General features: G+C 36.7%; 1 protein-coding gene, 1 long non-coding RNA gene and 1 pseudogene across 2 annotated transcripts; all 3 read right to left on the reverse strand.

Moving 5' to 3' along the window:
- Positions 1–2,769: 2,769 nt before the first annotated feature.
- On the reverse strand, positions 2,770–3,934 carry LOC142544935 (uncharacterized). The gene is made up of 2 exons (XR_012820147.1): positions 3,795–3,934; positions 2,770–3,079 (listed from the first exon to the last, which is right to left on the reverse strand). It is a non-coding gene; the product is annotated as an uncharacterized LOC142544935 (long non-coding RNA).
- Positions 3,935–21,562: 17,628 nt separating this feature from the next.
- Positions 21,563–43,994, reverse strand: LOC142547314 (uncharacterized). The gene is made up of 8 exons (XM_075655552.1): positions 43,615–43,994; positions 43,397–43,537; positions 43,008–43,235; positions 30,676–30,883; positions 29,767–29,903; positions 23,488–23,568; positions 22,690–22,756; positions 21,563–22,128 (listed from the first exon to the last, which is right to left on the reverse strand). The coding sequence occupies exons 1-8, from the start codon at positions 43,926–43,928 to the stop codon at positions 21,808–21,810; spliced, it is 1,497 nt and encodes a 498-aa protein (XP_075511667.1). The 5' UTR covers positions 43,929–43,994; the 3' UTR covers positions 21,563–21,807.
- Positions 34,412–37,473, reverse strand: LOC142545066 (uncharacterized; annotated as a pseudogene).
- Positions 43,995–72,089: the final 28,095 nt, after the last annotated feature.

The following is a 72,089-nucleotide window of genomic DNA, read 5'->3' on the forward strand; positions in this document are numbered from 1 at the left end:
TTTGCCGGGGAGATGCCCCATGTATCTGTAGTAATATTTGGTTGTTTTTGTGATGTTCTGAGTCGACTATGTGGTTTTTATGATCTGGTGAGTACTTGGTAAGTTCTAATTTCTGCTTAGTCCTGGCCAGTGCTGCTATAGGTTGTTTGACTTTGGTTTTTGTTTTAAGGATTCTAGTTGAAGTATATTTTCATATAAATTGCTGCTTGAGTTTTTCGGGATGTCCTATTTACGGGAAGGTCATGCCGAAATTTTTCTAGGTCCTGAGGTCTATTTTAAAGTATTTTAAACCATTTTTTCACTGCAGTTTTAAATCAATAATTATTGTTTGATAATTAATTGTCATTAGAGTAAATGAGCCTCATATCTTGGTATCAGAGCGTAAAATGGGATACGCTTGCACTAAAGTCTAGGACACTTGAGTCTTGGCACTAAAATGGTTGTGCGCATGTGTATGCTACTTGAAAACATGCTTATGTGATTATATGATTGGTTCACTTCCATTCTAATTGTTTTGGTGTTTTATCGTATAGAATGGAGGGAGGTGGAGAAATTCCTGTTGATGAGATTCCTTTAGCTCGAGGTCGAGGTCGTGGACGTGGTAGACCTCGTGTCCGTGTTGTTGATGATACTTTTGTTGAGCTAGCTGCTGATCAGCTAGAGCAGCTTAGGATGGATGAGTTGTTGCCTGTTTTCACTCTATGCATCCACCTCGGTTCAGTGGTTCTGAGGGAGCTAAGAAAGCTGAACTATGGATTTCTGAGATTGAGGAATTGTTTGAATCTGATTGAGTATCCTTCAGAGCGTCGATTGAGATTAACTGTGCATCAGTTGAAAGACCGTGCCAAAATGTAGTGGTCTACTACATTGACTTATTCACAAATAAGCTTACCTAAATAACCATTTCACATAAATGGTATCAAAACCCCATTCACTATATATAAAAAGATTGGCACAATGAAAGTGTTTAAACAACCCCATACATCAAAACATGAGCCAATCAATTTGTGACTACCATTGTTTTAGTCAAAAGCCAAAATAATTGTTTTGGTGCCAAAACTTTCCCCTTCCTATGACATATGACTTCATTCGCTTCCAACAATCCCGGTCACTTTTTCTTTTCACTTGCATCACATGATATAACTGGAATGAGTTTATAAACTCAGTAATTAGAAAGCTGGGCACAACAATGAATAAACATAGAATTGAAGCAACATGGTTATGACAATGGAATAGCATGACTATAGCAATGAACAACATGGTTATAGCAATGAAATCAATAATATACCATCTTCAATGAATAAGTGTAGAATACAATATAGATGGTATCTTATGGCGTAGATTAAAGTAAGTAATTGATAATTCTGTGACATGTGACCTGTGACCTGTGGCATGACATAGGCCCTTAATGAACCTATGTAAAGTATCCCTTTTGATATAAATATCAAAACTGTGAGGGATACACCTTCATCATGATATTGGCCAATAACATGTATATAAATACTATCAATTCTTTACTTTAACCATTGAAATTTCATTGAGGCAATTTCGCAAACACATTGTGGGCATGGAATTGTCCTTAGCTCCTTTAGCAATATAATCGAGGAATTTACTAGAACAATGAATGAACAATAACATTTATAATAACAATGGTTCAATGGAAGGAGCAAGGACTCAAGGAACATGGATTTTATACATAGAATCATGTGAGCATTTGAAGGGAAAGCTTCTACTTACAACCCAAGAAGCAAGTTGTTGCTTAGATGATTTCAAAGTAATTCCTACAACATAATACATACAATCAACCATTAATTATCACCATTAATCAAATGAATCAACCAACCAACTTAAACTATCTAATTCCTCAAACCCTTCTACAATTAAAAATATAGAATCCTTACCTTGAAGCTTGGAAATTGAGCTAGGAATAACAAGAAATCTACTATGATCCTTCAGCTTGAAGTGGAAGACGAAGGAGAGAAAACTTGAAGAGAAAGGGGATTGAACCGTTTGAAGGGAAAAGAAAAGAGTAGAAATGAGTAGAAGTCTCTAGAATAGAAAATATAAGCCTTTCAATCCCTCAAAAACGCATTTTCAAAAAGCAATCTCACCCCGACTAGCGCCGCGGTGCCACTTTCTTGGCGCAGGCGGCAGCGGGCACCAGCAGCGCTGCCCCTGCACCTAAAAACCATCACCAATCACCTAGTATACATCCTCTTCCAATGCCATGCAATATCAATGCAACTAAACATCCAAACACATCCTCAAATCATCCATAAAAACCAACACAACAAGAACCCATCCATCTCCACAAACCATCAACAACTATAAAACATAACTCCCAAAACAATAATCATACTTGTTCCCATTCCAATAAATATAACCATAAACAATAACCATTTTTTTACCATAATTATAAGCAATAACCATTCTACAAATCTCAACCATCAAACCATCAATCAATCCCACCATTACACCTTCACAACCAAAACAAATAACAATACCATACTACAATAACCATAAATATACAATAACCATAACAATAACCATAAATCCAAAACACCAACCCAAAGAATACATCATTGACAATAGAATGATAAAAAGGTTTGGATATTACAAAAACTGCAGCGGAAAAAAGGTTTAAAATACTTTAAAATGGACCTCAGGGGCATAGAAAAATTTCGGCATGACCTCCCCGTAAATACGACATCCCTAAAAACTCAAGCAGCAGTTTATATAAAAATATACTCCAACTTAGAGTCATTAAAACAAAAACCAAAGTCAAACAACCTATAGCCGTACTGGTCAGGACTAAGCAGAAATTAGAACTTACCAAGTACTCACCAGATCATAAAAACCACAGAGTCGACTCAGAACATCACAAAAACAACCAAATATCACTACAGATACACGGGACATCTCCTCGGCAAAAAAACTACAACACAAGACTGAAACAAACTTCAATACATACATATAGACTAACTGGGAGACTCCACTGAATAGAACCAAGCAATCCAACCTCAATCCCGAGCTCCACTGGCGGAATCTCGGCCTGATGATGCAAAACATCTCGGGAGATCTACCATTGTGTCCAAAAGCAACCACAACAACCCCCCAGTAAACAACTGAGGTTAGGATTCTGGTATTAAAATGTTCAACAATAAATATAAATCATACGTAATCATATAATAAAATATAATATGCAATGCATGAACGGCTCAACGATAATCGGGGTAACAGAAAACCAATAAACGGTACTGATAAAAACTGGAATAATGCTCGAGCAATAACTCAGGGGAGCTAACATCGTCATGCAGCTAAACCGCCCTGCAAAGTATGCGAGGTATGCCAGGCTGTGCTGAATAACACCCCTGACTCGGCCTCCATACAGCTGATACGATACAACTGGATAGCACAACAGAACGAACTAGATGACACAATCTCAGCGCTCACCTCAAAAGGCTACACTAACCACGGGATTGTTCAATCACATCTACGGTTTCATGTGTATAGGCCTATCAGCCACACCATAATCTCGAGATAAACAACAGTGCCAGATAACAATGAATATCAACAACGGGCTAACAAGAACGATAGGGCTCAACATGAATGTCATAACAGTATGCCTTATGCTAAATGCCAATAATATGTCATAATAATAAACATATATCACAACGAATGCATTTAACAACTTACAATAGTCAACAAATCATAGACACAATCAGTGCAACACGGAATGACAATTAAAACATAATTTATGTTTTACCGTCGTATGTTACTGAGGTGTAATATACCTATACCAACTTGACAAATCCAATATCGACTTTACTTCAATATCCTCGGCCTAAACAGAACAACAATAAGCCGATCATGAAAACTACATTCTATTCCAATGTCCAATTTGGCACTAAAAAGCATAAAATTCATATCTCGCTCAATATTAACTCAAATCAATATACGCCAATTGAAAATAAAAGAAAACTCAATTATCTAAGTTTGTCTAGAAGAAACTATCTTCAGAATCTCAATATATTAATCTCAGAATTATCTAGAACTCCTTGCCCCTCACCAATTTCTCGGACAGAATATCTCATACTGAGCAGTTTCAGAAAAAACAAGCATAACTTGCTCAATTCTTACTGGAATCTAACGATTCAAGTCTCATTTCGAAGACAAGACATAGCTTTACAACTTTTATTTGAACCAAATTTCAAATTCCAAATTTACAGAGGTCATATTCTCGAATTACAGAAGGTATTCTACACAGCTCAACAGCAAAATTCGGTTTTGACACATTTTGGTAGAAAAATCATATCAAATTCTTTTCTAATGGAAATCCCATTTTTCCAGTGGCTATAAACAGCTAACTTAAAGCATTACAAAGTTTTTTTAGGTCATTTCTACATATTCAAGCTGTAAAAATCTCAAAAACACAAAACTCTCGCAAATCCGGAAGAATTCGCGGCAGAAACAGAGCACCGGAACAGCAGCTTCGATCTACCCAAGTCCTTGCTCAAAATTTGCGATTTATGGAATGAATCGAAGCTTAGGATGTTAGAAAGACAACCCTTCAAGAGTATTTGAGTTTCAACTTGGGACGAAGGAGATATGGTGACTTTACCGCAGCTGCTCCAAGGGTGACGGGAAATGGGTTGGGTTTACGGGATTGGCTTGTTTCTTCCTTTCTCACTCTTAAGGTAGGTTGTGTGTATGAATATGCATATATAAATAAAATAATTGGTCACCAAAAATAGTAACACAAGCCCATTTATCCCGGTTTATATTTATAAAATACATATTTTTAATACACTTCTTGAATTTATTTGCTTAAATAATTATTTTAATTTACAACTCAATAATTATTCTAATTATGTCAAATTACCGGATAGTTAATTACAGGGCCTTACATAAGGATTAGCAATAGCTAAACAAATAAGTTCTTTAACTCTTTCTTTTATTTTTTGTATTGCTAAAGTATGACTATTAGTCAATGGTTGAGGATTTTTCTTCAATCTTTGAAATAATAATTTACAATTTTGAGCAAGATCTTTATAAAAATCTCCTACATAATTAAGACTACCAAAAAATCTTTGTAATTGATTTAAATCAGTGATTTTATCAGCAAAAATAATTGCTCTTTCTATAGGAATCATTATTCTATTTTTAATATAATGACCTAAGAATTTTATCTTAGTTTGAAAAGTTTTACCTTTTTACTATTGACTGCTAAGCCTGCTTTTTTAGTGGCTTGAATAAATATTTTAAGATGTTTAAAATATTGATCAATGTAATTAGAATAAATGAAAACATTATCTATATAATACAATCTATATATGAATTATAAATTTCATTCATAATATTTTGAAATTCCATTGAAGCATTTTTAATCCAAACGGCATAACATTCCATTCATAATCTCCAAATGAAATTGTAAAAATTGTTTTATATTTATCTTATTCTTTTAGAATAATTTGGTAAAAACCTGATTTTAAATCAAAGGATGAAAATATTTTTCCCCCTAAATAATCTCTTTAATAAATCTATTTTATTTGGTAATGGACGTTTTATCCATTTTAATGCCTTATTAAGTGGTTTATAATTTATAACAAGTCTAGGAGTCTCTCTTTCTATTTCAGCTGCATTTTCTACATAAAATGCTGGGCAACTTCAAGGACGATTACTTGGTCTAATTAATTCTTTTTTAAGAAAACTATCTATTTCTTCTTTACAATATTTTAAATGTTCTAGGCACATTTCAATTGACCTTGTTTTAGAAGGAATCTTATCCTCATTAAAGTCATGTGTATAAGGAAGATTTACTTGATGTTTTTTCCTCTGCACAAATTTCTTTAGATATGCTCTCTAAAATAATTTTTATTTTTACTTGAATTTTCTCAAAATTAAGTTTTTCTTTAATGTTTTTAAATAGAATTTCATCTTTTAATGAATTAACAAAATTTTCTCTATTAATTGCTATTTTTGTAAAATATTAATAGATTTTGACATAGATATTGTTGTGAATGGAAAAAAACAAATCATTTTTTTTAATTTTAGTATATAAACCCTTTTCATTAGTTTTATTAATAGGAAATAACATTTGGAAAAAATGTGTTACTAAAATAACATGGGTAGATATATTTTTAATAAGAATAAAAGTAGTATTTAAACAAACTTCTGAATTACATATTGTCGCATCACACAATTTGTAATTCACTGTAAGGGGTTGCTTATTAGCGACTGTTATGAATTGAATAGTTTTTTCTAATAATATTTAGAAGGAACAATTTTTTCACTGATACTATTTACATAAGCTCCTGTATCAAGGAGTGCTCCTATATTAATTGTAAATTTTTAATTAATAATAAGTGTTACTTTTGAGTACCACTTTTGGGAAATAATTTGATCAATTTTATTGATCCATACTGTGGGGACCCAGACGCTAATCATGTTCTTAATCATCATTGGGACTAATTAATCAATTATAATAAACATGGTCTAAATTTTTTTTTAAAAATAATGCGGAACGTAGTGACATAAAAACATATATACATCTCAGTATATAAAAGTACCAATTCTGTACCACATACATTAATTTAATTAAGGTTTAACAGCTAATATCAAGTGTCCAACCCTATCTCTAATCCAAGTCCGGAGCCGCCACTCTAATCACGATCTCTCTCTTTATCTCCGTGACCCTGAACCTGTCCCACCTGTTGTCATGTACACATACAGACAAGACAATAGCCGGATAATTCCGGTGAGAATATAATCCCAGTATAAATCAACGAAAGATGCAATCATATAAACAAATATAAAGCATGTAACAGGTAACAACAATATGTATCAAAATCTGAAATATAACTAATATCAAACTGTCGACAATACTCGTAGCTACACAATTTAGACTAGACTCAATCCTAGTCTAGGGATCCCGGTTTCCAGAAGTTGGCATTCCTATATCGACCAACAGTAATAGAAAAGACTCAAGTTCTATCCACGTCGATAAGGTATCGATCACCAGAAATAGAAAAAGGTCTGATTCTATCCACACCGATATGGTATCGATCACCAGTAATAGAAGGAACTCTAATTCTATCCACACTGATATAATATCGATCACCAGTAATAGAAGAAGCTCCAATTATATCCACACCGATACGACATCGATCAACAGTAATAGAAGAAACCCAAATTCTATCCACATCGATAGCCAATCATTCGGTGACAGACTTTGGCACTATCGCCAATACACTATCTTGTGACATCGTGCAATGTGCCCGTGGCGATCCCGCCACTATCAGGCACTTCTGTCACAAGATTACTCGTCTAATACTTGTTATCTATTAATCAAGAAAACAAGTACATCAATCAAATCAATGCAAATATCAATGCAATAAAGTAAAGTATGTGATTTAGGGAAACTCAAGTCTAAACCGACTTAAGTCGATCTCCCGATACCACATTGACTTATACCTTTCGTTCGTAGTTTCGGTCTGGAATTCAAACTCTGTCAATCCCTCAATCTGGCAATGGCAATATCAATAATATCATATTAATATACCGCTCAAACCAACTCCAATCTGATCAATAATTCAAAATCAACGGTATAACCGCACAATCCCGATATCCCGGTCAATATAACATCACCAGATAATAATTCTCTCAACTAATAATCGATACCAATACAATCTGATATCATATGTCAGTCAATTAACTTCAGAAAATCATAACAATTCCATAATCAGTCCGTTTCTTAATCTGACTTCGATTCTATGATGTCTAACATGTCAAGAACATCATATATGAATTCCATTCAATTCTTACAACATCACAATTTCAAATCATATCAAAACGTAGTAAAACTTACGTCCAGTTGTAGCCTACGTTGCTAAGAACTTGGTACCGAAGTCGGATTCAAAATCAAACGGACGGATTTTGCACAAAAGGCGTAAGGATTTTCTATAACTTCACAGAGACTTTCTCGACTCTTTTCTCGGAAATAATGAAGGATTTTCGTACGTTTTGTATATATATGTATATATATACATTCACGCATGTAAAGCAAATGGCGAACTCTACGCGCAACACGTCTCGCGCATATGCGCGACCTAAATCGGCGCATATGCGCGAGACCTTCTGGTCTTCGCACATTTCTTCTCGGCAGCTCGCGCATATGCGCGACACCTTCCGCGCATATGCGCGAGACTCTCTGGAGTTGTGATCGAACCTTTACACAGCTCGCGCATATGCGCGAGCTGTGTAAAGGTTCGATCACAACTCCAGAGAGTCATATGCGCGACAGGAAGCATATGCGCGCCTTCCTGTCGCGCATATGCGCGAGACCTTCTGTCCAATTCGCGCATGTGCGCGTCTCATGTCATGCATGTGCGCCGATGGTACTGTCCTCGCACATACATTTTCACACGTTACTTCAAATCGTGTCTCGGTTAATCCTTTCATAATCATATCAAATTATAAATCAATAATTACAGATTACTAGGATTAAATTTCCGGGCATTACATTTCTCCCCCCCTAAGATATGATTTCGTCCCCGAAATCACAGGCAATCCATCATATCAATAAGAAGGTATGTAATAAAACTGAACATAAATTTACATCAGTGAAATAATGCTGGAAATTCTTGTCTCATATCTGATTCAGTCTCCCAAGTGGCTTCTTCAACGCCATGACGAGTCGATTGTACTTTCACCAACGGAATCATCTTCGTTCTGAGCTGTTTTTCTTTACGATCGATAATCCGAATCGGTTTTTCGACATAACTCAATGTCTTATCCAGCTCGGTCTCGTCTGGTTGAATAACGTGAGAATCATCAGGGAGATATTTCCGCAGCATTGATACATGAAAGACATCATGTATTGCAGATAATGAAGGTGGCAATGCTAGTCGATAGGCACGATCTCCTATCTTTTCAAGAATTTCATAAGGACCGACGTATCGTGGAGACAACTTCCCTTTCTTCCCAAATCGGACCACACCTCTGAAAGGAGAGATCTTCAGGAACACTCGGTCTCCTGCTTCAAATACCAACGATCGTCGCCGAAGGTTGGCATATTTAGCTTGTCTGTCCTGGGCTGCCTTCATTTTCTTCTGAATCAATTTTACTTTTTCAGTCATATCTCTGATCATATCAGGTCCAGTCTCCGGAACTTCAGAGATATCATCCCAATAAAGAGGGGATCGACACTTCTTTCCGTACAACGCTTCAAATGGTGTCATCTCAATACTCGTTTGATAGCTATTGTTGTACGAAAATTCGCAAAGAGGCAACACATCTTGCCAATTAGTGCTAAAATCCAGCACTACAGCTCTCAGCATATCTTCCAATGTCTGGATCGTACGCTCTGACTGTCCGTCAGTCTGTGGATGATATGCGGTACTCAGATATAACTTAGTACCAAGAGCTTGCTGCAAACTCTGCCAGAAGTGCGAAGTAAAACGAGGATCTCGGTCTGAAACAATCGACTTCGGCACTCCGTGCAGTCTAACCACTTCCTTGACATAGATATCGGCCATCTGATCATATCTATAGGTCATCTTGTATGGAATAAAGCATGCGGATTTGGTCAATCGATCAATCACGACCCAAATCGCATCACAACCTCGGGAGGATCTCGGTAACTGCATCACAAAATCCATGGAAATGTGATCTCATTTCCATTCAGGAATCGACAAACTCTGCAACAATCCTCCTGGTTTCTTCCTCTCAGCTTTCATCTGTTGGCAATTCAGACACTTGGATACAAATTCAATCACATCAGATTTCATTTATTTCCACCAATACTGTGTCTTCAAATCATTATACATTTTCCTGCCACCAGGATGAATGCTAAAACGACTGTTGTGCGCTTCTGCTAGTATTCGCTGTCTTAATTCCGAAACATTCGGCACAACAAGACGATTATTCACATACAAAATACCATTTTGAACCTGATATTCCGATCGATGTCCAGCTTTAACCATAGCAATCGACTTCTGTATATTCTGATCAACTTTCTGAGCTGCTTTAATTTTAAAAATCAGCTCTGGTTCAGCTTGAATAGTATATAATCTCATAGGTCTCCAATCTGTCTCAAATACTAATCCAGACAAACAGCAGTCTTCAATCAAATTCGAAACACCCATAGTCGATAAGGATAGAGAACATACCTTTCGACTCAGTGCATCAGCTGCTGCATTAGACTTTCCTGGATAGTATTTGATTTCACAATCAAAATCTTTCAATAAATCAAGCCATCTTCGCTGTCTCATATTCAACTCGGATTATGAAAACAAATACTTCAAGCTCTTATGATCAGAATAGATTTCGAATTTCTCACCGTAGAGGTAATGTCGCCATATCTTCAAAGCAAAGACTATGGCTGCCAATTCAAGATCATGAATTGGGTAACGAGATTCATGGGGTTTCAGCTGTCTCGAGGCATAAGCAATAACATGTCCTCGCTGCATCAACACACAGCCCAATCCTCGGTGAGATGCATCACAATAAACCACAAAGTCACCAGTACCTGAAGGAATCGTCAACACAGGCGCACTGGTTAATCTCTTCTTCAATTCGAGAAAACTGGTCTCACATTCCTCAGACCAAACAAATGGAGCATTCTTCTGAGTCAACTGTGTAATCGGTTTGGCAATACTTGAAAAATCTTTAATAAATCGGCGATAATATCCTGCCAAACCCATAAAACTGCGTATCTCTGGTACAGATGTCGGTCTCGGCCACGAAATCACTGCCTCAACCTTACTGGGATCAACTGATATACCATCTCCGGATATAATATGCCCCAGAAATACCACCTGTTTCAACAAGAACTCGCATTTCGACAGTTTAGCATATAACTTTTCAGCCCTCAAAATTCGCAACACAGTTCTTAAATGTTCAGCATGCTCCATCACATTCTTTGAATAGATCAAAATATCATCGATGAAGATAATCACGAAATCATCGAGATATTTCTGAAAGACTCGATTCATCAATCCCATAAATACCGCTGGTGCATTCGTCAAACCAAAAGGCATGACAATAAATTCATAGTGTCCATACCTGGTTCTGAATGCTGTCTTTGAGATATCAGAATCCTTGACTCTCAGTTGATGGTATCCAGATCTCAGATCGATCTTAGAATACACCGAAGAACCTTGCAACTGATCAAATAAATCATCAATACGAGGCAATGGATATTTATTCTTTACCATTGCCTTGTTCAGTTGCCGGTAGTCGATACAAAGTCTCATCGACCTATTCTTCTTTCTCACGAACAGTACTGGAGCACCCCAAGGAGATACACTCGGTCCGATATATCACTTGGCCAGTAAATCCTCCAACTGTTCTTTCAACTCTTTCGATCGGTGCCATCCTGTACGGAGCCCTCGAGATCGGAACTGTTCCTGGCATCAACTCAATGCTGAAGTCTATCTCTCGAATCGGAGGCAATCCAGGAATCTCATCTGGAAAGACATCAGCAAACTCACACACCACTGGCAAGTCCGCCAATGATGGGCTCGACTTCAGTAAATCAACTGAATATACCAGGAATCCATCCGCTCATTTCTGCAATAATCGAGTCATATTTATTGCAGATATCAAAGGAATTCTAGCTCGAGAAACCTTACCATAAAATTTCCACTCCTCCGCCATTTCAGGTCTGAATCGAACAATCTTGTGGAAACAATCGACTGTAGCCCTGTACTTGGTCAACGTATCGATACCGATAATACAATCAAAGTCAGATATCCCAAGCACAATACAGTCTAACTCAATCGTATGCCCATCGTACTGCAGTATACAAGATTTCACAGATTTGACTGACATCAAACCTGTCCCCAAAGGAGAAGAGACAGACACTATCGCAGATAATGACTCAATAGGCAAAGAATGCATCAAAGCAAATCGCTCAGATATAAATGTATGGGATGCACCAGTATCAATCAATACATAAGTAGGATAACTAAAAATAAAACAGTTACCTGCAACAACATCATCAGGCGCATCCTGTGCCTGCTCCTCAGTCAAAGCGAACACTCAGGCCTGCTGTCTAGGAGGCTGGCACGCTGTCTGGCTCCCTCCTGGCCTCGGCTGTGACTGAGTAGGCGGTGCTGGCTGGAAGGAACGAACGGCAGCAGATCGTCTCCCTGTCTGAGCCACTGATCTAGATGACTCAGCAGCCTGGGATCCCTGGGCACCTCTCTGGGGACACACTCGGGCGAAGTGTCCCTGCTGCTTACAAATGCGGCAGTTGCCGAACACTCCTCGGCACTGTTCTGTGGAATGCTTCCCTCCACAAGTGCTACAGTAAGGTCCTGTATAACTCTGGCCCTGACCAGTCTGTCTAGAGCCACTCGAACTGGATGAGCTACTTCCAAGTTTCTTGAATTGCTTTCTCTTAGCTTTCAGGAAATCTTTCTTCCCACTACCACTGTCGCTTTCATATCGAGAAGATGGTGGAAACATCTGTGATCTTGGTGCTGCAGGCACAAACGAAGCCTCTTTCTGTCTCATCAGACCGGTTTCAGCTCCCTTGGCTCGGTTCAAGGCATCAGTAAAGTTGTTTGGCCTCCCGGTATTCACCAAGGTAAAGATTTCAGGATTTAGGCCATTTATGAACTGGTCCGCAACGGCCTCATCATGTTCAGCTACATGGGGAGCAAATCGGAGCAGTGTAGAGAATTTGGACACATATTCCTCAATGTTTAGCTGGCCCTGCCTCAAGTTTGCAAACTCGGCTCCCTTGTCCTTTCTATACGACACTGGAAAGAACCTTTGATAAAATTCATTTCTAAAGACATTCCAGGTGATAGTTGTACCTCGTTGTTCCAAGGCCCGCTTTGTGGTAATCCACCAGTTCTTTGCCACATCATGTAACTGGTGCCCTATCAGTTTCACCCTCTTCTCATCAGTATAGTCCAAGGACTCAAACAACATCTCGATATCATCTAACCAACTCTCGCATTCCACTGAATTCTCCGTACCCTTCAGAGCGGGTGGATGGAATGACTGAAATCTCTTTAACAAGGTCTCCATTGGAGTGGCTGTAAGTCCATGGGAGGATTTGAAGTACTACCCTGTTCAGGTACTCTTCTCGGAGGCATATCTGATAATCAAGGAGGTTAGTAATCCCAATACACAAATATGTTTCAGTCCTCCTCCGATCATCTTACTGCTGATCCAGAATCGGTGCTGATCCATTCTCAATAACACATGTTTTCAAATCAAGTCAGATAAACAGATAAACATGCATTATAAAGCAGTAAGTCATGCTAGCAATCAAAAGCAGGAATGAAAACCTCAATCTACCCCGCTCACTAGCTCCTATCTCAGTCTCAAGGATCTATCGCTCTGATACCACCTGTTGTGGGGACCCGGACGCTAATCATGTTCTTAATCATCATTGGGACTAATTAATCAATTATAATAAACAGGGTCTAAATTTTTTTTTAAAAAATAATGCGGAACTTAGTGACATAAAAACATATATACATCTCAGTATATAAAAGTACCAATTCTGTACCACATACATTTATTTAATTAAGGTTTAACAGCTAATATCAAGTGTCCAACCCTATCTCTAATCCAAGTCCGGAGCCGCCACTCTAATCACGATCTCTCTCTTTATCTCCGTGACCCTGAACATGTCCCACCTGTTGTCATGTACACATACAGACAAGACAACAGCCGGATAATTCCGGTGAGAATATAATCCCAGTATAAATCAACGAAACATGCAATCATATAAACAAATATAAAGCATGTAACAGGTAACAGCAATATGTATCAAAATCTGAAATATAACTAATATCAAACTGTCGACAATACTCGTAGCTACACAATTTAGACTAGACTCAATCCTAGTCTAGGGATCCCGGTTTCCAGAAGTTGGCATTCCTATATCGACCAACAGTAATAGAAAAGACTCCAGTTCTATCCACGTCGATAAGGTATCGATCACCAGAAATAGAAAAAGGTCTGATTCTATCCACACCGATATGGTTTCGATCACCAGTAATATAAGGAACTCTAATTCTATCCACACCGATATAATATCGATCATCAGTAATAGAAGAAGCTCCAATTCTATCCACACCGATACGACATCGATCAACAGTAATAGAAGAAACCCAAATTCTATCCACATCGATAGCCAATCATCCGGTGACAGACTTTGGCACTATCGCCAATACACTATCTTGTGACATCGTGCAATGTGTCCGTGGCGATCCCGCCACTATCAGGCACTTCTGTCACAAGATTACTCGTCTAATACCTGTTATCTATTAATCAAGAAAACAAGTACATCAATCAAATCAATGCAAATATCAATGAAATAAAGTAAAGTATGTGATTTAGGGAAACTCAAGTCTAAACCGACTTAAGTCGATCTCCCGATACCACATTGACTTATACCTTTCGTTCGTAGTTTCGGTCTGGAATTCAAACTCTGTCAATCCCTCAATCTGGCAATGGCAATATCAATAATATCATATTAATATACCGCTCAAACCAACTCCAATCTGATCAATAATTCAAAATCAACGGTATAACCGCACAATCCCGATATCCCGGTCAATATAACATCACCAGATAATAATTCTCTCAACTAATAATCGATACCAATACAATCTGATATCATATGTCAGTCAATTAACTTCAGAAAATCATAACAATTCCATAATCAGTCCGTTTCTTAATCTGACTTCGATTCTATGATGTCTAACATGTCAAGAACATCATATATGAATTCCATTCAATTCTTACAACATCACAATTTCAAATCATATCAAAACGTAGTAAAACTTACGTCCAGTTGTAGCCTACGTTGCTAAGAACTTGGTACCGAAGTCGGATTCAAAATCAAACGGACGGATTTTGCACAAAAGGCGTAAGGATTTTCTATAACTTCACAGAGACTTTCTCGACTCTTTTCTCGGAAATAATGAAGGATTTTCGTACGTTTTGTATATATGTATATATATACATTCACGCATGTAAAGCAAATGGCGAACTCTACGCGCAACACGTCTCGCGCATATGCGCGACCTAAATCGGCGCATATGCGCGAGACCTTCTGGTCTTCGCACATTTCTTCTCGGCAGCTCGCGCATATGCGCGACACCTTCCGCGCATATGCGCGAGACTCTCTGGAGTTGTGATCGAACCTTCACACAGCTCGCGCATATGCGCGCCTTCCTGTCGCGCATATGCGCGAGACCTTCTGTCCAATTCGCGCATGTGCGCGTCTCATGTCGCGCATGTGCACCGATGGTACTGTCCTCGCACATACATTTTCACACGTTACTTCAAATCGTGTCTCGGTTAATCCTTTCATAATCATATCAAATTATAAATCAATAATTACAGATTACTAGGATTAAATTTCCGGGCATTACACATACCATTTGATTTATCTCATTATTTTCTTTTAATGTATTTTTTTCATTTTCTTCTTCTTCATCAGAAGTAGAATCAATTTCTCAAATATGATTATCATTAATACTAAGAGTATTTACTCTTTCTTTTAAATATTGTATTTCAGTTTTTATCTGATCTATTTCTCCTTTTAATTCGAAAATAGTAGGTTTTCTTTCTTTTTGTTTTGCTTTTCTTACTATTTTATTATAATAATATAATTCATGTTCTTCTATTGTATTTTGTACAAGTTTAGTAGGCTTTTGATTTGTCATATTTAAATAATACTCTATAGCTTTTTTTTTCTATAGGATCTTTTATTTGATATATAATATCTAAAATGAAAGTTTCTTCATAACATAATCTTTATTTATAATCCCAGAATATTTATGAGACATGCATCACAATCACAATTTGGATCACAAATTTTATCTGATATTTCAGATTCACTATTGGATTCATTTTTAGAATCTTGGATAATTCATCACCAATAATATTGATATAAAAATCTCTTTGCTTCAAATTTTCTTCTTTATTAAGAATAATATTTATTAATGATTCTTTTAAATCAGTGTCTATATTAAGATTATTAATCTTGTTCTTGACATAATACTTATTAGCTTTATGTCCAATTTTTCCACATTTCAAGCACACTGGAACTTTATTTTGATTATTTTTTATAGTAATTTTAGACATTTTATTGAAATATTTATTAAATTTATTTTTATTTCTAGAATAATAATTTTTTCTTTTAGAAAGAAATCTTTTTTTTTCTTATCCTTTTTAGGAAATTGTATTAGTTGAAAACCTGTTTATTCACAAAAATCACCTATAATATTTTGACTTTCTTCCTTTTGCATATCAAGTTGTCTTTTTAACTTGATATCATGACATAAGATTATTATTTCTGCAGTTGTTTTTACAGATAAATCACCATAAATAATTGAATTCCAATCCATAGAATTTGTTGGAGTTTTAGATTGTAATCTATTTTTAACTCTTTCAACAAAAAGAACACGAAGTCTTGAAATAATTTTTTCTTTCCAGAAGTTTGTATTGCAATCATTTCTGGTTAAAACCTTTGTTATAAAAACATCTTTATACCATCTGAATTTAGATAATATTAGACATCTTAAATTCATTAATTGTTATTGAGATCTATCTAATTGAAGCTCATTAATAATGGTTTTACTGTCCAAGTTGTAGGTTGGTGGGATTTTTATCTTTCAAAAGAAACAAAGAATAAAATTATTAATTATGTCTTAATTGATCTTACTGGCAGAGAGGAATCTAATGCTGTAAATACACTATATTATCTAATTTTATTGGAGCTAATGAGCTTCAATTAGATAGATCTCAAGAACAATAGATGATATAGTGTATTTACAGCATTAGATTCCTCTCTGCCAGTAAGATCAATTAAGACATAATTAATAATTTTGTTCTTTGTTTCTTTTGAAAGATAAAAATCCCACCAATCTACAACTTGGACAGTAAAACCAGTAATAATGGTTTCGGCAATTTGCCTATTATTATTACCGTTTATTTTAGCTGCAGAAGAGTATATTAACATTTTTCCATTTATATTTCATTCAGTAATGGCTTCTCCATTAGATTGAACGTATTATTTCTTTTCTTCAATTTGAAGATCAACTGATGTTTCCTTTTTATAAAAATGTTTTACAATTGACATTTTATGCATTTTATTAATTTGCATTTCTTCATCAGAAGAACTTGAAAAATTTTCAAATTGTTCATTTTTAGTTATTATTGAAACAGAACCATTTTCTTTTATATAATTTTTTTTGTAATCTATCTATTAGACATTCCATAAAATCTTCATCTTTTTTAGAGTTTAAAAGATTTTTTTTAAAGATTAGGAGGTAGTTTTATCATTAATGTATTTGAACTTTCTCCTCCAAAAGGTTCTTGATTGGATTTTGATAGAATTTCTTCTATCCTTGTAGTATAATTTCTTAAATAAAGTAAGATTGGTGAAATTATTTCGTATATATGGTCAAAATTCTCATTTCCTAATTCTGATTTTATATGAGCATTATAAATTTCTTTATTTCTTTTTTTAACTTGTAAAGTAGTAAAAGGAGGATGAACTTCAAAAGATTCTTCTCCTGTTTCATGAACATATATTTTATATATTGATTCAAGAATATTTATAAAAGATTTGTAAGCAAAATTTGGTAATTTTTTTATTTCTTTCTGGGAAATATAATTTTTCCATCCATTTGAAAAAATCTAAATTTGACTTAGTTTTTTCTACATTGTTTTGGTTATAAATAACTTAGAAGCCATTTTTCTTATTTTGATTTTTAGTTTTATTTAAACTTTTTTGAATAACAGTATCATTATTAATAACCATAACATTATAACTCATGTCAAAAAATGTAGGGTAATTAGAAATTCTATTGTTAACATAATAACTTCTTTGAAATCTGGAATTATTCCATCTATCATATCAAAACTCTGGGTATTTATATTTAAAGTGAGTTCTTTTATGATGTTTGGATCAGAAAGTGAAATAGGAAAATTAAGAAAGTAACTAAAATGTATAGGTCATTCACATAAGGATGACTCTATTATTCTTAATTAGGAATATTCAAATTTATTATGCCTTTGGTATCTGACGATAATTGGGGCTGAATTATTTAATCCTAATCTTGTAAGAGTCTTTAACCTACTTGAACCATTCTTAAATTTATAAATTTGTAAGATTTCTTGTGAATATTAACAAGCTTTTGTGCTAACAAACTAAATGAATCATATCCTCATTTTAGAGGAATTGCTACTTTTAATCATATCTAAAATTAAAACTATTAGATCTATGTATCTTCATATTAGAAGATACTGGTAATTTTTAGTCTTGAATATTTTTCTCAAAATTTTCAGAAATAATTAATTTTTTATTTTTAGTATTACCACTACTAGAAGATTTCTTCTTAGTAAATGATCTTATTATCTTGTCTGTCGGGAATTTAAGTAGATAATGTCAATGATTTATTCCAACCTTACTCTTTAGGCTTTACAGGCTTTATGGATACCTATGTTGGGGATCGATATAGAGTCTAGAGGGGGGGTGAATAAACTCGTTCATTTGATGGTCGTTTTCACAAAGGGTGCTAGAATCCTGTTAGAGATTATCGCTTATCTTGTTCAAGAGTAAGTCCAGCAGATCACAATAAAACGTGCGGAAACGATCCGATGGAGTACGGTGAAACACAATAAAACAGTAGGCTGTAGACAATGGTTGTTTATGGAAGTTCGAAGATAAAATCTTCTACGTCTCCTCTTCTTCTGTTTCCAGAAGGTATCACTAAAAGACTTTGGTTTTTACAGTACAACACTTGTACACACCCACTTCAGTAGGACTTATCTTTTGCCTACTGAAACTCTTAGTTTCTCAACACAATAAAACGAATACAGCAAAGTTCTGAAAAAGACTCTTTTCCAGATTACAAACTCTTCTCAAAGATATAGTAACGTTAATATGTTTGTAGAGAGAGTAAGAAACAGTCCGCACAATATGATCTCAAAAGATCAGATAACTGATATGAAGCGTGTGCTGCTTTTCTGTATATTGAGCTTGAAGATGATAAGAGAGTGCTCAAATCAACGTCGTATGTTAAAGAATGTGCTCGTACTTTTTGGTAACCTCTAAACGTTAGAAGTCTTGAATCAAACGTCTATAAACAAAACGGCTTGTTTGACTTCTGATAGAACCAGCTTTATTGCCTAAAAAGGTTCCTGCAAAAAGTTTCAAAACAATCAGTCTTGTTTCATACCACATTTGGTAAAACGAATTAAATGACTTTGTTCAGCATTAATGATGCATTAAATACTCGTACTTGGTAAAGCAACGGTAACATTTAATATATGAACGATAGGTTCTGATTTAGCAAAAGTCAAGTTCTGCTTCTGTTTTTCTAAACTGATAAGTACTCAAAGAGTACTGCTTTGTTAAGGCGATACGAGAACTTCTGCTTTTATAATATCTTCTGGTTTTATTAACGAGATTTACTGGTTTTGAATATCATCACCACAATTAAATTAAGTCTATCAACCTAACTTAAGGATTTCTCCCGGGTAGATCTACCTTCTTCCTTTTGAACAAGAGAATATGATATCTTTAATTTAGAAGAATTTTTTCAGTAAATGGCTCTGATGCCAATTACACAGCGAGTATGGAGCTTTGTTTTTCAAAAGCTTTTATGGAATTCTTTAGTCTTCTTAGGTTTGGTATGACAAACCAAATTTTAAAGATTGAATTGATGTCTGGATTTTTGAAGTGATTTTCAGCAAACAAAATATGATCATTCATAGCTTTTATTTTCTTTTTAATTTTTTTTCAAATAATTTGGCATGATATAATCGAAGGGAGGATTCCATATATAATTTAATTCATAATTCATAAACACTTACATGCTTATGTAGTATGCTTTGAGAACTGATGAGATGAGGAACTAAAGAGAGTACAGAGAATAAAGAACTTTTATTATCGCGTAGGAAAATGTGAGAAATTAATTAATAGGTTGGAAAGAACTAACAAAACAACAAATCAATATATATATATATATACACACACTAATACAATCATAATTTGTTAACATTTAATATTTAACTTTGTATTATGTTTACAACACAACTGAAAATTGGATTATAATAATAGGAAATTTATTTTAAAAAAATTATTATGTAAAATATTATCATAACACATAATGAATCATAAGGAAAATCACTAAATTATTGAACTACTATTTATTTAAGTATTACTTAAATCAATTTATTAGAATTTGTTAACATTTAACATTTCTTATCATATACAGAGCTTCAAAATATTTTTGATATTAACTAATAAAAATAATTTAAATACATAAAAAATTTCTTAAGTTCTTAAAAAAATTATTAATAATAATCTAATATACTTGTAATAGCCTAAGAAAGTTGGAAATATATAATATAGTTAAAGAGTTAACAAAATTTATTAATTATGTCTTAAATATTAAATATTTTATTTGAATTTTTAATTTTTAGTCTTTCTTACCATCTATATAAAGTTTTATAAATTATATATATATTAATTAATAAAAACAATTTAAATTAAATATATAAGCATTATAAAATTCATAAAAATAATATAATATGTTTATAATAGTATGAAAAAACTGAAAAATATAGTTGAAGAGCTCAAAAATTTTATTAGTTATATATTAAAACATAAAGCAATCATTAAAGAAAAATATTATAGTTATTGTGAAATAAAATTGATGGACCATTAATGTGTATTACTTATAACACATTATGATTAAAATTTATCTATGCATATAATATTTCCCACCATGTTAATTAAAAATAATAAGCAGAAAGACACCAGCAAATATTGAAAAATATATATATAAGAAAAAAATAGTGCCACGAAAACAAAATGATATATGCACATAAAAATGCGAAAACAAACAAATAATAATTAATGTATATTAATTAGAGCATGTGAAATGTCTTAAACTTATGAAAGAAAATAATTGAGTAAATTAGATACATTACCAAATATTAGTTAGAGTATGTGAAATGTCTTAAACTCGTGAAAGAAAACAATTGAGTAAATTAGAGAGAGGCTTATATCCATACATGGCATCAGGTTTTCTACCCCGCGCGATGAGATGTACAAGCAGCAAAACCCCAATTAAAGAATAATTCATAAAAAAAATAATCTGAAAAAATTATTGTAAAACCGCAATAACAGAATAATTCAATTAATATTTTACGTTAAAAAAATATTCTTACAAATAATCTTTAACATATTTAAATAATTACATTATATATGATATGATGCTTCTTAGTTTATATTTAAAAATCAATTTGTTATAAAAGTGATTTATTTATATGTAAAATAAAAGATAAGATAAAAACATTAAATGCTTATTAGCAAACATTAAAAAAATCCACTCATTTTAGTAAACAATTTTAGTAGAAAAAAAAAATCATGAGTAAATTGATGAATTTAATATATAGTACATACAAAATGATTTAAGATGGATAATGAATTACAGAAAAACTTATTAAAAAATTATTGATTTAATTTGTAACTTGAATGAACAAATGTATTTACATCTCGAGAGGGAGAAAATTTAAAAGAAAAACATTTTAATATTATACACGAACCTTCAAATTTAGTACAAACTAATACCACTTCATCAACTAATTTCCTCAAAAAATTGACTATTCGACTGAACACAAGGACAAGGAACATGAAAGACAATCAAATTAAATACATCCATATTTGCTGTGAAACAAGCCTTTAAACCCATTCATGAGCAGAAGAATCAATTTATCTATGGTGCATCATAACATACTTCCTTTGAAGTTTGAAACTTAAAGTTCCGTGGTGGCGCATCGCCTTATCTTCTGTGGAGTTGTCTCATATGGCGGAAGAGGAATCCCGAACACCCAATCTAGAACATTGAGGTACTTGGATCGGAAGACATCCCTCTCCATGGCATAACAGTGCATGATTATTGCAGTAGATATGCTAAAGATCAAAACATCAGCTCTCTTGAAATTTTTTAAGGGGGTAAAGTACCCTACGTCAGACATGCAAGTGAAGAAGCTCTCAATTGCTCGTGCAAGGCAGTATAGAGATATCTCTATCCTTCTGCTCTTCTTCTCAATTGCTAGAGCTAGACCAGCCGGAAACTGTTCCATGGTACATTTAACAAAATGCATAAGTTGGGTGTTTGTTTCGGCTCTCCACTAAGAATTTCCTAATTTCAAATCAACCTTAAACAGTAGCACTATTCATTTTATCATATTCAATAAAAATATGAATCATCAGTTCCATTCATCAAATGAAATCCTTGCATCCAAGCCCCGCCTCAGACTATTCTATCCATCTGTCTCTTTCAAACTCATTGAAATCAAATTGGTTTTTAAACAGTTTCAAACTGGATTACCACATCTTTAATTTGATGAAATTAAGATTCACAATATTTTTCACTAAAACATTATTAAGAAGAAATATAAGCAGTACCTTGCTTCAAATATCTCAATCACTATAAAAAAACAACTAAAAATAAATAAATTTCAAATAACAAATCTAGAAGTTTCTTATTAGTTATGCTTTTTAATAAAATCTTTCGGTGAGTGATTAATTTAACTTTTTTAGCACATATTAGAATGCCCAATCAGAGCCTACTATACTCTCTCGAACATGCATAATTTTTTAATTTGAGAAGTGTAATAAGATGTTCTTTTTACCGCTCCAATCGCCACCATGGGAACATTGCACTTCTTAAAAATCCTGAACAGGAAGCATGTCCATATCCTGGAAGAAGCAAAAAAACTTAACATAACGAGTAAAACATAACAGTATGATGACAATCATAAAAATGACGCCAAATGGGGGATGGCCTGAGAAAAATTTGGTAAAATTTGACAATGACGGACAGTTAATGATATGCTATTTGGGAGTATTACCCCACTGCAGATCTAGTAATCATCCTTGGCCCAACCACGTGGGATTCATGCTTGATCCCATATGAGGATTTTTTGGGGTCAATGGTGGTCATTGGATGTACCTTGAGGGTAATATTTACCCTTTGGGTAGCAAGAACTCAACCGTGATGGACATGAGTGGAGGTTAGATTTGAATTTAGGCATCACAAATACTTTCCTCACATGACTCTGCACTATTGCTTTCAACAAAACTGTTTATGGAATGGTCTCGAAAATTCCGAGCAGCAAAAAGGACTTCATTACTTTTCAATAAAATATATTTGTTTATATGAGAGTAAGGTTTTTACCTCTCCACTTGTTGCTCCTTTGTTAAGTCGAATTTTAATGTTTTCCCCCATTCAACAGAAAGGTTTAAGCAACATTTCAATTTTTTGAGCTGCTTGGATGGTAGTAGAATTCTATCCAAACAAGAGCTATGTTGAATTTTACCCAGCATAGATCTTAGTTGAGAACATCAAAATAAGTGTTGATCTCACCAATGGTCAAGAAAGGTTTAAGACACTCATTTCTGTAATTATTATATTTAAACTCAGAACTTACCAGGCAGATGAACAATACATGGAGAGAAACAAGCTTGACCTTGCAGTACCAAAAAGACCTTTCCATAAAATTGTGTACGGCCTGGGAGACATTCAAGTACAAACTTGAGTGAATAAACGGGTCACGAGTACAAATTTGAGTAAATAAATGGGAGAAGATCCTTGCTTAAAACCTGCAAAGGCCTAGTTCATATTTCAAAAATTCAAAAACAAAGGCAGCGGATTGTAACTTATAAATGTTATTATTGTCAATCAGAAGAACCAGAGAATATGATTTAAAATAAGTATTTAAATTATAAAAGCATACACAAATGAAGTTCCTTAGAAAGGAAAATACAGACCCTGATACTTGAAACAGTGAGAGGGTATGGAAGGAGGAAAGATAACTGATTGTAGATTACGATAAATCTAATGAGAATTTAAATTGATATCAATAAGTTGTATTGATGTGATAGGATATGATAATCTTGTAAATTTGGTAAGGTAATATTTTCTAGTATTTGTTTCTCCTTAATAGTTGGGATTCGATATATCCATTGTAACTATAAATTTTATGTATTGTTTTCAATGAAATACACAAGTTTTTTCTCTCAATATTTTTCTCATGGTATAAGAGCACTAGGGTTTCCATACATCCTACACTAATATGTCTTCAACTTCATCCGTCTCTTATGAAGAAACCATGCCAGAAAAAACTCTTGGGCCTGTCACTACTTTTTCCGGTAGTTACATTTCTTCAATCCAGATCACTACCCACAAATTAAATGGGCGTAATTACCTTCAGTGACCTCAATCGGTAAAAATCGTTATTTGTGGGCGTGGGAAACTTGGTTACCTCACAGGGGAATTAAACCACCAACGCAATCTGACCCAACAAATAAGAATTGGTTGGCTGAAAATTCTATCGTTCTTGCTTGGCTAATCAACTCGATGGAGCCTGAAATCAGTCAGCGCTATCTATGGTTTCACACAGCCAAGGAAGTGTGGAACGCTGCTCGCCGGATGTACTCCGACCTTGGAAATGCATCCCAAATCTATGAGCTCCGATCAAGATTGAAGGATATGAAGCAAGGGGAAAAATCTGTAACGAAATATTTTTCAGACCTCTAAGATATGTGGCAAAAATGGACCTGTTTCGTGATGATTCCTCGTCTTGTGCAGACTGCAGCATCAAGATCAGGAGTAATCTTGAGAAAGAACGGGTCTTTGATTTTCTACCTGGGCTTAATCGCAATCTTGATGATGTTTGTGGCCGGGTAATTGCAAGAGACCCATTTCCATCTCCCGACGATGCCTTTGCGGAAGTTCGACGTGAAGAGATGTGAAGAAAAGTCATGTTTTCTTATGATTCACCAATCCCACCATCTGCTCCTAATGTGTCTGCATTAGCCACACAAAAAACTGCATTTACTGGCCAACATTTCCACAAAAGGCCTTGGTGTGATCATTGTAAACGTCCAGGCCATACCAAAGACAAGTGCTGGGCGATTTATGGCAAACCAGCCAATTGGCAGCCCAAGAAAAAGAATGAACAACATGGTTATGAAGCCCTATCTGTTAAAGAACAACCTGGAAACTCAGAAAATTCTGCTCCTTTTCCCAATGAGCAGATTGCACAGATTGAAGAATATTGTCGACTAATCCGCCAGGCCTCACTTAATCCACCGCAAAACAAAACTGTTGGTTCTTGTTCTATGACTCAATCTGGTAATCTTTTCTCGACCCTCCGCTCTTATTCCATTGGTTCTTGGATTGTTGATTCCGGGGCCTCTGACCATATGACTAGCGATTTTAATTTATTTTGCACTTATAAACCCTGTTCTGCGCATATTATGTGAAAATCGCTAATGGTTCAATGACTCTAGTTGCTGGTTTTGGTAGCATACGTTTATCTAAGGATGTCATCCTAAAGTCAGTTTTCCATGTTCCTACCCTAACTTGCAATCTGATCTCAGTGAGTAAATTCACACTTGACAATAATTGTATTGCTAAATTTGTTCTTTGTCATGTCAATTTCAGGACCTACTATCGCGGAAGACGATTGGCAGTACTAGGATTCACAATGGACTTTACTACCTAGAGATTCCTCAAGACTGTCTCCCAACTCGAGTGTCTCACGTTGCTTCTCTCTCTAATTCTAGTATTAGGACAATAATCTTATGGCATCATAGACTTGGCAATCCTTGTTTCTCATATCTCAAAAAATTGTTCCCATCTTTATTTAATAAATAAAAGTCTTGATTTGCTTCAGTGTGATATTTGTCATTTAGCTAAGCACACTCGTAATTTTTTTCCTCCAAAAACATATACACCAACCGCTTCCACTTTCTCTTATTCATAGTGATCTTTGGGGTCCTTCACCAAGTGCTACGTCAAATGGCATAAAATGGTTCCACACATTCATTGATGACCATACTCGACTCACGTGGGTGTATCTTATCAATAATAAATCTGACACAAGCAAAATTTTCAAAGATTTCCACAGAATGATTCAAACTCAATTTCATACGCATATTCAAACTCTTAGAACCGACAATGGCAAAGAATATTTCAATACCATTCTAGGTGATTATCTGTTGGATAACGGGATTCTTCATCAAAGCTCTTGTGTTGATACTCCTCAACAAAATGGCGTATCCGAAAGAAAGAATTGTAATTTGTTGGAAGTCGAACGTGCCCTAATGTTCACCATGAATATTCTTAAGTATTTTTGGGGGGATGCCATTCTCACTGCTACTTATCTCATCAATCGCTTACCAAGCCGCACTCTTGACTTTGAAACACCTTTATCCCTTCTTAAAAAATATCCACGTGTCTACTTCAAATAATCTTCCCTTAAAAACCTTTGGTTGTACGGCCTTCGTTCATGTCCACAATCACAACAAAAGTAAACTTGATCCACGATCCATGAAGACTGTGTTCATTGGTTATTCTTCCACTCAAAAAGGTTATAAATGCTACTGCCCACACACAAAGAAGACCTACGCCTCTCGTGATGTCACCTTCCTTGAAAACACTCGTTACTTTCCTCCACCTTCGCTTCAAGGGCGGAACCTAGATACAGAATCTTGGTGGGATACTCCATCTCTTCCCATATGTGATCCACTCCATGAGATTCCTCGAACACCAGACACAAACATTCCTAAAAATTCTCACACAGATTCTCAGGTACATATCCCAATACAGGAAACAGAGGAAGAATCAACATTGTCACAGGAGTTAAAGTCTACTCAAGACGGAACAAACCTCAGGCAACTAAAGACATTGTGAATCCTAACAACAGTCAAGAGGATGAACCGGTAGTGGATCCTCAGTCAAATACTACCCTTGACCTTGATCTACCTATAGCAGTCAGAAAAGGTAAGAGATCTTGTACCCAACATCCTATCTCAAATTTTGTATCTTACTCAAATTTATCTTCATCATTTTGTGCCTTTACCTCAAGATTGTCTAGTACAATAATTCCCGGGTCTGTTCAAGAGGCACTAGTTATGCCTGAATGGAGAAATGCCGTCCTTGAGGAAATGAAGGCCTTGAAAATGAATAATACTTGGAATCTGGTCGAATTACCACAAGGAAAAACTACGGTGGGATGCAAATGGGTATTTACTGTTAAATATAGGGTAGATGGCTCGATTGAAAGATACAAGGCCCGACTTGTGGCTAGAGGCTTCACTCAAACATATGGCATTGATTATACTGAAACGTTTGCTCCTGTTGCCAAAATCAATACTATTCGAATTCTGTTATCCTTGGCAGCAAATCTGGATTGGCCATTGCACCAATAGGATATAAAAAATGCATTTCTGAACGAGGATCTTGAAAAAGAAGTTTACATGAGTGAACCTCCGGGATTTACAGAAAGGTTGGGGAGTCAGACTGTTTGCAAACTTAACAAATCTCTTTATGGGTTGAAGCAGTCACCTCGTGCCTGGTTTGAAACATTCTCTCGAGTAATCAAAAAATTAGGATATGTTCAGGGACAAGCAGATCATACACTCTTCTTTAAACATTCTGAGAAAGAAAAAATCACCATTCTCATAGTGTATGTTGATGACATCATTGTCACTGGAGATAACAATGATGAAATGGAGATGGTTAAGTTGATGATGACAAAACAATTTGAAGTCAAAGATCTTGGAACAGTGAAGTATTTTTTAGGTATGGAAATCGCTAGGAGCAAGAAAGGAATCTCTGTCTCTCAAAGGAAATACACTTTAGATCTCCCGAAAGAAACAGGTATGTTGGGGTGTAAACCAAGTCATACACCTATTGATCCAGGGAACAAAGGAAAAATGTTTGAGGGTGGACCAGTGGATAAAGAAAGTTATCAGCGTCTTGTTGGAAAACTCATTTATCTCTCACATACTCGCCCTGATATTGCCTTTGCAGTGAGCTTAGTAAGCCAATACATGCATTCACCCTTGCCAGGGTCATCTTAATGCAGTATACAGAATTTTGAGATATCTTAAACAAACTCCAGGAAGAGGATTATTTCTTGAGAAAACTAGTGTTAGAAGGGTTACTGCATTCATTGATTCTGATTGGGCTGGATCCATCACTGATAGAAAGTCAACTTCGGGTTATTGTACACTTGTCTGGGGAAATCTAGTGACATGGCGCAGCAAGAAACAGTCAGTTGTTGCATGAAGTAGTGCTGAAGCTGAGTATAGAGCTATGGCCCATGGAGTATGTGAACTCATTTGGATTAAAAGAATAATGGAAGAACTAAAGATAGAGTTTGAAGGTCCTATGAGGTTATTCTGTGACAATAAATCAACTATCAGCATTGTTCACAATCCTGTTCACCATGATAGAACTAAACATGTTGAAGTTGATCGCCATTTCATTAAAGAAAAACTCAAGGAAGGAATTCTAAGTGTTGAATATGTTCCCAAGCTTGAGGGGGAGTGTAGATTACGATAAATCTAATGGGAATTTAAATTGATATCAATAAGTTGTATTGATGTGATAGAATATGATAATCTTGTAAATTTGGTAGGGTAATATTTTCTAATATTTGTTTCTCCTTAATAATTGGGATTCGATATATCCATTGTAACTATAAATTTATGTATTATTTTCAATGAAATACACAAGTTTTTTCTATCAATATTTTTCTCACTGATGATTATCTGAAACAACTATCATAAGTGGATAATATAACCAACTTGTAAAATTATATAGACACTTCTCTTTTGACCTATAGACTTCATGTTTTATAGCTCAGCAATTGTTCACCTTTAATGAAAATATTTGCCTCCATAGTTGCACGGAAAAATTTAGTTTTCAGAAAGGAATCCAATCAGAAATGTCAGCAAATTAATCTAGGGTGCCACAATTCTGCTGTTTATACTTAGTTTGAAATAGAAACAGCATCAATAGGTTCAATTAACCTGACTTGACAAATTCATGTTAACTTCACTTCTCTAAGTTTTTATCTGCATTAACCTGCAAGATGAAGTGATATCCCTGGATATCCCTAATAAATTCAGCATTCAAACCATCATTTATTGCTCATATACTGCATTATTTTATCACCACAGATTCCATTTCATATTCAATTCTCTTAATCTCAATACGTAAGGCAATGTGGTTGGTAACAAGGTATAGAAAATTTACAATACAGGAAATGATCAATACATCGTCAGTGTAATCTTTAAAATACTAAACTCATATGGTTCCTAGGGCAGAAGCCTGTTCTTAAGCACTTTGAATCTGTTCAGCACATGTATCTTTCCTTCCATGCAGAAGAGTTCTGGGTATTCTTTTCCATTATCTTGTTCTCAATGTATGCCCACAGATTCACACTTTATTCAAACATGCAAAATGTAATGATCAATGGAGCGGGAGGTAGAGCATGGCAATGGAGATGAAACTGGAGGGGGTCAATATTTTAGGAGACATAAGAAGATGGCACATTCCGTGTGAGCATAATTTTGTTGGATTACAGATCAACAAATCAGGGCATGTGCTATACCGACACGTTTCACATTTCGACAAATTGCAAGTTTTATAAATATTCCCGATTTTAAGAACCTGACAATCATTTTAGAGGTTCCTTAATTCGGCAATTCAACTAGGCTAGGCCAAGTAATTAGGTAGTGTCCTTATGGATCGATTCTCACAAATGAACAAGAAGAGCTTCTATCAGTAACAATGGAATGTTTAAGGAACAGAGAATTGGAATGTTTAAGGAACAGAGAATTGGGAAGTACACAGGCTTCAAAACGAGTCAATAAAAAAACAAGTCAATCTCGCAAAAGTAAAGATGAGTTACCGCTTTTGGAGACCTTGGCGATGAACAATCAATGCAGGAATTAAATACACTGGAAGATAAACCGGCAGTGCTCTTTTATAGGCTTGAAGAAGAAAGGAAAAAAAATGTGTAACACATGCTTGATTCCCATGTATTATCTGCATAAAATAAAAGATAAAAAAAAAATATGCATGACTAGTGACTACTCAGCATCAAATCATGCAAAAAGAATTTTTTTTGGATAAAAATCACATAGCATGTTAATTGATCTCCGTGCAATTATAGCATCTACTGTTGAGGTTTTCATAAATTTGTCATAATCAATTATTGGTATCGCCTCCCCAAATCTAAAACAATTTTGTGGAGGTTCCAATTCACCCTGAATTGGTTAATTGCCAGTTAAAAACTTTAAATATAGACATTATCGGATTTTTTATCTGTAGCAAGTGTCCATAGAGCTCCTGACAAAAAGTTGAGAAGGTAATTAAAATGATGAGCTATTATAGGAGGTTAGGAATAATAAGGTGGTCCACAAGATTTTAAAATTTGAAAAAGTTAATAAAGGCATAGATGTAGTAAGCCAGCAGTTCTCAGAGAAGAGACATTTTGGGATACATCACAAAAAAAGAAAGTGTTACGTCACTGATGGAGTGTTATTAATAATATTGGTGGCAGCATTCGTACTTCACATCAAGAGCTTGAAATAAAAATCCAGTTTAATGTGAAAAAATATATATTGAATATCTGCCAGATATTTTTATCTGTTAAAACAAACAAGACTTTGTCCAACTAGACATGGGAAAGCCAGTGAAAAATTGAACCGTTCTAACTGCAATGTCATGCAATAAGAAACTCAGCTTCAAGATTAGAAGACCAGACAAAAATGGAGAAATTGTATAAAAAAGAAAAATCATATTAATCTTGACATACCGAGCAAGGCACTTTCATTGTTGGATTTAGTTTAATGTCAACTCCCATAGACTTGTAACATTTCTCTACTGCATTCAAATTGGTCAAAGGTAAACCATATGCAATATCTCTCACCCCGTTCAGAATGGCAGGGTCCTTCGCTCCATGTTTATTGAGAAATGACTTATAAGATGAGGGTAAACTATCTTGCTTCAATATGTAGGCTGACCTAAAAAAATCCAACCATCCACCATAAAGCATGCACTTCGAAAAATTTATTATTTACATACTTTCATCTAAGCATAAAATATCTACCGACTTTTGTAGAAATCTCATGGATTTGTCGACTTTTTTGAAATGACAGACTTCTGTGAAGTTGATAGATTTCTACTAACTTTTGCAAAACCTCATGGAGTTCTAAAGATTTTCACAGGTTCTTGTGGCTTTATTTTGCAGGAATTTTATAGACATTTGTAAATTTTTTCATTGAATTCTATGAACTATGAATTTTGTGATCTATGGTTGTGATTTTTTTTATTTATTTCTTTGAACTAACATTTGAGCATGAAAACTTCTATTTATTTCAAAAAACTTATAAATCAATATAAATAATTTTTACCTACTTGTCGATTTGATTTACGAAAGATGACAAACAAATCATTACTAAATTTTATTGCAATTAAACTTCAATTATTCAAGTTAATTCAACATCTTCAGTTAACTAGTTAATTTTTTTCCAATAAAGAAGAACAATTATATAGAGTTGAAGGATTTATGGAATATGGTACAGTGTAACAGATTCACATGTCCTTTCACCGACAACAAAAAACTCATATTAAAGTTTTTTAAAAAAGTAAATCAAAGTTTAGAAAAAACAGAGAGAAAAAATGAAGGGCCCTGTAGGAATATTAGAAAAGCCAAAAATAGTTACTATTAACCTCTCTCCCTTTATGTGTGTGTATATATATATATATATATATATATTTTTGAGTTAGGATCAAAATTAACCCACAGACTAACTAAAATTATGTAAAATAATTAAAATATCAAATTTCATTTAATAATTAATAAAAAACAATAATTTACTTATTAAAAATAATTATTACTGCTTTTAATTTAGATGCCAATAAAATATTATTATATTTTTGTTATGTAGTGTAATAAAAATTTATCAAAAAAATTAATAAATATGATTTTAAACCTCGTGATGTTTTGTGATCAAAAGTCGAAAAATAAAAAGAATGGAGTTAATAATTTTGATTTTAAACTATTGTAATTAACAAAAGAAAAAAGATACGTTTTTGAAAAGTCCAAAGAACAAGAAAAAAATATGGAGGAGAAAATAATTAATTAACTAGTGTTTATATAGAGATTATTTTTAATAGAATTAAAAGTGAGTACGTGAATTTGAGATATTTTTCAATCAAACGTCCATACAAATTTTTAGGTTAATCAAAGACAAATTTTGACATTTATAATTGTACATTAGACTTTAATTCTTGTACATTATAGAATTTCATGGAGTCATTAAAATTTAATTGACGTTTTGAATACCTCTAGACTTTTGTAGAATTTATAATTTTCAGGTTTGAATACCACATGACTTTTAAAACTCTACAAACGTTTATTTTGAATATCATTAAACTTTTATAGAGTATATAAAAGTCTAGATTGAATATCTCTGTATTTTTAAACTCCATAAAAGTCATTAAAAATCTAGAATCAATACACCACCCCCTAAGACTTTAAACCATATCATGTAGTCAAGTTGTAGAGCCCAAGAATCAGTACACGTAAAACCCATTTTATTTAAATTGTTAAGTTATTTATTTAAGTTTAAAATGATTTTAGCGGTGTATAATTTACGAATTTGCATTATTTTAAATTATTTATGTTCATGTGATGCACGTTAAAACGCTTCTTGAGTTTTATGTTTCAGGCGATTATTCGATGCGGGATCGAGGAAAAGAGACCGGCGACGAGTTAGGCGATTTTAAAATGTAGTATTTTATTTTAAACCTAGAAAGTGTCATTTAAATGATTTACTAAGTTTTTAGCATTTTAAAACTTAATTTATTTATTAGGTGATTTTAAGATTTTAAACTCTTAAAGTTTATCAATCGCGTATTTTATTTTAGTTAGGGGGACTTTTGTATAAAGCTAGTGTTTGATTAACATTTTTAAATAGCATGTTAATTATTTTATTAAGCATTTTTCCCTAATTATCTAAATTACACGCACACACACACAATTACACACACACACTTCGGCCATCACACACACAATTCTTTGGCTTCCATTTCATTTCAGTTTTTGAGAGAAAACTTAGGGTTCTAAGAGTAGCAGCAGCAGCCCCCTCCCTCTTCAGTTTCCAGCAAATTCTCGTTCACTTTTCTTCAAGAAAATCGTGCCATATTCGTCCCGGATCAACCCTCGCATCCTTCCCGTTTCGTATCATCGTTTCGGTAGTTTTAAAGATCAAGGCATGTATATTCTTTCGTTTTTGCATCGATCTCATCTTAATATATGTTTTGATGTTTATTATGCGTGAAAATCTATGTATGTTGTGCAAAAGTTGAGCAAAAACGTTTGAAATGATTTTTAGATAAAAAATTTTAGATCTCAAAACGTGTCTGCTGTCATTTCGATTGCTGTGTAAATTCGGTTGATTTTCTGGAAAAACTCTCAACATATAAAACGTAGTACTTTTCGATACCTTCGATTTGACAGTAAATTCATAATTTTTGGACAAGAAATGAGTGAGTTATGATTGTTTTTGTGGGACTGCTCAAACTGCGATTTTCTGAAAATGTGTTCTTGAAGTTTATTTGTTACAGGCTTCGTTGGGAACCATTGGGTGATCGCTGCTGCGTTTAAGTATTATGAGTATGATATTGGGATGATTTTTGGTGCTTCGACTTGGATGCATTAGAAGTCATAAGAAGTGTTTTGGTGTCAAAATGTCGTGTTTATGGGTTGTGCTGTGTCGTTATGCGTCGTTTTTTGGGACACTGGTTTGAGTTTGAAACATTGCTATAACGTCCTAAATTGAGTCAAGTTACATCGGTTCGAGTCAATAGGGCGTGGATTAGAGTTTGCATCAAAATTGTGCTTTTGGGGTCGAGTTGGGGCAGAACTAGCGCTGCAGCGCTAGGGCTGCGGCCCTTCTAGCGCCGCGATGCAACAAGGCCCAGCGCCGCAGCGCAGCAAGGCTCAGTGCCTAGGCGCTTGTCCATGACTTTTAAACCACTATTTAGGTCCATGTCTTCCATGTTTGGGGAAATGTTCACACTTCATATAGAGATTTGTTTCGAGGTTCGATATCATGGTTTAGCACGAGGATTAAATGAGGTCAAGTCCCGAGTGAGTTAGAACGTCATAAGTGAATTGTTACTTCGGGTGGTGAGCACGACTATTACGTCTAAGTTACGAAAATCAAGTGCATGCTATTGTGTTAGTATGTGCAGCAGTGGCCCCAAGCGAGATCCAACGAATCTCTCAACGCCATGTAAGTATGTTCGACGTGCAAAATAAAATATTTTATGTTTTTGAGGTATGCTAAATGTCTTGTGACCAATTATGAACGGGTTTGGTGAACGTGGCCAGTGACCTCTCCACCCCGGTAAAGCATGACCGAGTTTAGATCAGGCAAGGTTCTAAAATTCGCTAGGCGCCAGTCGGACGCTAGCCCAGCGCCTAGCGCCTAGACCGCCTAGGCAGGTACTAGACCGCCTAGGCAGGTACTAGGCGCCGTTAATCGGATTCTACGGAATCAAAACATAATAAATCACATACTAGAACTTCAACACAATAACATTAAATTTAAAATAACTTCAAAATATTCTCAACATGGTTTAATGTGTCATCTCAATAAAATAAGAAAGAATTCAGATTTCTTCCAAAATTCACAATGAAATAGTCTAATGTGTCATCACAAATTGACTCCATTTCTTCTCCGAAATTTTCAATAACTTGTTCTTCATCGGACACAAAATCAATATCATCATTGTGATCATCATCTTTTTCATCAGATTCAAAATCATCCTCGTGAAGTTCTCTGACTCTAGAGCTTCTTCGGGGTTGTAGATTTTCATCTGCTCCAGTTGCTTCATCAACTAATTGCCAAGTGATACCCGAACCTGGTTCAACTTCATTTTCTTCCTCACCATCCACAATCAAACATTGTGCATTTGAAGCATCTTTTTCAAGAAGGACGTCGACGTTCCTTTCTTTCTCTCTTTTTTGCTTGTTAAACAATCTAGCATGAAATTAGACAAATACTAGATTGTTCAACCTATTGACATCCAACCTATTTCTTTTCTTTGTATGAATCTAAAAAAATCGAGAAAGTAATTAGTATACTTATGAATATGAACGTACACTTTAAAAATTATTAATAAATTATTTTAATTAAAGTTTAAACTTACTATTTCAAATGCACTCCAATTTCTTTCACACCCAGATGAGCTTGTAGTTAATGAAAGAATCCTCAATGCAGTGTTAGCAAGTTGGGTGTGTGAGCACTGTAGATACTCCACCATGTACATGGATCAAATGTATCGTCATTTTTCACATGCTTTTGCAGCCAATGCTTTCCCAAATAACCCAGTTTTATCTCAATATTTTGCAAATTCCTTGTTAATAATTGTATCTTGCAGTTCAAACTCATCGGCATGCAAAACTTTCATGCATTCAAAATTCCCTGCCGCAACCTCTCCATAAAGAGCAATATAACTATCTTTGTACTAGAAGTAGGGATTCAACAAAAAAGCTGTGGTATGCAATGATGTATCAAGTCTATCCTTCATTTTTGACTCAATAATCACGATGATAGGTTGATAATTTGATTCGACATAGTTCAGGGCCACCTTGATATCTTCTTTAGCTCGAAGAAGCTCCCCATATAGAAACCCCATGGATGGCTTTTTATCTCCATCAACCAATCGGAGAACTCTTACCAAAGGAGCAAATATTTTCAAACAAAGTGTCATACCATTCCAAAAACTCATGCTCATCACAGTAGAGTAAGCTAATTTCCCTTTGTTTGTCTTTGACCATTTACTGTTCTCCCACATATCACTTGTAAACATGGCCCTTAAACTAGATTTTTTCTCAATCAAACTTTGTAATGTGAGGAAGTTTGATGCAAACCTGATAACTCCTGGCCGGACTATGTCTCTTTTCTTCGTAAAACTTCTCATCAATGACAAAGTCTTATGGTGAGCATAAACGAAAATTGTAAAAGATTTGGCTTGGTCGATAATCTTTTTAAATGTTGGAAGCTTGCCAATACTTTCAAGCATGAGATTAACAGTATGAGTTGCACATGAAATCCAAAAAATCCTAGGCCGCTTTTCTTTCATCAATTTAGCAGCAGCCATATTGTTGATGGCATTGTCTGTTACAATCTGAACAACATTCTGAGCTCCAACTTGTTCAACACACTTGTCAACATACTCAAAAATAAGTTCAGCTGTATGTGCCTCGTCTGAAGACTCTTTAGACTCTAAAAATACAGTACCATCCTTGCAATTAACACACAAATTTAATATGCTTCTTCTTTTTCTATCACTCCATGCATCTGTTATAATCAAGCACCCATTTTTTGCCCGTTCTTCTTCGTGCTTCTTCAACAGTTGCTTTGTTCTTTCCAACTTCTTCTTTCAAAAGTGGCTCTCTAAGTTGATATTGAGTTGGAGGCTTAAACCCTGGCCCAAATTGACCTACTGCCTCCATTAGTTGCTTGAAGCTATCATTATCAAGAGTATTGAATGGGATTCCATTTTTATAAGCCCATCTCCCAACATATTGTTGAACTTGTTGAGTTCTCTCTTTGAAAAGAGCCTCATTTATATATTTTTGGCGAAGCACTTTACTCCCACTTGAACTTACATTTTTTGGAGCAATCATCGATGCATATCTATCCATGGGGCCAAGTAGATGAGGTTTTTTAATTTCATCTATCCCTTCAATTTCAGCATCTTCTTCTTCGTCTAGAGAAATATTCACCTCTTCTCTACAACTTTCTTCTTCCAGCTATTTTGTTCTTCTTTTTGTTCCTCCCTTTCTAAAATAGCTTGTTTGCACTTATTACGATCTACTTGAGATGCGTTTCGACAACCAGATGCATTTCCAGGTATATTTCCTATGTGCTCCTTGATTCTATACACTCCACCGGACATCTTTTTCCTATACAACTTACATTTAACTTTGTCGAGGTTCTTAGATTCATTTTCAGGTATATTTCCTATGTGCTCCTTGATTCTATACACTCCACCGGACATCTTTTTCCCACACAACTTACATTTAACTTTGTCGAGGTTCTTAGGATCAATCAACATACCAAACTCCCATCCGATGTCATTTGACTTTCTCTTAATAATCCCAAATTCAGGCTGAGAACGGATGCAGTCGACGATGGATTGCTTGCCATTGCTACCCTCCAAACCTTACTGAATACGAAACACTTAAAAGTTAAACATGCTAGTGTCTATATCAAAAGATTAATAAGAAAGGTTGAGACCAAAAACTTCGAATATAAACGAACAAAATATGTTCTCCTAGACAACAAATTTCTCGGCCGGGAAGTTGACTAACATAAAAATATGATTGGAAGAATAAAAATATGAAATATACTACACGTGAAGCAAGTCTATACATCCTTCTCGACACTTTGGAACTAAACTCATAAACCAAGTCCAACTGGACTTCTGACTGGTCTTTGCTAAAGCTTCCAACAATATCATTCAGCCATAAAATTTTTAGCTTTACTTAAATATAATAGAATAGACCTTTGAACTGCAGACAAAATTGAAACATGTTATAGACCTTTGAACTCTGACAAACTTGTTCTATGAACATAATTCTACTGAGAACATTATAGAACAAACACCTTGATGCACGTGTTTGAACAATAATCAGGGAGAAAAAATATATGCAAGAAAGTGAGAAGAAAGAATAACTTGAGCCTCTGGAACGAGATGAAGACCTGGAACGAGGAGTATCTCTGTTTCTGGAACAAAGAGTGGCGCTAAAAAATAAAGAGAGCCGAGAAAGAGAGAAAAGCAGCAGCCCAGAAAGAAAAGCAGCAGACCTAGTGGGCCAAAATTTTAATTTTTAAAATGGGCTTCTTAGCGGATCATTAAATTTTAGAAGCCCAAACTTTTTTAAAAAAAAAATCAGCCCACCTAGCCGCCCAGCCTGCGTCTAGGGGCGCCCAAGCCGGCCTAGCGCCTGGGCTGGCCGCCTAGCACCTTATCGGTGCGGCTGGCCTCCGCTAGCACCTAGGCGGCCGCCTAGGCCGCAATTTAGAACATTGAAATCAGGATTGGAAAACGGTAAAGCATGACCAGGGACCAATCCACCCGGTAAAGCATGACCGAGGATCTCATGTATGTGGTAGTGGACATCCCCGCCAACCCAGTACTGTGGTTTAGTCTGATCAGACGCATTTATGTATTGGTCACTTGCTTTGAAACATATCTCTACGCAAAATGATGATGTTTATGTATGTCCAAGTATGTATGATGCAAGCATGTTTATGAAAAGTTTTACGATATGTTGGCACGTCTACGTTTATGCAAGCACGTTCAAGTTTCAGTATGTACGCTCTACTTTAAAATGCATGTGATTTTATTATGTATTACTTGTTATTTCCAGTTTATACATGTTGAGTCTTTAGACTCACTAGACTTGATCAATGCAGGTGAGGACGAGTATGAGGAGCCGAGGGGTGGGGACCAATGAGCCGACTCGGTCTACGTAGGAGGCTAAACTCGAGGACCGCCTACGTTTTTAAGACTTTATGCATGTTTCAATTACTCTGATTTTTACGAGATGGTTTTCGACATTTAAACGAATACTCAATGTTCTAAAATGCGGCCTAGGCGCTAGGCGGAGGCCAGCCGCACCGGTAAGGTGCTAGGCGGCCAGCCAAGGCGCTAGGCGGATATGGGCGCGCCTAGGCGGATGCCAGCCGCCTAGGGCCTGATTTTTTTTAAAAAAAAAACTTGGGCCTTTAAATTTATTGATCCACTAAGAAGCCCATTTAAAAAAATAAAATTTGGACTTACACAAGGTCTGCTGCAATTCATCCTTCTCGTTCCAGTCTCGTTCCAGAGACTCCTCGGCCACGACTCCTGCTGCAAATCCGAAGCACTCTAGCTCACTTACTCAGGTTTTTCTTTTGTGTAGTATTATTCATTGGATATCACAACAATATTCATTTGAGTATGATCCTGTGTCCGATAAAGTGAGCAAAATATTGATTCAGTATTATTACAGCTAGGATTTGATTTGTTCACACTTATAGTCATGGTATGTTAATGAGCAAAATATTGATTCAATATAGTCATGGTATTGATTCAGTTTTCACAGCAATATTAATTTGATTTGTTGACACTTATAGTCATGGTATGTTAATTAGCAACAGATAGATAACTACTAGGATTTGTAAATGCTATTTATGCTAGGATTTGTTGGACAATTTTCTGCGATTAGACCTCCCTTCCACAGTTCAATGCCATGCCTTATCTTTTCTGGAATCCTTCCTGTGTGGACTTCTTTCCTTTCGTCTTCCTTTTCCTCGTAACACATGGCATGTGTGTTGTGCTTATTGCCCTGTGGTATTTGTCTGTGAGCAGCATTTTGAGCAGCTGAAGTTTTCCTTTAGTTCTGCAGTTTGGAGGTTAACAATGACAAGCAATCCATCGTCGACTGCATCCATCACTCAGCCTGAATCTGGGATTCTTAAGAGAAAGTCCAATGACATCGGATGGGAGTTTTGGTATGTTGATTGATCCTAAAAACTTCGACAAAGTTAAATGTAAGTTGTGTGGGAAAATGATGTCCGGTGGAGTGTATAGAATCAAGGAGCACATAGGAAATATACCTAGAAATGTATCTGGGTGTCGAAACGCATCTCAAGAAGATCGTAATAAGTGTAAACAGGCTATTTTTGAAGGGAGGAACAAAAAGAAAAACTAAAATATTGGAAAAAGAAAGTTGTAGAGAAGAGGTGAATATTTCTCTAGACGAAGACGAAGATGCTGAAATTGAAGGGATAGATGGAATTAAAAAGCCTCATCTGCTTGGCCCCATGGATAGATATGCATCGATGATTGCTCCAGAAAATGTAAGTTCAAGTGGGAGTAAAGTGCTTCGCCAAAAAAATATAAATGAGGCTCTTTCAAAGAGAGAACTCAAAAAGTTCAACAATATGTTGGGAGATGGGCTTATGAAAATGGAATCCCATTCAATACTCTTGATAATTATAGCTTCAAGCAACTAATGGAGGCAGTAGGTCAATTTGGGCCAGGGTTCAAGCCTCCAACTCAATATCAACTTAGAGAGCCACTTTTGAAAGAAGAAGTTGAAAGAACAAAGCAACTGTTGAAGAAGCACGAAGAAGAATGGGCAAAAAAATGGGTGCTTGATTATAACAGATGCATGGAGTGATAGAAAAAGAAGAAGCATATTAAATTTGTGTGTTAATTGCAAGGAGGGTACTGTATTTTTAGAGTCTAAAGAGTCTTCAGACGAGGCACATACAGCATGACTTATTTTTGAGTATGTTCACAAGTGTGTTGAACAAGTAGGAGCTCATAATGTTGTTCAGATTGTAACAGACAATGCCACCAACAATATGGCTGCGGCTAAATTGATGAAAGAAAAGCAGCCATTTATTTTGGAATTCATGTGCAACTCATACTGTTAATCTCATGCTTGAAAGTATTGGCAAGCTTCCAAGATTTAAAAAGATTATCGACCAAGCCAAATCTTTTACAATTTTCATTTATGCTCACCATAAGACTTTGACATTGATGAGAAGTTTTACGAAGAAAAGAGACATAGTCCGGCCAGGAGTTATCAGGTTTGCATCAAACTTCCTCACACTGCAAAGTTTGATGGAGAAAAAATCTAGTTTAAGGGCCATGTTTACAAGTGATACTGTGGGAGAACAGTAAATGGTCAAAGACAAACAAAGGGAAATTGGCTTACTCTACTGTGATCAGCATGAGTTTTTGGAATGGTGTGACACTTTGTTTGAAAATATTTGCTCATTTGGTAAGAGTTCTCTGATTGGTTGACGGAGATAGAAAGCCATCCATGGGGTTTCTATATGGAGAGCTTCTTCGAGCTAAAGAAGATATCAAGGTGGCCCTCAACAATGTCGAATCAAATTATCAACCTATCATAGTGATTATTGAATAAAAAATGAAGGATAGACTTGATACATCATTGCATACCACAGCCTTTTTGTTGAATCCCTACTTCTAGTACAAAGATAGTTCTATTGCTCTTTATGGAGAGGTCGCGGCAGGGATTTTTGAATGCATGGAAGTTTTGCATGCCGATGAGTTTGAACTGCAAGATACAGTTATTAATAAGGAATTTGCAAAATATAGAGATAAGACTGGGTTATTTGGGAAAGCATTGGTTACAAAATCATGTGAAAAAAATGACTATACATTTGATCCATGTACATGGTGGAGTACCTACGGTGCTCATACACTCAACTTGCTAAGAGTGGCAATGAGGATTCTTTCATTAACTACACGTTCATCTGGGTGTGAAACAAATTGGAGTGCATTTGAAAGAGTAAGTTTAAACTTTAATTAAAATAAATTATTAATTTTTAAAGTGTATGTTCATATTCCTAACTATATTAATTACTTTCTCGGTTTTTTTTTTAGATTCATACAAAGAAAAGAAATAGGTTGGATATCCATAGGTTGAATTGAACAATCTAGTATTTGTCCAAATTTAATGCTAGATTGTTTAACAAGCAAAAAAGAGAGAAAGAAAGGAACGTCGACGTCCTTCTTGAAAAAAATGCTTCAAATGCACAAGGTTGGAGTTTGGATGGTGGGGAAGAAAATGAAGTTGAACCAGGTTCGGGGCTCACTTAGCAATTAGTTGATGAAGCAACTGGGGCAGATGAAAATCTACAACCACGAAGAAGCTCTAGAGTTAGAGAACTTCACGAGGATGATTTTGAATCTGAAGAAGAAGATGATGATCAAAATGATGATATTGATTTTGTGTCCGATGAAGAACAATTTGTTGAAAATTTCGGAGAAGAAGAAGTAGAGTAAATTTGTGATGACACATTAGACTATTTTATTGTGAATTTTGAAAGAAATATGAATTCTTTCTTATTTTATTGAGATGACACATTAGACTATGTTGGGAATATTTTGAATGTATTTTAAATTTGATGTTATTGTGTTGAAGTTCTAGTATATGATTTATTATGTTTTGATATCGTAGAATCCGATTAGCGTCGCCTAGTCGGAGACTAGGCGGCCTAGCACCCGACTAACGCCTAGCGAATTTTATAACCTTGCGAATACTGGTTGCAAACTTTGTTTGTAATTGTTTTATTTCAGATATTTTTAGACGAACGGTTTATTTTTATCGCAATTTAAAGTTATTATTTATTTAAGAAAATTTTTATTTTTCCGCAAATTTTAAATATTTTAAAAGTACAGTACGTTACACAGGTCTTCCAATAATTGGCAAATAACTACGACTAATACATATTTTGAGGGTAAGAGTGAACATTATTATGATGGAATAATAATTGATATTCAAATTATAATAATTACAAATTTGCAGTCCAAAGTTGACCCTTCCAACACACTTGTTTCAACTTACAGGTTACATCCATGTCTATTTAAAAAAAAAAAAAATTGGATTATCTGTAAAAGTTTAGAAACACGTCCATCAGAAAGTAAGCGAAAGATTAGCCTTGACTAGCAGTTTCAAAAATTGTCATGCCTTTTAAATGTTATTAGACAAACCGATAACCAATCTGTCAAGGAAGAATCATAATTTTGCTAAAAGTAGAATCTTAATGTTCTTTTATAGCTTCAATACAAGCCCGTGTAAGATGCATAAATGATATTTCATTAAAATCCAATGCTCCTGTTCATTTACGCAGTAACATATATATAGGCCGAGTACAGCTGCAAAACTTGGTACATTTAGCCCTAATCTCGTTAAGCACAATCCAGAAACATAAGAGACTTTTCTTAACTGCAGCAGCCAAACTCAGCTACTGAGTTTAACATGATCCTCAATCGACAAGCTAATGAACAAGGAAGAAATAACTTGATCACGTTCAAACTCTAGCCTAAGTGCCTAAAGTTTGGCCTCTTACATGTGTGGACTTCCTAAAAACTTACCACCAAGATGATTCTGTCATTGATCGATATAACCCATGCATACATTTCCACAGCAATAGAGAAATTGAAAAGTTGCTAACATAAAAATAAAAAACATAGGAAAATTCATGACATTGAAAACTAAAATAAAAGATATTTTTTTTTGGCAGTGAAATAGAGCCTTACAGAATCTGGGAAGCCGAGAGACACATAAGGAGAATATCTCCATATGACCACGTAAGAGGCTTACATATATGCCCAAATCTCTTGCTTTTTATCCCACATCGCGAAGCCAACACAGTGGCACGCATGAGAATGTAAATTGCCAAGCTCGGGTGCTGTGTGTTCAACCCTGTAAGTAGCATCGATGGCCCTGCAATTGCCCCTGCCAGCAAAGCCCTCCATTTTGCAGTCCTAATATTAAAATGTTGATTCAACGGAAATGCACAAGTTTATGCTAACAATACAGATCGCATAGACAAAAATGACAATGCTGCTAGATAGAATAATTAATCTGAAAAAAGGAAGAAATGAATCAAATAAGAAGGACAAATTTGGAGGTTAAGAAATCATGCCTTCGGTGACCACCTAAAGAAGTAATAATTTCATCCACGGACACAAATGTTCCAGCAAATGTACCAAGAAACAATCCATATCTCAAAGTTTCTTTCAAAGCCAACACCACATCTGCACCACCTGATGGCATTTCTACTTTCCTGGAAAAATACAAACAACAATGAAGAAGTTTTGATTGACGACACGAGTATACATGAGCAAGATTAAAAAATTCTACCTGGTGGAAGGTAGTGATCGGCGGCGGCGAATGCGAGAGAAAAGAGCGAAGAGAGCGAGGCCACCTTTGATGCCAGCGCCGATCGAGAAGCCTTTGACAGAAGCCGTGAACACACGCCACACCTTATTGTAGTCCTGAACAGGATAAGAGTCGAAGCTCAGCAAAGAGCAGGATGACGATGAGGACGGCAGGCTCGACTCCGACGATCGCTTCCTCCGGCAGTATAAGCAGCTCTGGTCGTGGTTAGAGCCGCAGGTACACTCCTTTCCATCATCGTCGGAGGCGTCAACTGTTCCGTCCCCCAGCGCTGCCATCACCGGTGGTTGTAATTAATTAACTTTTTCCGGTGAATTGACAATAATAGGAATTCTGTAATTGGATATAAAAGAAAAGTGGAGTAGGTTTTCGATTGTACGCGTGTACCATGGACCGTTACTTGTATTTTGTTAATATATATTATTTTTAATTTTATCAAATAATATTAAATAATTAATACGAAATTATTTTTAATTTAAAAGAGTCGTTAGATTTAGAATCAAAATTTTTTTTTATATTTTTTTATGTAAAATATGAAGTGACTTGTGAAGATTTTTAATAGAGTAAGAGGATAATTATGGAATTAAATATTTTGGTGTTCTCTAAGTTAGTTATTCCAAGGGTCTCATACTTAATAATATAGTATAGAAGTATAGATAATAAATCAAAAAATAGATTTTTTATTTTTTATTTAACAATTCAGAAAGATTTGAACTCGGATTGTCGAAAAGATGGATATATTGAAACCATGATCGTGAGTAAATGCATACATATGCTCCTGAAAAATAAGTAGATATATGTTAGGATCGAATATACGAGTGAAAGTGGTTAGAAAGGGGTTGAATAAACACTTTAAGTTTTCAAATCTTTTTCGATGGGAGTGAATTAATTTAGTGATAAACTGAATTCAAAAATTTTGTTGTCGACGTCAATCAGTTAACTAATGTAGTGCGAAAATAAACTGACTGACAGATTGAATACTCAAAATAATTAAAACAGAGAACATGGAGATTTTACGGATGTTCGAAGATTTCAAATGCTCTTACATCACCCTTTCTATCACAAGGACATGATTTTACTATAACACTTTGATTAATTACAGAAACTGTAATAACCCACTTCAGTTTGGTCTTGAACACTGCCAAACTGAAATTTTTAGTATCTTTACAACTTTATCAGTAAACTACTAATATTCTTGTATTAGCACAACTGATCTCAACAGATTGAATACAATAAAGAGATGTGCTAGTACTTTTGCTCGAGAGATAGCTTGAAAGTTATGAATGTATCTGATAAGTGTGAGCTTTTTCGTAACTGATCATGAACTCAAAAATTTTCTCGGAGTGAATGTGCGCGAAGTCCCTTTCTTAGCTGAACTCATCGACTATTTATAGGCATTGCTTACAACGGTCATATTGAATTCATTTGAATGATTTATATCCATTGATTTGTCCTTTCTGGTTGTGTCAACATTCTTCTGACAATAGTACACTGTAGCATTCTGATATGCGGCAGTTCCCACTATAGGTTAGAGTCTGCTATGTACAAATTGTCGGTTGCTGGATATGTTTCAACTGATGAAGTGTTCAACTGATTATCAGTTGAGTATATAGCCGATTAGATGTGCTGAGTATAACTGACCTCCCTTAACTGATAGTTCAATTGTCTTCATACATTCAGTTGGCTTTGATCAGTTCAGTCTGCCTTTGATTATTTAAAACATTAATTATTAGTTCGGGCATCTTCAATTTGAGTAGATTCAGTTAAACTGATCCGTTCTGCAATTTTCAATCACTTAATTTGTCAAACTCCGAAATTATGATTCCAACAATTTCCACAAAACATGGAATTCAAGAAATGATACGAACTGAAATTTTGTAGATAAAATAATCTTTCATTGTAAATAATCTTTCACTGTACAGATTAGTACAAAGAATGAAAGAATTGTCTTTTAACTGCTCTTTGTGAAAAATTCCCTTCTACTATACAATTCGTACAAATCAAAGAGTAAAAGAATAAAGACTTTCTTCTAACTGATATTTACTGCTCTTTATTTCTTTGTTTTTTTTTTTCAGCAGGTTCTTGATCAGTTGTCTAGGAATCAGAATTTCGGAGTTTGAAAAATTGAGTGTTTGAAGATTACAGAACTAATCAACCCAACTGAACGTAACGTAACTGAAATTATTTGAACTGAAGTTGCCAACTGATAATTAATGTGCTAAACAATCGAAGGCATTTGAACTTATTAAAGCTAACTGAAGCTTTATAGAGAACTGAACTATCAGTTAAGACTTATCAGTTATACAGTCAGTTCATCAAATCGGCCATAAAGTCAACTGATAAATCACCTTGACATGTCATCAGTTAAAGAGCGTATCCAACAACTCGACAATTTGTACAAGAGCATACTGCAACTTGTAGTGGGAGCACCGCATATCAGATGTCATAGTGTACGATTGTCAGAAGAATGATGACGTGTCTACTAAGGACAAATCAACATATATATGACATTTAAACGCATTCAATATTATCGTTGGGAGCAAAGCCTATAAATAGCCAGAAGATCAGCTGAGAAGATATAATCAAGTTTTTAAGAATAACCAAGTAATAGTTATCAATAACAAAAACAAGCAAATTCTCAGTTACAAAAGCTCACGCTTTATCAAATATATTTATAGCTTTCAGGCTATATTTCGAGCATTAGCACGAACATTTATTGTTATTATATTAGATCTTTAAGATCAATTGTGCTTATCAAATATATCAGTTGCGTACTGATAAAAGTTGTAAAGATACTAAGAGTTTCAGTTTTGACATTATTTAAGACCAAACTGAAGTGGTTTATTATAAATTTTGTAATTAATCAAAGTTTTTTAGTGAATATCCTATCCTTGAGATAGAAGAGGTGACGTATGAGCATTTCAAGTCTCCGAACATCCAGAAATGTCTCCGAACATCCAGAAATGTCTCCGAACATCCATAAATCTTTGTGTCTCTTATTTATAAGTATTCAATCCATCTTTCATTTTGTTTCCGTACTTTAAAATTAACTGATCGACATCGACAATAAGGTTATCGAATTCAGTTTATCACTAAATTGATTCACCTCTTTCAAAAAGATTCAAAAATTGCAAAATGTATTCAACCGCCCTTTCTAAACACTTTCAATCACTCAACCTATCATAATAAAAGTGGTATCAGAGCTTTAATCAATCTTGTTTCTGAATACTTTTTATCTTTACAATCTGATTACCATGTCTTTTTTCAATAAAATTCCCATGTTTACAAGGGAAAAATTTGATGATTGGAAGATCATAATGCAGGCTCATCTAGCTGCACAAGATAATATGTGGTACGTCATAACTGACGGACCAATGAAGATATTAAAGGCAAATACGTCAGGCCATAACTGATGGAGCACCCCATCGCATAGAGAAACCATGTGAAAAGTGGACAACTTAAGAGAAAAGGAAAGCCAACCTGGATAATGTGGCTAAAGATATTCTGTACAAAACCTTGGATAAGGTTATATTCGGTAAAATCAAGATGTGTAGAACAACAAAATAAATCTGGGAGAAACTGATCCAGTTATGCGAAGGAAAGGAACGAACCAAAGAAAACAAACTCTCAGGTCACCGTAAAAAAATTTTACAACATCGAAATGAAGACTGGAGAGTCAATGAATGAGTAAGACGAACGAGTAAGCAACATTGATAAGATCGGTTGGTAGGTGAAAGAGTATTTAGAAGGGGGTTGAATAAACACTTGACAATTTTACCACCTTTTCGAATAATGAGTTAGTTTAGTGATAAACTGAACTCAGGAATCTTGTTATGTCAATGTCGATCAGTTAACTAATGAAATGCGGAAATAAACTGACTGACAGATAGAATAAAACTTAAATTAAAAGACACGAGATTTATGGATGTTTGGAGATTTCAGTCACTCCTACATCACCTCTTCTATCTAGAAGATAGAGAATTCACTAAAAGACTTTGATCAATACAAGACTTGTACAGACCTCCTTCAGTTTTAGACTTAACAATGTCAAACTGAAACTCTTAGTTTCAATACAGTTTATCAGTTCTCGACTGATCTGAAACTACTCAGCACAACTGATCTCTATAAGATCGAATATTACAATGATAAGTGTTTGTGCTTGTAAGCTCAATGTATAGCCTTGAATGCTATGAATGTATATGCTAAGTGTGAGCTTTTGAAATCTTTTGAATATGAACAGAAAGCTTGTGAGGAGATTTCAGCAGAATAACAACTTGGTAGTTTAGTTTGTTGTATTCTCAGCTGCTCTTCTCGGCTATTTATAGGCTTTACTTCTAACGGTAACAATGAATATGTTTGAATCTTTCTATCCGTTGTTTGCCACGTCAATATCCTTATGACAATCGTACACTGTAGCATTGCTGAAATGCGATGTTCCCACTACATGTTGCAGTCTACCTTTGTACAGTTGTCGGTTGATAGTTACATTCCTTAACTGATGACGTGTCAAACTTTTTATCAGTTTGACACAGCCGAAAAAATTAGGTGATAACTCTTAACTGATTGTAGTAAAACTGATCAGTTCCAACTGATCATCCAGTCCAATACATAGTTCAGTTAGCTTAGTTCAGTTGCCTTATCTGCGCACTAATCTTCAGTTAGGCATCCAATAATTTGCGCATTTTTAGATCAGTTCTTTTCAGTCTTCTTGATCAGTTTGTTCAATCTTTATACGCTCGGTTTGTCAAACTTCCGAAATTAAGTTTCCAAAAATTTCTCCTTTTTTGGTGTTTGACAAAACTTAGAAAATGTGAACTGATCAAGCTGAATATTTTGTAGATAAATAATCTTTTATTAATCAACCCTTTCAATGTACAGATTCGTACAAAGTACGAAAAAATAAAAGAATCTTCTGCTGACTAAAATAATTCTTCAAAATCTGCCAAAATCTTCAACTGAATAAGAATATAGAGACTGTCTTCTAACTGATCTTTTATTTCTTTGCTTTTTTTCTCAGCTGGTCCTTGATCAATCAGTTGACTCGGTCTCTTCTTGGATTGTGTTTGTAGAGCCTAAAATCAGTACACGTAAAACCAATGCATTTATTTATTTGTTAAATTATTTAGTTAATTTTAAAACGATTTTTAGCGATGCATGATTTATTTATTTGTATTATTTTAAATTATTTATGTTTATGTGATATACGTTAAAACGTTTTCTCAAGTTTCATGTTTCAGACGATTATTCGATGAGGGATGGAGGAAAAGAGACCGCCGACGATTTTTGGCGATTTTAAAATGTTGTATTTTATTTTAAGTTACAATTGTGGCATTTTAGATGATTTATTTAGTTTTAGCATTTTAAAGCCTAATTTATTAATTTAGTGATTTTAAGATTTTAAAACTTTTAAAGTTAAGCTAATATGCAATTCATTTTTAATTAAGAGATTTTATTTAAAGTTATAGGAAGTTTAGTATTTTAATTAGTTGTTAATTATTAATTAAGCAAAATTTTATCCCCTAATCTCTAAACTCACACGAACACACACACATTTAGACAAGCCTCACACACGACACACACACACATTTCTCTACACTCTCATTTCAGATTTTTTTGAGAAAAACCTAGGGTTCTAAGAACAAAGAGCAGCCACCCCTATCCTATACATCTTTCCAGCAAGTTTCGTCCTCTTTTCTTCAAGAAAATCACTGCCACGTTCGTCTCGGATCAACCCTCGCAGCTTTTCCCGCATCGGTGTCGTCGTTTCGGTAACTTTAAAAATCAAAAGGCATGTATATTCTTTTGTTTATGCATCGATCTCGTTATAGTACATGTTCTTATGTTTATTATGTGTAAAAATTCATGAATGTTGTGCAAAGTTTGAGCAAAAATTGGTTGGATCGATTTTTAACAATTTTAGATCTGCAAACCCGAATTCTACTGTCATTTTGATTTCTGCGAAAATTCGGTCGACTTCTTGGGAAAAATTTCAACATATAGTACTTTTCGATACCTTCGATTTGACAGTAAATTCGTAATTTTTGGACAAGAAACGATTGAGTTATGATCGTTTTCATGGGACTGCTCAAACTTTAATTTTCTGAAAATGTGTTCTTGGCGGGTTCTTGAAGTTTTTTTTTACAGGCTTCATTGGGAACCGTCGGGTGATCAGTGCTGTGTTTATGTATATGGAGCATGATGTTGGGATGAGTTTTGATGCTTCGTTTCGTGTCGATAGTTCTTGGTTGCACTAGAAGTCGTAAGAAACATTTGGTGTCAAAAATTTGAGTTTATGAGTTTTATTGCATGGCGTGTGGTGCGTCATTTCTATGGGATGTTTGGACGTTTTTATGGAGTAGAGTCAGTGCCATAGCGTCCTAAGATGAGTCTCGATGTGTTGGTTCACAGTCCGTATGATCGAGTTAGAAGGATTAAGCCACAAGTGTAGTGATTTCCGTTGGTTTACCGTTTTCATAGGTACACGGACCCGAAGCTGGACCCTGACACTGGGGTCCGTGCCCTTGTTTCTTTCGGAGTGTGAAATTCCAGAGTCTACACGGACCCGGACCCGGACCCTGACATGGGGTCCGTGCCTTTGTGAAATTCGTAGGTTGAGTTTGTCGTGTCTTTCATTACTTGGCAAATGATCACGCTTCATATAGAGATTTTTTGGGGTTAGATGTCATGTTTTAGTACGATAATTAAGCGAGGTCAAGTCCCGAGGGATTTGGAACGTCATAAGGAAATTTGTCATTTTTGGGTGTGAGCATGACTAATACGTCCAAGTTATGAAAGTTAAGTGCTTGAACTCATATTAGTATGTGCAACAGTGGCTCCAAGCGAGATCCAACGAATCGCTCAATGCCATGTAAGTATGTTCGACGTGCAAAATGGGAAAATATTTTATTTTTGAGGTATGCTAAATGTCTTGTGACCAATTATGAATGTTTATTGGAAGTCGGTGAACGTGGCCGAGATCCTCTCCACCCCGGTAAAGTATGACCGGGTTTAGATCAGAATTGGAAAGCAGTAAAGCATGACCAGGGACCAATTCATCCGGTAAAGCATGACTGGGGATCTCATGTATGTGGTGGTAGATTTTCCCTACCAGCCCAGTACTGTGGTTTAGTCTGATCAGGCGCATTTATGTATGAGTCACTTGCTTTGAAACATATCTCTACGCAAAATGATGAAGCTTATGCATGTTCAAGTATGTATGATGCAAGTATGTTTATGAAAAGTTTTACGATGATGTCACGTCTATGATTACGTTATTATGTTCAAGTTTCAAGTATGTACGCTCTACTTTAAAGATGCATGTGGTTTTATTAGGTATTACTTGTTATATCCAGTTTATATGTGTTGAGTCTTTAGACTCACTAGATTTAGACTCACTAGACTTGATCGATGCAGGTGAGGAAGACTTTGAGGAGACGAGGGGTGGGGACCAATGAGCCGACTGAGACTTGCAGGAGGATAAACCCGAGGACCGCCCATGTTTTAAGACTTTATGCATGTTCAAATACTTGATTTTATGAGTTGTGTTGACGATGTTTAAACGTTTCCTTTTTGCAAAGCTCTGATGGTAGTTGTTTTATTCCAAATAGTTTAGACGATCAAATATTTGTTAACGCAATTTGATGATTACGAATTATTTAAGAAAATTTTATTTTTCGCAAATTTTAAAATAGTTTAAAAGTACAGGTACGTTACAGTTGGTATCAGAGCGGTATTTTTGTAAAGGGTTATGCCTACTGTCAGTTTTTAGAAGCTCACGAAGTCACACCTCAAGTCTGTAAGTTTTAAGGTTTTAAATAATTTCATGTAGTAAACATCAAGTCATTATTTCAGCAAGTACATGCTTTAAGTCCAAATTACGTGCATCTTATGATATTGATATGATATTCATGCATATTGGGTTTACGTGTTGGGAAAATTTTGGAACAATATGCCTCCTAGACGTATGGTTGCACGTGGAGCAAGGGAGGAGGACAGAGAAGCTCAGGATAGGGAGAGGGTCACTCCTCCTCGTCCACCCCCGGATATGCAGGCTCAGATGCTTACAGGGATGACTCAGTTCTTCGCACATTTGCGGGGAACTAAGCTACAGTGGATACAGGAGCGAGGCCCAGACCGGAGGCAGTTTACGAGATGTTTAGGAGGATGGATCTGAAGGATTTCTCGGGGACTACTAACCCGATGGTAGCTGAGGGATGGATTAAGTCCATCGAGGTAATTTTCGCCTTCATGGATGTAAGGCCCAAGAAATTTATCCTGTTAATTTGAAAGGATTTGGCGATGATTATTATAATCTATTGTTGATAATTAATATGATTATAGACGGAACGGATTGGACCGGAAAAGCCGAAAGAAAATCAAAAGAGATGAAAGGAGAAGTCCTTGCACACATGCACGACGTGTTGGGCGCACATGCGCGAGGAAGACAGAACCTTGCGCGCATATGCGTGGTTGGAGGGCGCGCATATGCGCGAGGTGTCCATTAGGCTAGGAGAGTAATCGGCGCATATGCGCGACATAGATGGCGCACATGCGGGTGATGGGCAGAATGTTCGGCGCATATGCGCGGAAGTGATTGGCGCATATGCGCGAGAAGACAAAATGCTGGTTCGAACAACCGGCGCATATGCGAGACTTTGTGCGCGCATATGCGCGCAACGTGCAGAACATGCACGACGCCACTTGCCTTGCTACATGCCTGGTATGTATATATATATATATATAAGAAACAAGCCAATCTTCAGAAGAAAGAGGAGGAGATCGAGAAGCTCCAAGTCCTTTCGGGTGAGAATTTTTGTGTTATGCAAAATCCGTCCGTTTGTTTTTAAATCCGGACACGGCACTGTACTCCTCTCGTCGACAGCTACAACTGGACGTAAGTTTTGTTACGTTTGGACATGATTTGAAATTATGATATTGTCAGAATTGAATATGAATCATATATGGCGTTTCTAATACAGTAGACATTGTATAATTGAAGTCAGATTAAAGAATAGACTGTTTATACAATTGTTATGATTTTCGAAAGATATTGATTGGGATTTGATATCAGAGTTGTGTTGTTACTGATCTTAAGTGTACAGATATTGAGATTATGAATTGTACTGATACTGATTATGAATTTGATATGATATCTGTGATGTTGAGATTGACGGGGATATCGAAACTGTATTGTTATGACGTCGAAACATCAGTTGATTTAGAGTGATCAGATTCAGTAATGATTTCGATGATATCATTGATATGAATTAGATTGTACCTTGTTCAGATATGGATCAGATTATATACTGATTTGAGTATTGATCAGAACAGGTTTTGAATCGAATTATATACTGATATTGTATTTATGCGATTGTCATTGCCAGACTGGGTATGGACAGATTGGAATACAAGACTTCGTCTTCGTGAGACCGGGAAGACAAAGGTATAATTCATGTTTTGTTTGGGGAAGACACAACTCAAATGAGATTCAATTTGAGTTTCCCAACAAAATCACATACTAGAATTGTTGTTTATCTTTTTATATGATTATGCTTTGTTTATAGATTTATATTCAAGCATTTGAGATAGAAAAGTCATTTGGTAGATTTGCCAAATTACTAGATGTTCGGTGGTATCGACGCTTCGGATCAGAGTCACTACGATTGTAGATATTCGATACAGACAGGGCCGAAGTCTAGGAATAAGACGTACAGTCACCCCGATTGGGAGGGTAGGTGACAGACAGTGACGTCTTATTCACACCGGGATCCCTAGAGTTAGAGTTGAGTTGAGTCAAGATATGAATTGAATTGAGTTGCGTGCTTATTTTATTTTGGGTTCAGAGATTATGGAACCCATTGTTACTGCATGCTTATTTTGATTTAGTTTCATAGACTATGAAACCTATTGCTATTGATTTTATGCATGATAGTATGCTTTATGATTTATATTGTGTACATGCATGTCTACCATGTTTTATATTGGGATTTATTCTCACCGGAGTATCTGGCTGTTGTCTTGTTTTGTATGTGTGCATGACAACAGGTGGGACAGGATCGGGGTCAAGAAGATGATGAGAGAAGACGTGTTTAGAGTGGTGATTCCGGACTTATTGTAGACTTGGTTTAATACTTGAAATTTAGTAGTTGAACCTTAGACTAGTTTGAATAAGTGTTGTACATTATTGTACTTTTATACTGAGATGTATATTAATTAAATTCCATTACGTTCCGCACTTACATTTTTAAAAAGAAAAATTTTTAGACCCTGTTTATCTTAATTGATAATTAAATATCAAAGATGATTAAGAAGATGATTAGCGTTCGGGTCCCCACAATGGAGCTGCAGGATGCAGACAGAGTTAGATGTGCTACATTCCTTCTGGCAGGAGACGATAGGCTGTGGTGGGAGAGCACGTCTGTGTCGGTGAATCTGCAGACTATGTCATGGGATGGTTTTAAGAAGATCTTCTACTCCAAGTACTTCACTGAGGAAGTACGCTCCCGCCTGACCAGGGAATTGACGACTGTCGCGGTAGGGAGACAGTAGTGTGGCAGAGTTTGTCAGGAAGTTCGAGAGGGAGTGACCTTTGTGCCCCTAATTGCAAATGATGTCCGGGAGAAGCTGAGACATTTTATGGATGGTTTGCGGCCGATCTTGCGCCGTGATGTGAGAGTTGCTGGTCCTATTACCTATGTCGTTGCCGTATCTAGAGCCTTGACGGCAGAACATGACAAAAGGGACATCAAGAGTGATTGGAAAGGCAAGAGGCCCTATCAGGCACCCCAACTGCAACAGCGACCCTAGTTTAAGAGGCCTTTCCAGGGACAGCAAGGGAAGTGGCCATTTCAGGGACCACCGAAAGGCAAGGGTCCTATTCCTCAGCAGAAGGCTCCACAGAAGCCCGATGAGTACCCAGTGTGCCTGAAGTGCCACCGCCAGTATCCAGGACAATGTTTATTGGGATCGAGCAAATGCTTCAAATGCGGATCCAGTGATCATATGCTGAGAGACTACCCACAGTGGAGGTAGCCGACCCAGGGTAGAGTGTTCTCCATGCAGGCAGAGGATGCAAACCCAGACACGACCCTGTTGACTGGTAACTTATTTACTTCAGCACCGTATTATTTTTTATATGCATGTTTCGAATTTTATTGGGATTATTAGTGTGCTAGTTAGTATTTTTGGTGACTTTGCGTAGAGATTTTCCTGCTGTGCATGAGGTTAATATTAGAATTTTGAGATGTAAGTTTTGTGTGTTGTGCTAACGTCTCTCAAGAAATATTTTCATAAAGAGAGTAGCCACGAAGACCTTGATAGATTCAGGGGCCACTCACTCTTTTTATTTTGGAGACGTTTGCTAATCTTCTGGACATCAATTCTACTGGATTCGATCGACGTGAGCTATTCAGTGATAGTCCCATCAGGGGAAGAGTTATCAGCTACTAGCGTGGTCAGAGACATCGATCTCGAACTGCAAGGCCACCTACTGTATGCCGATCTGATCGTGTTGCCGATGCCATAATTTGATATTATCTTGTAAATGGACTGGCTAACAAAGAACAGAGTTCTTATTGACTTTCAAAAAAGGTCAGTGTTGGTAAGACCGTTGGGCATGGAGAAGTTTCTCTTTGAGCCAGATAGATGGAAGAGTTTCTCTCGCATAATCTCTTGCATGCAGGCACGAAGACTTATTCATAAGGGGTGTCAGGCTTTCTTGGCCAGCATTATTTCCGCACCTGATGTGCCCACTCCATCTATATCTAATGTACCAGTAGTCAGAGATTTTCCTGACCTCTTTCCAGATGACGTCACAGGCCTTCCACCAGAGAGAGAGGTGGAGTTTTCCATTGACCTTGTGCCAGGCACCATGCCAATCTCAAAGGCACCGTACCGGTTAGCTACAACTGAGATATTAAAACTCAAACAGCAGATTCAGGAGCTTCTAGATAAAAAATTCATCCGCCCTAATTTCTCACCATGGGGCGCACCAGTACTCTTCGTAAAGAAGAAGGATGGGAGCATGAGGTTGTGTATCGATTACCGAGAACTAAACAAGGTAACGATCAAGAATAAATACCCACTTTCTAGGATCAAGGACTTGTTTGATCAGTTACAGAGAGCTACAGTGTTCTCCAAAATAGATCTACGATCAGGGTATCATCAGCTGAAGGTAAAGGATTCAGATGTTCATAAAACAGCCTTCAGAATCAGGTATGGATACTACGAGTTCTTATTGATGCCATTTGGACTGACAAATGCTCCAGCGATATTTATGGACCTCATGAATTGAGTATTTCAGCCCTACCTAAATCAGTTTGTCATAGTGTTCATTGACGACATTCTCATCTACTCTAAGAGCCATGAGGAGCACAGTCAACACTTGGGTACAATTTTGCAGGTCTTGCAGAGTCGCAAGTTGTTTGCAAAATTCAGTAAGTGTGAATTCTGGTTGGAGAAGGTAGCGTTTTTGGGTCATATAATATCTAGAAGTGGCATCGAGATGGATCTAGCTAAGGTGACAGCAGTTAAGGTATGGGTTGAGACGAAGAATGCATCAGAGATCCGCAGTTTTCTAGGCTTAAAAGTCTATTACAGGAAATTCATTCAGGGATTTTCTTCGATAGCAGTGCCACTCACCTCATTGACCAAGAAGAATGCCAAATTTTTGTGGAGTGATGAGTGCCAGAAAAGCTTTGATAATTTGAAGCAAACTCTTATAACAGCGCAAGTGTTAGCCATGCCATCAAGGCAAGGAAATTTTGTGTTATACACCGATGCATCTAAGCTCGGTTTAGGCGCAGTTTTGATGCAGCATGGTCGGGTTATAGCTTATGCCTCCAGACAGTTGAAAGTGCATGAGAAGAATTATCCGACTCATGATCTTGAGTTAGCTGCCGTTGTCTTTGCTTTAAAGATATGGAGACATTATTTGTATGGCGAGAAATGCCAGATATTTACTGATCACAAGAGTTTCAAGTACTTCTTCACACAGAAAGAGTTGAATATGAGACAAAGACGGTGGTTAGAGTTAGTGAAAGACTACGATTGCGAAATTAGCTACCATCCAGGAAAAGCTAATGTCGTATCAGATGCCTTGAGCAGAAAAGTTGCAGTCGTAGCACAGTTGTCAGTGCAGAGATCTCTTCAATCAGATATTTAAAGGTTTGGTTTAGAGGTTTATCCCAAGGGCAAAACTCCTAAGCTGTCTAATCTGACAATCCAGTCTCCTTTGCTAGATTGAATCCATAAAGGTCAGCCTTCGGATGAGCAATTAAAGAAATGGAGACTGAAGGATGAAGCCAAGGGCAGTGTACTCTACACAGTGTCTAATGGTATTGTGAGATAAAGAGGAAGGACTGTGGGTGCCTAGTGTTGATTCAATCAGAGGGGATATTTTGACAGAGGCATGTGCATCTCCGTATTCTATCCACCCAAGGGGTACTAAGATATACAAGGATTTGCAGATTCTGTATTGGTGGCCAGGTATGAAGTGGGACATCCGCCGATTTTTGTCTGAATGCCTCACTTGCCAGCAAGTGAAAGCCAGAGCATCAAAGGCCAGTAGGAATGCTTAAGCCGCTCCATATCCCCGAGTTGAAATGGGAGAATATCACCATGGACTTCGTTGTTGGTTTGCCGATGTCAGTCAGGGGATCCAAATTCATTTGGGTTATAGTGGATCGACTTACTAAGTCAGCACATTTCTTACCGGCGAAGACGACTTTCTCCATGACTCAGTATGCAGAGCTCTATATCAGGTAGATAGTCCGACTGCATGGGATCCCAATTTCTATTATGTTCGACTGGGACCCGAGGTTCACATCGTCTTTTTGGAAGAGTTTACATGCAGCCATGGAGACAAAGTTGCTATTCAGTACTACATTTCACCCTCAAACAGATGGTCAGTCTGAGCGAGTGATTCAGGTTTTGGAGGATTTGTTGACAGCTTGCGTGATTGATTTCCATGGGAATTGGAAATCAAAGTTACCTCTAGAGGAGTTTACCTACAACAACAGCTTCCAATCGTCTATAGGTATGGCTCCTACAAGGCACTGTATGGAAGGAAGTGCAGATCGTCGATTCATTAGGATGAAGTCGGTGTAGAGATCATAAATTGGTCCAGAGATTGTGCAGCAGACTGAAGATGTGGTGGTCAAGATTCGAGACAAGATGAAGACCGCCCAGACTCGCCAAAAGAGTTACGCTGACAAGAGGAGTAGAGATCTTGAGTTTGGAGTAGATGATCATGTTTTCGTAAAGATAGAACCTATGAAGGGTGTTATGAGGTTTGGGAAGAGAGGCAAGCTTAATCCGAGATTTATTGGACCGTTCGAGATTCTTGACAGTGTTGGGACACTAGCTTATCGTGTAGCCCTACTGCCAAATCTAGCTGGTGTACACAATGTCTGAGGAAGTACCTAGCAAATCCTTCGCATGTTTTGAGTTTTGAGCCGTTGCATTTGGCTCCAGATCTGTCATATGAGGAAAGACCTGTCCAAATCCTAGACAGACAAAAACGGAGACTTCGGAACAAAGTGACCAAGCTGGTCAAAGTCCGATGGCTGAACCAATCAGTGGAGGAGGCCACTTGGGAGGCCGGGGCAGACATGAGGAATCGTTACCCGAAGCTGTTTGGTAAAATTTAATTTCGAGAACGAAATTTATTTATGTGGGGGAGGAATTGAAGAGCCCAAAATCAGTACACGTAAAACCCATGCATTTATTTATTTGTTAAATTATTTAATTAATTTTAAAACGATTTTTAGCGATGCATGATTTATTTATTTGCGTTATTTAAATTATTTATGTTTATGTGATGCACGTTAAAACATTTTCTCATGTTTCATGTTTCAGGAGATTATTCGAATGCGAGGATCGAAGAAAAGAGATCGGCGACGATTTTTGGCGTTTTTAAAATGTTGTATTTTATATTAGTTAGGATTGGGGCATTTTAAATGATTTATTTAGTTTTTAGCATTTTAAAGCCTAATTTATTTATTTAATGATTTTATGATTTTTAAAACTTTTAAAGTTGAGCTAATGTGCATTTCATTTTTAATTAAGAGATTTTATTTAAAATTAGAGGAAGGTTAGTTTTAATTAGTTGTTAATTATTAATTAAGCAAAATTTTATCCCCTAATCTCTAAACTCACGCACACACACTCATTTACACACACCTCACACACGACACACACACATTTCTCTACACTCTCATTACAGATTTTTTTGAGAAAACCCTAGGGTTCTAAGAACCAAGAGCAGCCACGCCTATCCTCTGCATCTTTCCAGCAAGTTTCGTCCTCTTTTCTTCAAGAAAATTGTGCCACGTTCGTCCCGGATCAACCCTCGCATCTTTCCCGCTTCGGTGTCGTCGTTTCGGTAACTTTAAAAATCAAAAGGCATGTATATTCTTTCGTTTATGCATCGATCTCGTTATAGTACATGTTCTTATGTTTATTATGTGTAAAAATTCATAATGTTATGCAAAGTTTGTGTAAAAATCAGTTGGATCGATTTTGAAACGATTTTAAATCTGGAACCCCAAATTCGGCTGTCATTTAGATTTCTGCGAAAATTTGGTCATTTTTTTAGGAAAACTTTCAACATATAAAACGTAGTACTTTTTGATATCGTCGATTTGAAAGTAAATTCGTAATTTTTGGACAAGAAACGAGTGAGTTATGATCATTTTCGTGGGACTGCTCAAACTGTAATTTTTTGAAAATGTGTTCTTGACGGGTTCTTGAAATTTTTTTATTGCAGGCTTCGTTGGGTACCGTCGTGTGATCGCTGCTGCATTTAGATATATGGAGCATGATGTTGGGATGAGTTTTGATGCTTCGTTTCGTGTCGATAGTCCTTGGGTGCACTAGAAGTTGTAAAAAGCATTTGGTGTCAAAAATTTGAGTTTATGAGCTTTATTGTGTGGCTTGTGGTGCGTCATTTTCTGTGGGGATGTTTGGGACGTTTTTATGGAGTCGATTCAGTGCCATAGCGTCCTAGGATGAGTCTCGATGCGTTGGTTCACGGTCCGTAGGATCGAGTTAAGAGGATTAAGCCACAAGTGTAGTGATTTTCGTTGGTTTACCGTTTTCGTAGGTACACGAACCCGAAGCAGGACCCTAACAAGGGGTCCGTGCCCTTGTTTCTTTCAGAGTGTGAAATTCTAGAGTCTACACAGACCCGAAGCCGGACCCTGACACGGGGTCCATGCCTTTGTTAAATTCGTAGGTTGACTATGTAGTGTCTTCCATTCCTTGGGAAATGATCACGCTTCATATAGAGATTGTTTTGGGGTTCAATGTCATGTTTTAGTACGATGAATAAGCGAGGTCATGATGTCCCGAGGGATTTGGAATGTCATAAGGAAATTTGTCATTTTTGGGTGTGAGCATTACTAATACGTCTAAGTTATGAAGTAGTGCTTGAACTCATGTTAGTATGTGCAGCAGTGACTCCAAGCGAGATCCAACGAATCCCTCAACGTCATGTAAGTATGTTCGACGTGCAAAATAAAAAATTATTTTATTTTTGAGGTATGCTAAATGTCTTGTGACCAATTATGAACGGGTTTGGAAGTCGGTGAACGTGGCTGAGGACCTCTCCACCTCGATAAAGCATGATCGAGTTTAGATCAGGATTGTAAAGCTGTAAATCATGATCAGGGACCAATCCACCCGGTGAAGCATGACCGGGGATCTCATGTAAGTGGATTTTCTCTGCCAGCCCAGTACTGTGGTTTAGTCTGATCAGGCGCATTTATGTATGGGTCTTTTTCTTTGAAACATATCTCTACGCAAAATGATGAAGCTTATGCATGTTCAAGTATGTATGATGCAAGTATGTTTATGAAAAGTTTTACGATGATGACACTGTGTATGATTACGTTATTATGTTCAAGTTTCAAGTATGTACGCTCTACTTTAAAGATGCGTGTGGTTTTATTACGTATTATTTGTTATATCTAGTTTATACTTGTTAAGTCTTTAGACTCACTAGCCTTGATCGATCCATGTGAGGAAGACTTTGAGGAGACGAGGGGTGGGGACCAATGAGCCGACTGGGACTGTGCAGGAGGATAATCCCGAGGACCGCCCATGTTTTAAGACTTTATGCATGTTCAAATACTTGATTTCAATTAGTGGTGTTGACGATGTTTAAACGTTTCTTTTTTACAAACTTTGATGGTAGTTGTTTATTCCAAATATTTTAGACGATCAAATATTTGCTAAAGTAATTTGATGATTACGAATTATTTAAGAAAATTTTTATTTTTCCGCAAATTTTAAAATATTTTAAAAGTACGGTACGTTACAGTTGGTATCAGAGCGGTGTTCTTGTAAAGGGTTATGCCTACTGCAAGTTGCGAGAAGCTCACGAAGTCACACCTCAAGTCTGTAAGTTTTAATGTTTTTAAATTATTTCGTGTAGTAAGCATCAAGTCATTATTTGAGCAAGTACATGTTTTAAGTCCAAATTACGTGCATCTTATGATATTGATATGATGTTCATGCATATTGGGTTGATAAGTGCAAGATTTGAACTTAATTTATATAAGAATCCATATTGAATTATGTTAGTTTCAAACGGAATTATGCGTTTTTGGTTTTGTTTTTGTTGTCATTTCAGGAATGGAGAAAAAGTGGAAACGGAGCCAAGTGGACCAAGAAAACAGAGCGGTGCGCAAAAACGCACCAAGAAGTGCACAGCCGCGGGAACGCCATCGGACAGAAGCCCGCGCGCGACCGCCTGACATCACACGCAACCGCGCGCGCCGTGCATTCAGAATCATATAAATTGCGCAAGTTAGGTCATAAAGAAGAGTCAGCCGTCTTGGGAGAAAAAAAAGCACACGAGAGCCGCAAAGCACAGGCACAAAACGGAAAGAAGCACGAAGAGAGATCACAAAGACGAAGAACAACGAATTTGGGGACGGAGATGCCACTTCTGATTTGTCATCTCTTCTTTCGCTTTCTATATTTTATGGTATTGCGATGTCTAAAATGTTGAACATGTCTTGTTTTCACTTGGATTTCGTGATGAACTAATTCTGCAGTCTAGATAATGATGTAGCTTTGTGGATACGATAATTTGACGTGGTTATTTTATATGATTGAATTCCATTTTAAATTTAATTGTGTTTCTCTGTGTTTATTTCTATTTCAATTTACTGGCCATAAATTGTGTTTTGTCTGATTAATTCTATAACTCGGGAGAGGGACTATGATTATAGATCATTAGAGACACATCGTTGAATGTTTATATCGTTCGGAAGACGTATAACTTTAGCGAGGACTTAGGTAAGAATATCGCTTGCATTTATCAATTAAACTTAAATTTTATTTGGAATAATTGAATCGAAGTTTGATGGATACAATTTATTCGTCACTTGGGAAAGGGGAAATAAAATAATTAAGTGTTCTTTGTCATTAAATAATTAGGAATTCATGAATATAAATTTAACTGGGAATAATTATCATGAAAATTTGATGAAATCATTTATCTAGATATTTTATCTCATTGTTATTTCTCAACTCGGTGATTAGATTAATTATTTGTTTTCAATTAATTCGATTAAGCAAACCAAATCTCTTTTGATTTTTCTAAATAAAGTTGAGACTTTTATAATTACAAGTATTGATATAATTTTAGTTTACACTCCTCGTGGGATCGACATTCGTACTCAAAACTTCATTTTACTATAGCTTGACGTCGTGCGCTTGCGAGCAATCAAGAAAACACGCAACAAGTTTTTGGCGCCGTTGCCGGGGAGCGTCAAAATTTGAATTTATATCAGTATTGTTACCAATAAGTCTAGATTTTAATTTAGAACTTTTATTTTTATTTTATTTTATATTAATTGAGTTTTTCATTTTTTATGCTTGACAGTGCACGCTAAGATCGCAAAACTCTGACTCGCTTATTTTTTATCCGAAGATCGAAAGAACTGCAAGAAGATTAAGAAAAGCGAGAAGGGAAGAAATCTTAGCAATGGCTGAGAACAGGGAAAACGACAGACATAATCTGCCAGACGCTATACCTATCAGAGATCACTTCAGACCAGTGATCAACACACATTATTCTGGCATTGCTCGGGGAACCATAAATGCCAACAATTTTGAGTTGAAGCCTGCACTAATAAATATGGTTCAACAGAACCAATTTGCGGGAACTGCCACTGCTGATCCTCACGTTCATATGAGGACGTTCCTGGAGATCACGGATACGGTAAAAATTAATAATGTTCCTGATGATGTTATTAGACTGCGTTTGTTTCCGTTTTCTCTTAGGGACCAAGCAAGAGGATGGCTCCAATCACTTCCATTGGGGAGCATCACGACGTGGCAATAGTTGGCAACAAAGTTCCTTTCTAAATATTTTCCCCCTGCAAAGTCTGCGCAGTTGAAGATTGAGATTAGTACGTTAAGGCAGACTGACTTTGAGCAGCTCTATGAGGCGTGGGAAAGGTACAAGGAGTTGTTGCGGAGGTGCCCGAATCATGGTTTTGAAGACTGGGTACAAATTGAGCTTTTCTATAACGGGTTGAATGGTCAGATACGGATAACGGTAGATGCAACGGTAGGTGGCACGATCTTTGCCAAGTCTACTGCTCAAGCCTATGACTTGCTTGAGCAGATGACTATTAATAGCTACCAATGGTCGTCTGAGAGGTCAGGAGTACCGAGGACAGCTGAAGTTTATGCTGTGGATCCTATCACATCAATCACTGCGCAAGTATCAGCATTGACTACACAGATCACAACTATGAATAAAGTGAGTAAATCAAACACTGAGGGACCATCGTTAGTTGTTGAAGAATCGCAAATTACTGAAGAAGTGCAATATATCAACAACAAGAATTTTGGAGGCTATGGAGGATATCGAGGTAACCCTCCTCCTAACACTTACCATCCTGGCTTTAGAAACCATGAAAATTTTTCTTACGCAAATAATAAGAATGTATTGAATCCTCGACCAGGGTTTAATACATCAAATGGGGAAGGGAAGCCATCATTTGAAGACTTGGTTGGAACATTTTTTGTTGAATCTGGTAAGAGGATGTCTAGAACTGAGTCTAGATTGGACAACCTTGAGACACACATGGCGAATATTGGTGCTTCCTTGAAAATCCTTGAATCGCAAGTGGGGTAGATAACGAAGCAACTCACGTCTAATCGTCAGGCACAATACAAAAGACTACAGACCCAAATTTGAGAGAAGTGAATGCCGTTTTTATACAGCACGAGGAGATTGGAATGATGGAAGCAAAAGAGAAAAAAGTTTATCATAAACCCAGCTGGGAGGATAAGCCGACTCCAAGCAAAGGGAATCGAGGTAAGAAAGGTAAGAGTTATGATTTTGATCAATGCATTGAAATTTCTTTACTTCCCTATCCCCAAAGATTTTTACAACCGAAGGCTGAGTTTCAAAAGAAGAAAGGTCTTGAAAATCTCAAGAACCTACACTCTAACATTCAGTCTGCAGAGCAGGTAGAGGTGGCATTTACTGGAGGAGATGATAAGGGAAGGCAAGAAAATCTTCCTCAGAAGCTGCAAGACCCCGGGGAATTTATTGTACCATGTGAAATAAGGGGTCATTTAGTGGAACAAGCTATATGTGACTCAGGATCGAGCGTAAATATAATGCCAAGTTCCATCTACGAGAAACTTGGATTGAGCAAGATGAAGCCCACATGACTAAGTTTACAAATGGCAGATAAATCGATCAGGACACCGTTCGGTATTGTGGAAGATGTTGAACTTCAGATCGACAAATTAAGATTCTAGCAGAGTTCATGGTACTTGACATGGAGAATAGTCAGAACGTTCACGTCATTCTAGGACGACCATTATTGGCTGTTGTTGGAGCCATCATTGACGTAAAACTAGGAAAGATGACCATGGAAGTTGAAGGTCAACTGGTGGCAATAAGGGCATCCAAGAAATCATACGACCCACCATGAACATGATTAGTGACAGTCGGGCTGACGACGTTAAACCAAACGCTGTGTGGGAGGCAACCCACAATGCATTCATTTTGTTTATGTTATTTCATTTTAATATTTTATTTGTTAATTTTAAATTTTCATTATTCGAATATTTATTCAATTGTTTTATTTTTGCAGGTGTTTTAAAAAAAATAAAAAAAAACAAAAAACAAAAAAATATATGATAAGGCAGATTTGTGCGCGACATCACGCGCAGCAGCGCGCTCAGTTTCAGTAGGCAAAGCTAGAGAAACGCGCGCGGGCGCACGACATCACGCGCAGTCACTCGCGCTCAATTATTGCGGGAGGACAGAATGGCGCGCGCGGTCGTGCCACTTCACGCGCATCCGCGCGCCACACTGGCCACCACAGTACCCACCACCAGATCTACCACCGCCGCAGCCCATGGACGAGGATGATGAAGATGCTGCGGACGAAAACTTGAGCAATGAGTTCTGACACTCTTGCGTGAGGTATGTGTTGTCACATTTATCAGTTTAAATTATACATTAAGGACAATGCATACTGTAAGTTTGGGGGGTCAATTTCTTTGCGTATTGATTGTTTGAATTGTTAATTCATTGTTAGTTTAGTTATTTTCTGCACAGTAGCTAGAATTTTTGTATTTCGCAGTGGCTAAAAAAAATTTGTTTATTTATTGCTTGCGAGTTTTGTTAGGAAGATTCATGGATACATCATTGTGTGGCCGATGATGAAAATGAAATCGTGGTTTTAATGTATATATGTATTCATGATAACTTGAGAGTCACAAATATCGTTGCACGGTCATGTTTGTTGATACTATTGATGCTTAGAGACAAGTTGCATGCCTATGATGCTAAATAGACGATGGAAATCTGATTTTTAGTAATTCTTGCATGACATTGATTGACATATTTGCAAACACAGAAATGACCTAGGCAACCTTTCTCAATGTCTTTGGGTCTGTTTCATTGTTATTATCGTTCGTTGGCCCATTGAGCCTCGAGTAGATTGAGATGCTTGATTTTTCTTTGTACACCTATCTCATAAATCTTTGTATTGAAAAATGCATGTGATTGGGTTGTATGAGTTAACCTATGGATTGACGGAAATCTAGAACTTGCTTGAACACTTTTCGAGGCTAAATACGGATAAAATGTGACATAGGAATGATTTAGGCAATCTTTAGAACCTTTTGAGCCTTTGAGCCTACCAAATCAACATGAAATATCCCTAGTGTCCCATTTTGGGCATATTTTAAAAAAAATCAAGTGGTGTGTGTCTATGACATACAATTAGTCTCCACTTGTATCTATTCTACATCTCACAACAACTAACTAATGAAGCTTATACACTTATTATCCTACCTGAATTTTGAGAGAAATAAGTTCATTGGTGTTGTAAAGATTCCAATACTCCTTGAAAAGAAAAAGAAAAATTAAATGTGTATAAAGGAGTTGGCAAGGAGAAGAAGAAGAAAAACAATGAAAAGAATGAATCAAAAGTGGTGAAAAAGAAAGAAAATATGGGAAATAGAGGATATGATTGGAAAGAAAACAATAAAGGGATGATGAATAAAATGAAAGTGAAGATGATGAAAATTCGATTATTTCTCTCAAATTTTGATTTCCATACTTTCAATTGTAGCCCAGAGTCATAGCCTAACGTTACAAGCTTACAAGACCTATTAACCTTGTCACATTTATCCAATATACTAGTGGAGAAAAGTTGTTAAAATCAAGCTTATGGATGCCTGAGAAACATGGTTAACGAGTATAAACTTTAATCATGTGCATGCAAGCATCTCATTATGTGATTTCATTTTTGATATACTTGTGTTGAATATTTATGGAACCAATTAATCACCGATAAATTCCTAGGTGATCTGTGAATGTGAATTTGTATGTTAATGAAATGTGAGTCGAACTGAGCTGAGGATTTCTTGAATTTGTAAGGCGAATGGGTATGAAAACTCTATTTGAGCATTCGATTGGGTAAATGAACATTGACATATCACACACGCACGTGACTCTTGGGAAATCATGAATTACATGAAATTAGGCAAGTCGGAGGTCAATATCACTTTTTGCATATCCATTACTATAGTCGTCAGAGTTATTTCTTTCCTTGAGTATTTTCTTTCATTTTATTTTGCTCGGGACTAGCAAAAGTTCAAGTTTGGGGGGTTTCATACGTGTTGGGGAAATTTTGGAACAATATGCCTCCTAGACGTATGGTTTCCCGTGGAACAAGGGAGAAGGACAGAGAAGCTCAGGATGGGGATAGGGTCACTCCTCCTCTTCCACCCCCATATATGCAGTCTCAGATGTTTGCAGGGATGAATCAATTCTTCGCACAGTTTGCGGGGAACCATGTTACAGTGGATATAGGGGCGAGGCCTAGACCGTAGGCAGTTTACGAGAGGTTTAGGAGGATGGATTCGAAGGAGTTCTCGGGGACTACTGACCCGATGGTAGCTGAGGCATGGATTAAGTCCATCGAGGTAATTTTCGCCTTCATGGAGCTACAGGATGCAGACAGAGTTAGATGTGCCACATTCCTTCTAACAAGGGACGCTAGGCTGTGGTGGGAGAGCGGGTCTGTGTCGGTGAATCTGCAGACTCTGTCATGGGATGGTTTTAAAGAGGTATTCTACTCCAAGTACTTCATTGAGGAAATACGCTCCCACCTGACCTGGGAGTTCATGATGCTGCGGCGCTGCCTGGTGGCACCGCAGTGCTAGGGCTGCGGCCCTTCTAGCACCGCGGCACAACAAGGCACAGCGCCTAGGCGCTTGTCCAGTTACTTTTAAACCACTATTTAGATCCATGTCTTCCATGTTTGGGGTTCACACTTCATATAGAGATTTGTTTCGGGGTTCGATGTCATGGTTTAGTACGAGGTTTAAACGAGTTCAAGTCTCGAGTGAGTTAGAACGTCATAAGTGAATTGTTACTTCGGGTGGTGAGCACGACTATTACGTCTAAGTTACGAAAATGAAGTGCATGCTATTGTGTTAGTATGTACAGCAGTGACCCCAAGCGAGATCCAACGAATCCCTCAACGCCATGTAAGAATGTTCGACATGCAAAAGAAAATATTTTATGTTTTTGAGGTATGCTAAATGTCTTGTGACCAATTATGAACGGGTTTGGAACCCGGTGAACGTGGCCGGTGACCTCTCCACCCCGGTAAAGCATGACAGGGTTTAGATCAGGATTGTAAAGCGGTAAAGCATGACCAGGGACCAATCCACCCGATAAAGCATGACCGGGGATCTCATGTATGTGGTAGTGGATTTTCCCTGCCAGCCCAGTACGGTGGTTTAGTCTGATTAGCCGCATTTATGTATGATTCACTTGCTTTGAAACATATCTCTATGCAAATGATGAAGCTTATGCATGTTCAAGTATGTATGATGCAAGTATGTTTATGAAAAGTTTTACGATGATGACACTTGTATGATTACGTTATTATGTTCAAGTTTCATGTATCTACGCTCTATTTTAAAGATGCATGTGGTTTTATTACGTATTACTTGTTATATCCAGTTTTTACGTGTTGAGTCTTTAGACTCACTAGACTTGATCGATGCAGGTGAGGAAGACTTTGAGGATACGAGGGGTGGGCACCAATGAGCCGACTAGGACTGTGCAGGAGGCTAAATCCGAGGACCACCCATGTTTTAAGACTTTATGCATGTTCAAATACTTGATTTTCATGAGTTGTGTCGACGATGTTTAAATGTTTCCTTTTTGCAAACTTTGATGGTAGTTGTTTTATTCCAAATATTTTAGAAGATCAAATATTTTTTAACGCAATTTGATGATTACGAATTATTTAAGATTTTTTATTTTTTCCGTAAATTTTAAAATAGTTTAAAAGTACGGTACGTTACCGCGTCTGCTGATCTCCTTCTTTTTCTTCTTCCCCCTTTTCGTCAAACCTGTCAACCCTGCTGGATAAAGCTCGGACTTCTGAAGTGACATTTGATAAGGCGTGCACTATAGGTTCTTGCAACAAATACATTCTTTTTGTGACCACGTTTTGGAGAAAATCCATACGGTTCGTGAACACTTCTTGAGCTTGGAAATGAGTTTGAATCATTACTCTGTCCTTCTTCAACTGATCTATTTGGAGAAATAATGAAGTAATGTCCTTCGTGACTTGTTGTAAACTCTTGAAAGTATTCTCCTTTATAGAATCAATCTTTAAGGTGTGCATCAGCTAAGTTGATTTGATGTCAGAAATGGATGAGATCACATCGTGAAGGTTGGACTGAATTTGTTCAATCATAGATTCAGTGCCCGTTGGTATATGAGGACACAAGGTTTCAGAGGATTCAGGTTCCTGCTCCTTGTCTTCTTGATTAAAGATTACCAAGGCTCTATCATTTGACTCAGTCACAACAGTAACCATTTCTGAAACATCTTCTGGTATTGCTTCCTGTTGTAGTTCTGGAGGAGAATTGAGAATCTGGGCAGCAGATGAGCTGGAGGGCTCTTCAGTTTGTTTATCAGTTGATACTATAGTTGCCTCTTCAGTTGGTTGATCAACTGATATAGTAGTTGGCTCTTCAGTTTGCACATCAGTTGATTCCTGGTGCAACTGAGCTACTTCAACTTCAGGTAGAACGGCTTGCTCAGTCGTGGCAGCCGACTGAACTGGTTCTTCACTTTTTTGCAAAGTAGCCTCTGAGGCTGGTTTTTCAGTTATGCTCGGTTCTTCAGCTGCTTCTGTAGATAGAATATTCAGCTGGATATCAGTGGCGACTGATTGTATGACTTCATCTATGTTCGCCAATGATAACTCAGCATCTGTGTAGAGCTGAAGATCTGCAGTAGAAGATTGAGGAATTGAAGGTGATGGTGGAGCATCCTTTGAGGAAGGAGCAATTGCTGGCTCAGTTGATTCAGTAATTGGTTCCTGGGAAGGCTCTGGTTGTTGAACTGATGGTTCAGCTTGCTCTTCAGATGAAGGACTTTGAACATTCGTTGGAATAATCAACTCTTGATCCATTTCCCATCTCTTGATCTTCATCTGTAGTGATCTTAGATCCGTGTCCATCTGATCATGAACTGCTTTGTCATTGAAAGCACTGGGATTGGTTGGATCATAATTTTTGGCGAAGCTCAGCGATCAGTTGAGCACATTTCTTGACACACAGAGATCAGTTAGGTCAGTAACTGAGTGATCTGTTGAAAAATGAGTCAGTTTAGTTGAAGACCAACTGACTATTGTCTTATCAGTTAACCATTTAATTTCGCCATTACCCCTCAATAAATGCATATTAATAAAAGAGGGTAGAAGAAACTCAGTCTGAATCAGTTAAGTGCATTCTGTTAGCTGATGTCTCTTCGTATTCTTCTACTTCTTCAATACGGGCTTGTCTATAAATAAGATCACTACCATTAGATAATAATAATAATAGCAATTAAGCACAGATGGATAAAGCAAGCAATTCCAAAAACCCTTTTCCTCCAGCAACGCTTCGCCGTTTGGAGAGTTTGAAAGGAGCTATTGAGGATCTTGTCTTGGAAAAAAGTCATGTCCACCTGGACTAAAATACATTACCTCCAGACCATTCAGCGAGACTGATTTGTTGCTACTGATAAACAGAGGCAACTGAGATCAAGTATAAGAGGCATATCGAGGTTATCCATACTTCAGATATGGCCACTGATGAAGGTCTTTTAGAAATGATACTATTGAAGGAGCAGAGAGTGATAGAAAAGATTGTCTTTTCGGGGAGCTACAGAAGAATTTCATGTAATGATTTTGTTGGAACATTTCATGTTCGCAATCTTTATTTTGATGTTAAGAAAACTTGTTATTATGTTTCTAAATATTTACTCAAGTGTGAAGTTATTAAAACAAGAAGCAAGCTGAAACTGAATTCTGCACAAATTGAATTTCTAGCAAGCTTCGATATTTTGATTATATCTCTCAACTGGATGATTTTCAAATGACAATCCGCCAACCCGGGACATCTGTCTTTCCATGCCCTCAGGCAGGGATTTACTCTTGGCTTCAAGGACAGAGTAGTGCCCTTGCAGAGTCTCTTCCCGAATGAGGCCTTCGTTAATGTTGTCTCGGGCTTTCTCCAACTGTTCGTTGGCCTTGTCCAAAGCAGAGCGCAAGCCAGCAGCCACTTCCTCTTCGTGAGTGGTTCGAGCCCGGGATAATTCCTATTGTAGTCGCCCCTGGGTGTCCTGGAATATCCGGGCTCGATTGTTGGAAATGGTGGATGCGGCGGCTACCTCTTCGAAAGCCGAGATCATCATTTGAACACACTGTTCAAGAGGAGTTAATAAAAAAAAGAAGAAGAGGGGTGGAGTAAGAAGCGATCAAAAGAACTTACGGCCAGAATCTTGTTGGAGCCTTCGAGAAGCTTAGGGGTAGGCCGAGAGCTCCTCAAATGTACCTCTTCATCAGGAATTAGGAGCTGCTTGAAAAGCCTAAGCCCTAGTTGGAGTAGCTCCATCCATAAAAATATTAGCCCGGATGGGCTGTTCAGCAAGGAAGGGCTCTTGGTTAGGCTGTTGGTGAGGAGGAGGGGTCGATTGATTTGCTTGGGAGGAGCCCTGATCTCCTTCCCGATTACTCTCAACCAGAATCATCTGGCGCTTGTGACAGCCTTTTGCTTCCTTCCGGAGAAGAGGGACATGGTTTTCAGAATCTTGGGAGTTCTCCTGGGACGCCTCCCGTTCTTGCTCGGTATTTGCCCGGACTGATTCCTTCAGCTGGGCCGCATCCTCCTCGGCCTTCTCCTGTTTCTTATTTTCAGCAGCCACCTTCCGGGCTGCCAGTTTCCTTTATTTTGCCGCCTCTCGGCAGCCCATTTCTTGGCAAATGCCTCTTGCATCTTGGGATTATCTGCACAAGAAAAGAACTAATTTATTAAAAGATAAAGTGTGCAAATTGAAATTAAGTAGAGAGAAGGGAAAGAGAAAAGTTACCGAGTTGAGCGCCTGAGCTAGCCACCTTGTCAATCACCCAGTCAATTGGATATTCTGCCCGGGCACTCAACCCGTAGGCAATTAAATTTTTGTTGGAAGTAAGGGTGGAGGAAGAATATTTACGACCCTCAACCAGAGTTTGGCTTCGAAGAAAGGGCTCCTCAAATTTATCAGCCTTGGTACGGAGCCATGAGGCAGCGGCATCTTATCTAAAGTCCGGGAGACATGAGGCCGCGACATAATATTTAAAGTCCGGGAGACATGAGCCCATGACATCTTATCTAAAGTCCGGATTACATTAGGCCCCGGCACCTCATCCCATCTCTGGGATATTTGAAGCCCCCGATGTTTTTATCATTTGGAAATGATAATCTTTCTATTGAAGCCCAAGCATGACTGATCAGGACAACGAGTAAGACTCTAGCCCGATTATTTAAGGGATGGGTCATGATACCCCCATAGGAGCCCGGGTCATGGATGACCCGGGAAACTAAATGGATAGCCCAAA

The sequence above is a fragment of the Primulina tabacum genome, chromosome 5 (assembly GCF_025594145.1).
Source record: "Primulina tabacum isolate GXHZ01 chromosome 5, ASM2559414v2, whole genome shotgun sequence".
NCBI lineage: Eukaryota > Viridiplantae > Streptophyta > Magnoliopsida > Lamiales > Gesneriaceae > Primulina > Primulina tabacum.

Bases quoted from the DNA above. Each gene is read 5' to 3' on its own strand.
- LOC142547314 (XM_075655552.1), bottom strand. From the start codon at position 43,928: ATGGCAGCGCTGGGGGACGGAACAGTTGACGCCTCCGACGATGATGGA. The intron at 30,884-43,007 runs GTAAGGCTCTAT...GGATTTTTTTAG, and splicing joins CTCTCGGCTTCCCAGATTCT to GTCAGCCTACATATTGAAGC. The intron at 22,129-22,689 runs GTAAAAAGAACA...ACCATGGAACAG, and splicing joins CCATGGTGGCGATTGGAGCG to TTTCCGGCTGGTCTAGCTCT.